This window comes from Arachis ipaensis, chromosome B6 (genome assembly GCF_059453495.1).
Source record: "Arachis ipaensis isolate K30076 ecotype BB chromosome B6, ASM5945349v1, whole genome shotgun sequence".
Classification (NCBI taxonomy): domain Eukaryota; kingdom Viridiplantae; phylum Streptophyta; class Magnoliopsida; order Fabales; family Fabaceae; genus Arachis; species Arachis ipaensis.
The window spans coordinates 58,304,028-58,376,116 of record NC_142441.1 but is presented as its reverse complement, the minus strand read 5'-3'; positions in this window follow the sequence as shown (position 1 = coordinate 58,376,116).

The following is a 72,089-nucleotide window of genomic DNA, read 5'->3' as shown; positions in this document are numbered from 1 at the left end:
CAATTTTTCTTGTTTGATCTTTAGTTTTCTTGTTCTGTGTCTTTTCTTGTTTTTCTTGTGCTTTTTCAAAAACTCAGTTTTCAAAAAATATATATATATATATATATATATATATATATATATATATATATATATATATATTATTTATTAAATACCTTATTAAAACACGTTAAATTTATAGCTCAATTGGCTAGAGCGTTGTGCTTATGTTCTTGGTAATTGGCTATCTTCTTTTTAAAACTTTTTCAAAAATAATTTTTCTTTGAATAAATCTTGTGCCAAACTTTAAGTTTGGTGTTCTCCTGTTAACTTTTCTTTAGTTTTCAAAAATTTTATTTTGGTTTTCTAAAAATTTAAGTTTGGTGTTCTTTCTTCATGTTCTTGTTGTTCTTGTGAGTCTTCAAAATGTTCTTGAGTCTTCCTTGTGTTTTGATCTTAAAATTTTTAAGTTTGGTATTCCTTGGTGTTTTTCCTCCAAATTTCGAAAATAAGGAGCATTAGATCTAAAAATTTTAAGTTTTGTGTCTTTTTATTGTTTTTCTCTTTCCTCATTAAATTCAAAAATATATTTTTCCTTTATTTTAATTGATTTTTCGAATTTTCCTTTTAAAATTCAGATTTTATTTTAAAATTTTTTATTTTATCTTATCTTAGTTTTAAAATTTCAAAATTCAAATCTTTTTCAAAAAAAAATCATATCTTTTTCAAAATCTTATCTTATCTTATTTCAAATTTCAAATTTCAAAATTCAAATTTCAAAACTTTTTAATTTAAATTCCTTATCTTCTCTTACCTAACTTATCTTATCTTTTCTAATATCAAATCTTAAAATCAAATCTTTTTCATATCATTTATTTTATTTTATTTTATTTTATTTTATTTTCTTATAAGTATCTTTAATTTTAAGACATATCTTTTTCAAAACTTCCTAACCAATTTCTCTCTCTTCATTTTTTTTTCAAAAATCCTCACCCACATCTTTCTCAAATCTTTTTAATTAATTAATTTAGTTTTCAATTTTCTTTTATTTATTTTTCTTCAAATTTTTGAAATCATAATGAATTTTTCATTTATTTTATTTTATTTTAATTTCGGTTTTCAAAAAAAATATATTTTATTTGCAATTCACAACATCTCACTTTCTCCATCATGGACCTAAGTGGAAATGAACAGTCTAGAAGGACTTAGGGATCATATACTAATCCCACTACTACTGCATATGGGAGTAGTATCTGTATACCCCCATCAAGGCAGGCAGTTTTGAGCTAAATCCTCAGCTCATTGTCATGGTGCAGCAAAACTGCCAGTATTTCGGTCTTCCACAGGAAGAACCTACTGAGTTTCTGGCACAATTCTTGCAAATTGCTGACACAGTACGTGAGAAGGAGGTAGATCAGGATGTATACAGACTATTACTGTTTCCGTTTGCTGTAAAAGATCAGGCTAAAAGGTGGTTAAATAACCAACCCACAGCAAGCATAAGGACATGAAAACAGTTATCAGACAAATTCCTGAATTAATATTTCCCTCTAAAAAGGATGACACAGCTAAGGCTGGACATCCAAGGCTTTAAACAAGAGGATGACGAATCCCTTTATAATGCCTGGGAGAGGTACAGAGGGATGCTAAGGAAATGCCCCTCTGAAATGTTTTCAGAGTGGGTGCAATTAGACATCTTCTACTATGGGCTTACAGAAGGAGCTCAGATGTCCTTAGACCACTCAGCTGGTGGATCTATACACATGAGGAAAACTATTGAAGAGGCTCAAGAGCTTATTGATATAGTTGCCAGAAACCAGCATCTGTACATAAGTAATGGGTCCTCCATAAAAGAAGAAGCCAAAGCAGTGTCTACTGAACTTGGTCCTCCAGAACAAGTTGCTGAACTCAATTAACAATTGTTCTTTCTAACAAAACAGCTAGCAGAATTCAAGGAGATGCTACAAGACACTAAAAATGCTAATAAAAATATGGAGGCACAATTGAATCATACAAAACAGCAGTTATCAAAGCAGATAACAGAAGAGTACCAGGCAGTTCAATTAAGAAGTGGGAAAACATTAAATACCTTGCTTCAGAGTAGCAGAAAGCCAAGGAAAGAACAACTGACAGAGGATCAGCAAAATATCATCAAAAATCCCTCTGAGGATAGTAAGAGCCCAGAGAGGAATGATTCTGGCGCTCAAACGCCAAAAAAGGATGGAGGGCTGGTGTTAAACGCCCAACCCATGCTCAATTCTGGCGTTCAAACACCAGGAACAGGTAAGGAGTTGGCGTCCAATGCCAATCCAGCTTCCACCCCTGGCATTCAAATACCAGTGAGGGATCAGACACACACAGTGCTGATAACAACCCCTATAAAAAGGCTTATCCAATCACCTCTGCAGGAAATAAACCTGCAGCAACCAAGGTTGAAGAATACAAAGCCAAAATGCCTTATCCTCAAAAACTCCTCCAAGAGGAGCAGGATAGGCAATTTGCTCGCTTTGCAGACTATCTTAGGACTCTTGAAATAAAGATTCCGTTTGCAGAGGCACTTGAGCAAATACCTTCTTATGCCAAGTTCATGAAAGAGATCTTGAGTCATAAGAAGAATTGGAGAGAAACTGAAAGAGTTCTCCTAACTGAAGAATACAGTGCAGTCATTTTGAAAAGCTTTCTAGAAAAGCTTAAAGATCCCGGGAGCTTCATGATACCATGCACATTAGAGGGTAATTGTACCAAGGCAGCTTTATGTGATCTTGGGGCAAGTATCAATCTAATACCTGCATCCACTATCAGAAAGCTTGGTTTAACTGAAGAAGTCAAACCAACCCGGATATGTCTCCAACTTGCTGATGGCTCCATTAAATACCCATCAGGCGTGATTGAAGACATGATTGTCAGGTTTAGGCCATTCGCCTTCCCCACTGACTTTGTAGTGCTGGAAATGGAGGAGCAAAAGAGTGCTACTCTCATTCTAGGAAGACCTTTCCTAGCAACTGGACGAACTCTTATTGATGTCCAAAAGGGGGAAGTAACCCCGAGAGTCAATGAGGATGAGTTTAAGTTGAATGCTGTCAAAGCCATGCAGCATCCAGACACACCAAAAGACTGCATGAAAGTTGATCTTATTGACTCTTTAGTAGAGGAGATCAACATGGCTGCGAGTCTCGAATCAGAGCTGGAAGACATCTTTAAAGATGTTCAGCCTGATCTGGAGGATTCAGAGGAATTGAAAGATCCTCTGGAAATTCCTCAGGAAGAGAAAAAACCTCCTAAACCCGAGCTCACCATCCCTGAAATATGCATTTCTGGGAGAAGGTGACACTTTTCCAGAGATCATAAGCTCTGCTTTGAATTCACAGGAAGAGGAAGCACTACTTCAAGTGCTAACGACACACAAGACAGCTCTTGGGTGGTCTATAAGTGACCTTAAGGGCATAAGCCCAGCTAGATGCATGCACAAGATCCTATTGGAGGATGATGCTAAGCCAGTGGTTCAACCACGGAGGCTGTTAAATCCAGCCATGAAGAAAGTGGTGCAGAAAGAGGTCACCAAGTTACTGGAGGCTGGGATTATTTATCCTATTTCTGATAGCCCCTGGGTGAGCCCTATTCAAGTTGTCCCCAAAAAGGGAGGCATGACAGTAGTTCATAATGAAAAAAATGAACTGGTTCCTACAAGAACAGTTACAGGGTGGCGCATGTGTATTGACTACAGAAGGCTCAATACAGCCACCAGAAAGGATCATTTTCCTTTACCATTCATAGACCAGATGCTAGAGAGACTAGCAGGTCATGATTTTTACTGCTTTTTGGATGGCTATTCAGGTTACAACCAAATTGCAGTAGATCTCCAGGATCAAGAGAAAACTGCATTTACATGTCCATCTGGAGTATTTGCCTACAGAAGGATGCCATTTGGGCTGTGTAATGCACCTGCAACCTTTCAGAGATGCATGTTCTCTATTTTCTCTGATATGGTGGAAAAATTTCTGGAAGTCTTCATGGATGACTTCTCAGTATATGGAGATTCATTCAGCTTCTGTCTTGATCACCTGACACTAGTTCTGAAAAGATGCCAAGAGACTAACCTGGTTTTAAATTGGGAAAAATGTCACTTATGGTGACTGAAGGGATTGTCCTTGGGCATAAAATTTTAAACAAGGGAATAGAGGTGGATCAAGCTAAAGTGGAAGTAATTGAAAACTTACCACCACCTACCAATGTTAAGGCAATCAGAAGTTTTCTAGGGCATGCAGGATTCTATAGGAGGTTTATAAAGGATTTTTCAAAAATCGCAAAACCTCTGAGCAATCTGCTAGCTGCTGACACGCCATTTATGTTTAACACAGAGTGTCTGCAGGCGTTTGAAACCCTGAAAGCTAAGCTGGTCACAGCACCAGTTATTTCTGCACCAGACTGGACATTACCCTTCGAATTAATGTGTGATGCCAGTGACCATGCCATTGGTGCAGTATTAGGGCAGAGGCACGACAAGCTCCTGCATGTCATTTATTATGCTAGCCGTGTTTTAAATGATGCCCAGAAAAATTACACAACCACAGAAAAGGAATTGCTTGCAGTGGTTTATGCCATTGACAAGTTTAGATCATACTTAGTAGGATCAAAAGTGATTGTGTACACTGACTATGCTGCTCTTAAATATCTACTTACAAAGCAGGATTCAAAACCCAGGCTCATAAGATGGGTGTTGCTTCTGCAAGAGTTTGATATAGAAATAAGAGACAGAAAAGGGACAGAAAACCAAGTGGCTGATCATATGTCCCGGTTAGAGCCAGTAGAAGGGGCGTCCTTTCCCTCTATTGAAATCTCTGAAACCTTTTCGGATGAGCATTTGTTTGCCATTTAGGAAACACCATGGTTTGCAGACATTACAAACTATAAAGCTGCAAGATTCATACCCAAGGAGTACAGCAGGCAACAAAAGAAAAAATTAATTACTGATGCAAAGTATTACTTGTTGGATGAACCATATCTCTTTAAGAGATGTGCAGACGGAATAATCCGTAGGTGTGTGCCTAGAGAAGAAGCACAGAAGATCCTATGGCATTGTCATGGATCACAATATGGAGGACATTTCGGAGGTGAGTGAACAGCCACAAAAGTCCTCCAATGTGGCTTCTACTGGCCCACTCTCTATAAAGACTCCCGAGAGTTTGTGCGTAACTGTGACAGCTGCCAGAGAGCTGGTAATCTGCCTCACAGTTACGCCATGCCTCAGCAAGGAATCTTAGAGATTGAGTTGTTTAACGTATGGGGTATTGACTTCATGGGGCCTTTCCCACCATCATACTCAAACACTTATATTCTGGTGGCAGTCGACTATGTATCCAAATGGGTGGAGGCCATTGCCACACCCACTAATGATACTAAAACAGTGCTGAAATTCCTCCAGAAACATATCTTCAGCAGGTTTGGTGTCCCTAGAGCACTAATTAGTGATGGGGGCACTCACTTCTGCAACAAACAGCTTTACTCTGCTATGGTCCGGTATGGAACTAGTCACAAGGTGGCAACTCCGTATCATCCACAGACAAATGGACAAGCTGAAGTCTCTAATAGTGAAATAAAAAGAATCCTGGAACGGACTGTAAGTACCCGTCGAAAGGATTGGGCGAGAAGCTTGGATGATGCTCTGTGGGCTTACAGAACAGCATTCAATACTCCTATAGGGACCTCTCCATACCAGCTTGTGTATGGTAAGGCCTGTCATCTGCCCATGGAACTGGAGCATAAGGCCTACTGGGCAACCAGATTCCTAAACTTTGATGCCAAATTAGCTGGAGAAAAAAGATTGCTTCAGCTGAATGAGCTAGAGGAATTCAGACTCACTACTTTCGAAAATGCCAAGCTTTACAAAGAGAAAGAAAAAAGATAGCATGACAGAAAGCTGTCATCTAGAGTCTTTGAACCAGGACAGAAAGTTCTGTTGTTTAACTCTAGGCTCAGGCTATTCCCCGGGAAACTGAAATCCCGGTGGAGGGGACCATATGTGATTACAAGTGTGTCACCATATGGCTATGTGGAGCTTCAAGACATTGATTCTGATAAGAAGTTCATTGTTAATGGACAAAGAATCAAGCATTATCTTGAAGGCAATATTGAGCAAGAGTGCTCAAGGCTGAGGCTAGATTAAAAGCTCAGCAAGGTCCAGCTAAAGACAATAAAGAAGCACTTGTTGGGAGGAAACCCAATGTTATTTAACCATATCTATTTAGTTTCCATTGCTATTTTATGTTTTCTGTAAGTTAATGATCATGTGAAGTCACAAAAACTACTGAAAAATCAAAAATAGAATGAAAAACAGCATTAAAATCAGCTCACCCTGGAGGAAGAGTTTACTGGCGTTTAAACGCCAGTAAGAAGTAACAAGCTGGTGTTTAACGCCAGAAAAAAGAATCAAGCTGGCATTAAACGCCAGAAACAAGCACCAGACTGGCGTTTAACGCCAGAACAAAGCATGGAATTGGCGTTAAATGCCAGAAACAAGCAGCAAGCTGGCGTTTAACGCCAGACATGCATTCTAAGGGCATTTTGCACGTCTAAATGGAGCAGGGATGCTAAGTTCTTGACCCCTCTGGATCTGTGGACCCCACAAAATTCCCACCTACCTCACCATTCCCTTCTCACACCCACCAATTCACACACCTCCTTCTCCCCCACTTCTCCTTCTACTCCCTTCTATCTTCTTTTGCTCGAGGATGAGCAAACCTTTTAAGTTTAGTGTGAAAAAATGCATTGCTTTTTGTTTTTCAATAACCATTTATGGCACCTAAGGTCGGAGAAACCTCTAAAAAGAGAAAGAGGAAGGCAGTTGCTTCCACCCCCGAGTCATGAGAGATGGAGAGGTTCATCTCAAGGGTCTATAATTCAATGGTAGAGCATTTGACTGCAGGTCAAAGAGCTATGAGGAAGGAGCAACATAGACAAGGAAGAGACATAGAGAAGCTCAAGAGCACCATTGGTTCTTCAAGAAGAGGAAGACGCCACCCTCACTAAGGTGGACCCGTTCCTTAATCTCCTTGTTCTTATTTCTCTGTTTTTTGTTTACTATGCTTTATGTTTATTTATGTTTGGGTCTTATTACATGATCACTAGTATCTAAGTGTCTATGTCTTAAAGATATGAATGTCCTATGAATCCATCACCTTTCTTAAATGAAAAATTTTTTATGAAAAAGAAAAAGAAGTACATGAATTTCAAAATTTAAAATAGTTTAATTATTTTGATGTGGTGACAATACTTTGTGTTTTCTGAATGAATGCTTGAACAGTGCATATGTCTTTTGAATTTGTTGTTTATGAATGTTAAAATTGTTGGCTCTTGAAAGAATGATGAAAAAGGAGAAATGTTATTTGATAATCTGAAAAATCATAAAAATGATTCTTGAAGCAAGAAAAAGTAGTGAAGAACAAAGCTTGCAAAAAAAATGCGAAAAAAAAGAACAAGAAAAAGAAAAAGCAAGCAGAAAAAGCCAAAACTCTTTAAACCAAAAGGCAAGAAAAAAAAGCCAATAGCCCTTAAAACCAAAAGGCAAGGGTAATAAAAAGGATCCAAGGCTTTGAGCATCAGGGGATAGGAGGGCCTAAAGGAATAAAATCCTGGCCTAAGCGGCTAAACCAAGCTGTCCCTAACCATGTGCTTGTGGCGTGAAGGTGTCAAGTGAAAACTTGAGACTGCGCGGTTAAAGTCGAGTTCCAAAGCAAAAACAGAGTGTGCTTAAGAACCCTGGACACCTCTAATTGGGGACTTTAGCAAAGCTTAGTCACAATATGAAAAGCTTCACCCAGTTATGTGTCTGTGGCATATATGTATCCGGTGGTAATACTGGAAAACAGAGTGCTTAGGGCCACGGCCAAGACTCATAACGTAGCTGTGTTCAAGAATCAACATACTGAACTAGGACAATCAATAACACTATCTGAATTCTGAGTTCCTATAGATAGCAATCATTTTGAACTTCAAAGGAAAAAGTGAGATGCCAAAACTTTTTAGAAGCAAAAAGCTAATAGCCCCGCTCATCTAATTAAGATTGATCTTCATAGACGTTTTTGGAATTCATTGTATATTCTCTTCTTTTTATCCTACTTTGTTTTTAGTTGCTTAGGGACAAGCAACAATTTAAGTTTGGTGTTGTGATGAGTGGATAATTTATACGCTTTTTCGCATTATTTTTAGGTAGTTTTTAATATGTTTTAGTCACTTTTTATTATATTTTTATTAGTTTTTAAATAAAATCACATTTCTGGACTTTACTATGTGTTTGTGTATTTTTCTGTGATTTCAGGTAATTTCTGGCTGAAATTGAGGGAGCTGAGCAAAAATCTGATTCAGGATGAAAAAGGACTGCTGATGCTGTTAGATTCTGACCTCCCTGCACTCGGAATGGATTTTTTGGAGCTACAAGATTCCAATTGGCGCGCTCTCAATTGCGTTGGAAATTAGACATCCAGGGCTTTCCATCAATATATAATAGTCCATACTTTGCTCAAGGATAGATGACATAAACTGGCGTTCAACGCCAGTTCCATGTTTCATTCTGGCGTTAAACGCCAGAAACAGGTTACAAGTTGGAGTTAAACGCCAGAAATAGGTTACAAACTGGCGTTTAACTCTAGAAACAACCTAGGCACGTGTAAAGCTCAAGTCTCAGCCCCAGCACACACCAAATGGGCCCCAGAAGTGGATTTCTGCACTATCTATCTTAGTTTACTCATTTTCTGTAAACCTAGGTTACTAGTTTAGTATTTAAACAACTTTTAGAGATTTATTTTGCACCTCATGACATTTTTAGATCTGAACTTTGTACTCTTTAACGGCATGTGTGTCTAAACTCCATTGTTGGGGGTGAGGAGCTCTGCTGTGTCTCGATGAATTAATGCAATTATTTTTGTTTTCTATTCAAACACGCTTGTTTCTATCTAAGATGTTCATTCGCACTTCAATATGATGAATGTGATGATCCATGACACTCATCACCATTCTCAATCTATGAACGCGTGCCTGACAACCACTCCCGTTCTACCTTCGATTGAATGAGTATCTCTTGGATTCCTTAATCAGAATCTTCGTGGTATAAGCTAGAATCCATTGGCAGCATTCTTGAGAATCCGAAAAGTTTAAACCTTGCCTGTGGTATTCTAAGTAGGATTCAGGGATTGAATGACTATGACGAGCTTCAAACTCACAAGGGTTGGGCGTAGTGACAGACGCAAAAGGATCAATGGATCCTATTCCAGCATGAGTGAGAACCGACAGATGAATTTGCCGTGCGGTGACAGCGCTCCTGGACCATTTTCACTGAGAGGACGGATGGTAGCCATTGACAACAGTGATCCACCAACACACAGCTTGCCATAGGAGGAACCTTGCATGCGTGAAGAAGAAGACAGGGGGAAAGTAGAGATTCAGAAGACAAAGCATCTCCAAAACTCCAACATATTCTCCATTACTGCATAACAAGTATTTATTTCATGCTCTTTTATTTTTCGCAATTCAAACTGATAATCATAATTGATATCCTTACTAAGAATTACAAAATAACCATAGATTGCTTCAAGCCAACAATCTCCGTGGGATTCGACCCTTACTCACGTAAGGTATTACTTGGACGACCCAGTGCACTTGCTGGTTAGTGGTACGAGTTGTGAAAAGTGTGATTTACAATTCGTGCACCACAGAGCCATCATCAACAGCAGTAAAGCCCTCAACAAAGCGAGTCAAGAGGATCATCAAGGTTGATGAAAAAGAAAAATCCTTTCCAGCAAAGGACTCTGCACGGTTCACTAACCGCTACTGTGAGCAGATGTTCCCCATCCTGGCTGAGCAAAACTATAACAATGAGTACCTTCTGGTGCACGAAATTGTGATCATCAACAATGGCGCCAAAGATTTGGAGCTCTCAAATGTGAATCACACTTTGTCACAATTCCGCACAACTAACCAGCAAGTGCACTGGGTCGTCCAAGTAATAAACCTTACGTGAGTAAGGGTCGATCCCACGGAGACTGTCGGCTTGAAGCAAGCTATGGTCATCTTGTAAATCTCAGTCAGGCGGATTCAAATGGTTATGGAGGATTGATAATTAAAAGATAAATAAAACATAAAGTAAAGATAGAGATAGAGATACTTATGTAATTCACTGGTAGGAATTTCAGATAAGCGTATGAAGATGCTTTGTTCCTCTTGAACCTCTGCTTTCCTATTGCCTTCTTCCAATCATTCATACTCCTTTCCATGGCAAGCTTTATGTTGGGCATCATCGTTGTCAATGGCTACTTCCCATCCTCTCAGTGAAAATGTTCTACGCACGCTGTCACTGCACGGCTAATCATCTGTCGGTTCTCGATCATGTTGGAATAGGATCCATTGATCCTTTTGCGTCTGTCACACGCCCAACAATCACGAGTTTGAAGCTCGTCACAGTCATCTCTTCCCAGATCCTACTCAGAATACCACAGATAAGGTTTAGACGTTCCGGATCTCAGGAATGGCCGCCAATAATTCTAGCCTATACCACGAAGGTTCCAATCTTAGATTGGAAACCCAAGAGATACACATTCAAGCTTGTTTGCATGTAGAACGGAAGTGGTTGTCAGTCACTTGTTCATAGGTGAGAATGGTGATGAGTGTCTGATAAACCACTATTTTATGGTTTATCTTGTGCTCAATTGAGTAGTTTTTATCTACTCTTTACCCACTTATTCATACTATTTGCATGGTTTTACATTTGCCTTCCTAATTATGTGCTTTGATTGAAAACATGCTTCTTTGATCTTATATTTGCTCATTATTAATCATCTCTTATCACCATTAGATGCCTTGATATGTGTGTTGTTAAGTAATTTCAGAGATTACAGGGCAGGAATGTCTCAGAGGATAAAAAGGAAGCATGCAAAAGTGGAAGGAATACAAGAAGATTGAAGAAACTGCTAGGCTGTCCAACCTGACCTCTTCGCACTGAAACGGCTATAACTTTTTCTACAGAGGTCCAAATGACACGGTTCTAGTTGCGTTGAAAAGCTAACGTCCGGGGCTTCGATTTGATATGTAATATGATATAGTTTCCCTGACGCTAGGCGACGCGACCGCGTGATCCGTGCGGCCACGTCGCAGTGACGGAAATCAGCGTGTTTAAATTCTTCTCCAGCGATTTCTGGGCTGTTTTTGACCCAGTTTGTGGTCCAGAAAATACAGATTAGAGGCTATAAAGTGGGGGAATACATCCATTCATGAGGAGGCTCTCATATTCATAATTTTAGGAGTAAATGTAGTTTTTAGAGAGAGAGGTTCTCTCCTCTCTCTTAGGATTAGGATTTAGGATTTCTCTTAGTTTTAGGAGTGACTCTCAATCCCAGGTTCTTTATTTTTATTTATTTTCTCAATTTAATTTATGAACATCTATGCCAGATTTAATTTCTTTTGTTAATGCAATTCGAGGTATTTTCAGATTTAAGATTGCTTTGCTTATATTGATGCTTTTAATTTAATTTAGATATTTTTCTCCCTTTTGGCTTTGGTCAAGTGATTGGTAGTACTTGAGTTATCAAACTCAGCAAGTGATTGAAATTGGCAGATTTTGCTTTAGCTAGGATTGCTCTAACACTAGTCTCTCCACAGGAGTTGACTAGGACTTGAGAATCAAGCTAATCAGTCCACTTAACATTCCTTTGTTTAATAAAGGCTGACCAAGTGGGATTAAAACCCAATTCTCTTCACACTTGATAAGGATAACTAGGATAGGAATTCCAATTCTTATACCTTGCCAAGAGATTTTATTATTATTATTTTATTTTACTTGTCATATAACATATTCCCTCCTTACTTCCAAAACCCCAATTTACAAACTCATAACCAATAATAAGAACATACCTCCCTGCAATTCCTTGAGAAGACGACCCGAGATTTGAATACTTGGTTATCAATTTCAAAGGGGTTTGTTACTTGTGACAACCAAAACGTTTGTATGAAAGGACTTTTGAAGGTTTAGAAACTATACTTGCAACGAGGATTTATCCGCAAATTTCTAGACCACGCAAAAGTTCTCTCATCAAAATGGTCACCCAAATCAGACCACCAAATACCTTCAACAATTAACCCTCAAGCTCTAGTGCACTTCCTTGTCAACCACAGAATAATCTCTCCATCCTATCACCACCATCTATGGAAGAGCACCCACATCCATCAATCCAAGAGCAAGATGATCCCAATTATGCTATTGATATGGAACAGGAAAGAAGGAATCATCTTCGCAAATCCATACTTCATAAAGAGCTAGAGGAGGCCCTACGGGTAAGGGTAGGAGAGACCCATGAAGATGAAAGAATAGTTGAAAGGAGTTGTCATAGAAAGAAAAACATCGAGGATGAGTACGATTTTATACTTAAACAACTGGACAAAGCAGCAATTATTAAAAAAGAAGAAGTGGTTGCAGACTTAAGAGATGCTGTACCTCCATTGGAAAGTCCAGTCACAGAGCCTCCTTCTACGGTGTTTGATGCTGATGATGAGAAGAGCGTACAACCTCCAAGGCATATCACATTTAAAGACTTGGAAGAGGTTGATCAGGAGATGGAGATTCAAGAAGAAGAAGCACAACCTCCCATGCCCTTGGAAAGCAATGAAGAGAAGATTGAATTGGAAGAAAGCTACCAAGAGGAAGAGGTTAAAATTGAAGAAGCTTGCAAAGAGGTGGTAATTATCAGAGAAGAGTGATGTGTGGAAAACGATCCAACACAAAACTCACCGGCAAGTGTACCGGGTCGCATCAAGTAATAATAACTCACATGAGTGAGGTCGATCCTACAGGGATTGAAGGATTGAGCAATTTTGGTTTAGTGTTGATTTAGTCAAGCGAATCAAGTATTGGTTGAGTTGTTTGTATTTTGCAGAAACTAAATTGCTTGAAATGTAAAGGGAGAAGGGGAAATTGCAGTAAATGAAAGAGCAGAAAAGTAAATGTGCTGAATCTTAAAGAACAAGTAAGGTAAAGTGCAGAAACTTAGATTGCAAGAAATGTAAATAACTGAAGCTTAGAGTGCAAGAGATGTAAATTACTTGAATCATAAAAGGAATTAGGAATAGGGATTGCAGAAATTAAACAAGCAAAAGTAAATTGCATCAAACAGCAAAGCAAAAGATGAATTGAATTGGAATGGATCTCAAACAGAAGAGTAGAGATGCTTTGAAAATTGTAAAGACAGAAAGGCAGTGCTTAATTTGCAGCAAAGTAAAAGAGGTTGGAGATCTCAAGGTGGAAGAGACTAGATAACAAGTCTAGATCTCAAATCCTTCTTTGATCCAACAAGAATAATTGCAAAGGAACTAAAGAAAAGTAAATTGCAGAAAGTGTAGAAGATTAAGCAGTAAAGTAAACAGAAAGTGGAATTCAATTGTGCAGAAAACTAAACAAGAGATCTCAAGGTGAGTTTGAAACAGAAGTTCTTCAATTCTCCACCCAAGATCCAAAGCAAGAAAATAAAAGAGTGCTCAAGCAAGAACCAAGAAGAAGAGAGATCAATTCTCCTTCCAAGTTCTCTGAAATTACAAAACTCCCAGCCAAAAGTTCTCAATTCAAAATAAAAGTCTAAAAGCAAAAATAAAAAGTTCCAAAAGTTCAAAAGTCAAAAGTCAAAAGTTTTTAAAAATCCTAATTACATCAAACTAACCCCTATTTATACACTTTCTATTCTTGGATTTTTGGAATTTGGGTGGGCTTTTGATTTGGTGAAGAAATGAATTGAATTGGATTTTTAATCCAACTTTTAGCCCAAATTGCACCTCCAGGGGAAAGCTCAGTTGGAAAATCCAACTTAGCTTCCAAGTGTGCTGCCCATGTTGTCAAAATTAGTGCGCCCAGCCCTTGGTGGAGTGTGTGACACTAGAGCTCAGTTGGAAAATCCAACTTAGCTCTAAGTGTTGGCCGTGTCTCTTTGTGCGCACAAGGCTTGCTCCTTGGTGCCTTGGTCCGTGTCATGATGCGCAAGAGCCCTCCTTGGTGCGCCAAAATTGTGCTACTTGGTGTCATGACCGTGTCACATTGTGGAGGCTTGGGGGAGAGACAATGCTCAGTTGGAAAAACCAACTGAGCTTCCTTGTGTAGCGCCTTGCTTATGGCCTTCACGTCCCAGGTTCAAATCCTGGTGGAGGAAGTCTTGAAGCTAATTTCCTTGGATGAGTGGGTGCTCCTCCTTATGTTTCAAAGAATTCCCAAGTTCGAAACCTGGCTCAAGCATTTTAGTTCATTTCCTTGCAAGCATGAATGGCACTCCTCCCTTGTGTTTCAAAGAATACCCAAGTTCGAAACTTGGCTCAAGCATTTAAGCTATTTCCTCTTGATTTTCCTTGCAAGCTTGGTGGCACTCCTTCCTTATGTTTCAAAGAGTTCCCAAGTTCAAATCCTGGATGAAGCATTCTAGCTATTTATTCTTGAATTCCCTTGCAAGGAGTAGCGTGTGGTTCCAAGTTCGAATCATGGAGGATGCATTTTGGCTATTTCTTCTTGAATTTCCTTGCAAGGTGAGTTCCTTGCCTCTCCTTGGTCCTTGGTTCGAATCTTGTTGGATTCATCCCTCGGAATTTCTTCTTGAATTAATATGGAGAGGTCCCGATAAAGTTAACTTAGTTAACTTAGCTTTGCACCATTTCCTTGCTTTCTTTAGTGCTCAGTTAACTATTTGAACTTAGTTTTGTAGCTTGCCTTCTCCTTTTATTCCTTGTGAAGCTCAGTTTGTTTTCTCAACTTAGCTTCCCTTTCTTCCATGATGTTGGCCACGTTTTTGCTTCCCTTGGGCATGCTTGTGGCTTCCTTTGGAACGTTTCTTATGCCACGCTTTTCTTCTTTTCTTCTTTCTTCACCTACAAGTAATCAAAACAACCAATCAAAGTATCACTAAATTCACAAGGTTTATAAATCATTAAAATTCAATTAAATTTGGCTTCAACCTCATGATTTAGCATCAAATAATTAGTGGTTGTTTGATTCAAAGAAGTCATGCATTTTCATTCCAAATTTCTTACTTAGAATGCAAGAAAGTGTATAAAACCTAATAAAAACAAAGAAAAAGGCTAGTGAAACTAGGCTAAGATGACTTGTCATCACAACACCAAACTTAAAACTTGCTTGTCCCCAAGCAAGCACTTAAACAAAAGAGAAGATAGAAAGAAGTAGATAAGTATGCATGTCCTTATTAGGCAATTAGTTGAATTTTGTTTATGGGGTTTTATGTAGATCAAAAATAGCTCATTTATTACTTGCTGTCAAAATAACTATGCTTCCTTAAGGGTTCACCAAGGTTGCTGCTATGATTCTTTACCCTTTTGCTTAATCCCCTTGTTAGCTTTTTCTTCTTTCTTTTGCATACAGAGCTTATTACTTATCAAAGGCTTGGTGGCAAATGTTGTAGTGACCTTTGGCTTATTTTCACTCAACATTTATTCACCACAGACACATGGCTCACCTTTTTCCTCCTAGGATCATTGATGCCCAGCATCTCTTTGGATCACTAAATGTTTTGTAGCTAGGTTGCTCTTTATTGTGGACTTTCGGTTGACAATCCCAAATCAATTGATCTAAGTTTCCAAGTTTTAAGATACTCATTAGAACCTACTTGTCCAAGCATATCCTAGTACATAAACACCACAGGCATATGTCCTAGGGTCCAAGCTATTGGTGTCTAGCCTTATTGTTTGTTTCTTTGCCAACTTTTGGCTTTTCTTCTTTCTTTTTCTTTCTGTTTTGGTTTATTTTCAAGGGGCTTTCATTGTTTGAAGGATCATAGCAGCAAACTAGCTTAAGCTTTAAGAAACAAGTTATTCTGCAACATTTATTCTGTGAGCTAATAGTTGAATCAAACACACACCACCACTAACTTCATTCTAACTTTTGCAACATTGAACAATTACTTTTCTAAATCAAACATCTTTCTTTTATTCAAACAGCAAGGGAAACAGAACAAACTTTTCAAGTTAATGAGTGATGACAATTATTATGCAGATGACTTTTAGGCAAAAATTATGCAGATAGCTTTCTTTAGCATGTACTTCCACTTGCAACTCAATGATCATTCTAGCCAAACATAAAGGAATCTCTGAATTAACTCATTACATAACAACAAGAATCAAGTGCAAATACAACCTGTGGGTTGTAGCTTCTCATTCTTCCTTCTGTTTGCTCCTTTTGAGTCATACTGCAAGTATTCTTTAATTTATTGGCTATTTTCCTGCATAATTCTCAAAAGTGGCTTGCTGCTCAAGCCCTTTAAGTATCTGGTTAATCTGCAAGGCTTATTTGTGGGCTTTTGAACTTTACTTTGGTGTGTGAACACCAAACTTAGTTCTTTGCCAATGTTTCTCATACAATAGTTTACTATGTGTGAAATCCTTTTTCCTTGCTAAAGGCAATGAGATTAGAGACTATGAAACAGCAAATAGTTAATTAGTTCATCCAAATATTTGAAGCTAGCATTATGCATAAAGTGAGAATGTATTTTATGATGAGATTTTGGTGGAACACCAAACTTAGAATTCTTCATTCTCCCTTATATTGTTTTAGTGTGCAACACCAAACTTAGCTTCTTGCAGTATAAATAAAGCTAATTAACCTTTTTATTAAATAGCTATGAAAAGAAAACTACCTCAGGTTGGGTTGCCTCCCAACAAGCGCTCTTTTATTGTCATTAGCTTGACATTAAACCCTTCTTTTATGGTGGTTGATGACTGTAGTGCCTCAGCTTGTCCCCTCTGACTGTGAGCTTCTTCTTTGTTCCTTGGTGCTCAATCTCCACATGCTCGAGAGAGAGTATTTGATTAACAGTGTAGTGATCCTCAGTTCCCAACTATTGATAAACTAGTTGCACCTTATCACCTTTGGAGAACCCTTCTGCTGGAATTTTTTTGTTCTTCCAACCCTTTTTGCTTCTGTTCTTGTTTTTCTTCCCTCCTTTTGTTGACCTTTCTTCTTTGACAATAGGTTTCCCTTTGAGATTTCTCTTTTTGGTTGCCACTACTCCAATGTCTTCTTGAACTTCTTCATTATTTTGCACAGTCTCTTTCTCTATTTGACCAGTTGCATCATCTATCTCTTGCTTGGGAGGGCAGTTGTTGTTTGTCTTGTTGATTCCCTCCTTCCACTGCAGATTCTCTTTGTCCGTTTCTATACCATTTTTTTTTCATTACTGCTCTGTGTTTCTGGCAGTACATTCAGAGTGATACTTTCATCATGCATCATGAGGGTTAATTCTCCTTGCTCTATGTCTATGATGGCCCTAGCAGTGGCCAAGAACGGTCTTCCCAGTATAATGGAGTCGCCCTCATCCTGGTTTGAATCTAAGATCACAAAATCTGCAGGAAAGATGAATCTGTCTATCTTGACTAGAAGGTTCTCAATTATACCCCTGGGGCATATCACTGATTTGTCCACCAATTCTAGAGACATCTGTACTGGTTTCACCTCTTTTATGCTTAGCTTTTTCACTAGAAAGGCAAGCATTAGATTGATACTAGCTCCCAAGTCACACATCGCCTTGTTGATGGCCATACTGCCAATGGTGCAGGGTAAAAAGAAACTCCCAGGGTCCTCGAGTTTGGGAGGAAGTCCCTTCTGGATTAGCACTCTGCATTCCTCAGTAAGCAGTACAGTTTCATTAACTTGCCAACTCCTCTTCTTGTTGATAAGTTCCTTCAAGAACTTTGCGTACAGGGGCATTTGTTTCAGTGCTTCAGCTAAGGGAATATTGATCTCCAACTTCTTAAAGATTTCAAGAAATTTTGGGAAGTGTTGGTCTTTAGTCTCCTTGTTGAACCTTTGAGGATATGGCAAGGGTGGAGTGAAGTTCATTCCCTGCCTTTGGTCCTTAGTTTGCTCTTCAATTACTTCCTTTCCCTTTTTTGATTTTTGTGGCTGATCTTCCCTTTCTTTGAGCTCTTCTGAGGTCTGCTTGCTTGCTGTTACATCTTCATCATTGGCCTTCTCTTTTTCAGCTTGTTTCTTGTCACTTTCCTTTGGCTTCTTGGTTGCTTCTTCATTTTTCGCCAGGATTTTTCCACTCCTCAATTGTATTGCGTTGCACTCCTCTTTTAGATTAGGAATGGTGTAACTTGGTAGTGAGCTTGATGACCTTTCAATGTTGATTTTCTTGGAGAGTTGTCCAATTTGCCTTTCCATATTTTTCATGGAGGCTTCTTGGTTCCTCAATGTCATCTCTTGAGTTTTCATCATTTTTTCCATTAGGAGCTCCAGGTTGTTAATCCTTTGAGATTCTTGTGAGATTAGTTGATTGTGGGGTGTTGAGGGTTGAAGGTAAGTGTTTTGATTTGAGGTTTGGTTATTGGATGGGTAATGGTTGGAGTTGGGGTAGTTGTTTTGGGGTTTTCTGTAAGGGTTTTGGTTAGTTTGCTGCTGGTTGTGGTTTTGGTTGTTTCTTGAAGTGTTTTGATTTGAGTTTCTCTGCCATGGTTGTTGATTCTGGTTGTGATTATCTCCCCACCTAAGGTTTGGGTGGTTCTTCCAAGAAGGGTTGTAAGTATCACCATAGACTTCATTTGGACCAGAATTTTGGTTGTGCATGTACTGGACTTGTTCTTGCTGCTGCTCCTCTTAAGTTTCTTCATTTTGCCCCCATGTGGATGATGGTTGGCTTGTGTTGACTGCTACAACTTGAAGGCTATCAATCTTCTTGGCCATTTGCTCAAATTGTTGTTGAATTTACTGCTGCATCATTTTATTTTGAGCTAGGATTGAGTCCACTCCTTCCAACTCCATCACTCCTTTCCTTTATGATGGTTGGCGTTGCCTTTGGTGAGCAAAGAAATATTGGTTGTTGGCCACCATATCAATGAGATTTTGGGCTTCCTCTGTCGTTTTCATTAATTGCAAAGAACCTCCTGCTGAATAATCCAAAGCCTCTTGAGATTTCAGTGTTAAGCCTTCATAGAAATTCTGCAATCTGTCCCACTCACTGAACATTCCTGGTGGACACTTCCTGATTAGAGCTTTGTATTGTTCCTATGCCTCATACAAGGGTTTAGCATCCATTTGTGTGAATGTTTGCACTTCAGTCTTCAATCTAATAACTCTTTGAGGTGGGTAAAACTTGGCAAGGAACTTGGTTACTAGATCATCCCAATTGTTGATGCTGTCTCTTGGGAAGGATTCCAACCATTGAGTGGCTTTGTCTCTGAGAGAAAATGGAAATAGCAGTAGCTTGTAACTGTCAGGGTGCACACCATTGGTTTTGACAGTGTCACAAATCCTCAAGAACGTGGACAAGTGTTGGTTAGGGTCTTCAAGTGGTCCTCCTCCATAAGAACAATTATTTTGAACCAAGGTGATGAGTTGTGGCTTTAGTTCAAAGTTATTTGCATTGACATTTGGGGTGAGAATGCTACTCCCACAATGTCTAGGATCTGCACACGTGTAGGAAGCCAAAACTCTTCTCTGTGGTGGATTGTTGTTATTATTGGCTGCTCCTTCAACTCCATTTGGTGGGTTTGTTAAGTGTTCCTCCATATCTTGGAATTCTTCTTCTGACTCCTCTTCTCCAATAATGTTTTTCCCTCTTTCAGCTCTTCTTAATCTTCTGAGGGTTCTTTCGTCTTGTTCACAAAAAGTGGGTGTAATTCTCCTTGTACCTGACATACAACCAAAGCATAAAAATCACAACACCAGAAAGCAATAACACTTCAATCCATGGCTGAAGTGAAATGTTAATTGGCTTAAGCAAAAATTCAAACAGTTAGTGTGTTAGTCAAAAATTAAAGAAACAGAAAATAAAAAGTGCTTGATCTAGATCTCCACTTCACTTAATCATTGTCAATCTAATCAATCCCCGGCAACGGCGCCAAAAACTTGATATGTGGAAAACAATCCAACACAAAACTCACCGGCAAGTGTACCGGGTCGCATCAAGTAATAATAACTCACATGAGTGAGGTCGATCCCACAGGGATTGAAGGATTGAGCAATTTTAGTTTAGTGTTGATTTAGTCAAGCGAATCAAGTATTAGTTGAGTTGTTTGTATTTCGTAGAAACTAAATTGCTTGAAATGTAAAGGGAGAAGGGGAAATTGCAGTAAATGAAAGAGCAGAAAAGTAAATGTGCTGAATCTTAAAGAACAAGTAAGGTAAAGTGCAGAAACTTAGATTGCAAGAAATGTAAATAACTAAAGCTTAGAGTGCAAGAAATATAAATTGCTTGAATCATAAAAGGAATTGGGAATAGGGATTGCAGAAATTAAACAAGCAAAAGTAAATTGCATCAAACAGCAAAGCAAAAGATGAATTGAATTGGAATGGATCTCAAACAGAAGAGTAGAGATGCTTTGAAAATTGTAAAGACAGAAAGGCAGTGCTTAATTTGCAGCAAAGTAAAAGAGGTTGGAGATCTCAGGGTGGAAGAGACTAGATAACAAGTCTAGATCTCAAATCCTTCCTTAATCCAACAAGAATAATTGCAAAGGAACTAAAGAAAAGTAAATTGCAGAAAGTGTAGAAGATTAAGCAGTAAAGTAAACAGAAAGTGGAATTCAATTGTGCAGAAAACTAAACAAGATATCTCAAGGTGAGTTTGAAACAGAAGTTCTTCAATTCTCCACCCAAGATCCAAAGCAAGAAAATAAAAGAGTGCTCAAGCAAGAACCAAGAAGAAGAGAGATCAATTCTCCTTCCAAGTTCTCTGAAATTACAAAACTCCCAGCCAAAAGTTCTCAATTCAAAATAAAAGTCTAAAAGCAAAAATAAAAAGTTCCAAAAGTTCAAAAGTCAAAAGTCAAAAGTTTTTAAAAATCCTAATTACATCAAACTAACCCCTATTTATACACTTTCTATTCTTGGATTTTTGGAATTTGGGTGGGCTTTTGATTTGGTGAAGAAATGAATTGAATTGGATTTTTAATCCAATTTTTAGCCCAAATTGCACCTCCAGGGGAAAGCTCAGTTGGAAAATCCAACTTAGCTTCCAAGTGTGCTGCCCATGTTGTCAAAATTAGTGCGCCCAGCCCTTGGTGGAGTGTGTGACACTAGAGCTCAGTTGGAAAATCCAACTTAGCTCTAAGTGTTGGCCGTGTCTCCTTGTGCGCACAAGGCTTCCTCCTTGGTGCCTTGGTCCGTGTCATGATGCGCAAGAGCCCTCCTTGGTGCGCCAAAACTGTGCTTCTTGGTGTCATGACCGTGTCACATTGTGGAGGCTTGGGGGAGAGACAATGCTCAGTTAGAAAAACCAACTGAGCTTCCTTGTGTAGTGCCTTGCTTATGGCCTTCACGTCCCAGGTTCGAATCCTGGTGGAGGAAGTCTTGAAGCTAATTTCCTTGGATGAGTGGGTGCTCCTCCTTATGTTTCAAAGAATTCCCAAGTTCGAAACCTGGCTCAAGAATTTTAGTTCATTTCCTTGCAAGCATGAATGGCGCTCCTCCCTTGTGTTTCAAAGAATACCCAAGTTCGAAACTTGGCTCAAGCATTTAAGCTATTTCCTCTTGATTTTCCTTGCAAGCTTGGTGGCACTCCTTCCTTATGTTTCAAGGAGTTCCCAAGTTCAAATCCTGGATGAAGCATTCTAGCTATTTATTCTTGAATTCCCTTGCAAGGAGTAGCGTGTGGTTCCAAGTTCGAATCATGGAGGATGCATTTTGGCTATTTCTTCTTGAATTTCCTTGCAAGGTGAGTTCCTTGCCTCTCCTTGGTCCTTGGTTCGAATCTTGTTGGCTTCATCCCTTGGAATTTCTTCTTGAATTAATATGGAGAGGTCCCGATAAAGTTAACTTAGTTAACTTAGCTTTGCACCATTTCCTTGCTTTCTTTAGTGCTCAGTTAACTATTTGAACTTAGTTTTGTAGCTTGCCTTCTCCTTTTATTCCTTGTGAAGCTCAGTTTGTTTTCTCAACTTAGCTTCCCTTTCTTCCTTGATGTTGGCCACGTTTTTGCTTCCCTTGGGCACGCTTGTGGCTTCCTTTGGAACGTTTCTTATGCCACGCTTTTCTTCTTTTCTTCTTTCTTCACCTACAAGTAATCAAAACAACCAATCAAAGTATCACTAAATTCACAAGATTTATAAATCATTAAAATTCAATTAAATTTGGCTTCAACCTCATGATTTAGCATCAAATAATTAGTGGTTATTTAATTCAAAGAAGTCATGCATTTTCATTCCAAATTTCTTACTTAGAATGTAAGAAAGTGTATAAAACCTAATCAAAACAAAGAAAAAGGCTAGTGAAACTAGGCTAAGATGACTTGTCATCAAAGAGCACAAGGGAGTGGAGCTTCCAATTTCATTAAAAACACCTCCCCCTAAGTTGCCATCATCCTTCACAACATTCAAGTGGGTAAAATTCATATCCCTTAGCTTTCTAATTCCACTTGAATATAGGCTACTGGAGACGGATGGTCAACTTAGAGCTCTTTGTGGCAGTAAGAGTAAGAGGAAGATGGCCAGTGGTAAGAATTGTCCTGCAAGGTTCATCATGGTTGGAAGCTTTAAGTTTAAATGCAAAGGTTGGTGTAAAGCTCAATTGAATGGGTCTAGGAAGTTGTTTGGACGCTTCAGGGAGAATTCTAAAGCTGAACCACCCGGATGGAATCATGATAATCAACTTAAAGACGGGTGCAAAAGCAAGATTTGGGACCCCAGAATTCATCCCGGTAATCAACACTCTTGGGGCCTTGTCACTTGCTTTAACTTACTTGAAGGCTTTCTACGCCTAGTTTGGGACCCCGGAGGTTACTGGAAATACAAACATTGGTGGAGATTCCTGGATGAATACAAGCACAAGCCACCATAACAGGGAGCTCACCAATTGTCCAACTTAAGCACTCTAACTAAAAGTGCTAGGTGGGAGACAACCCACTATGGTATGATCGTTCTTTTTCATTTTTATTTAGTTTTATTTGTTTTCGAGTTTTATTTTATTTTATTATATTAAACCTGGAGTTTTGCATCACATTCATATTAACACCGCATTCTGCATCTTTTCATATTAAAAAAAAAAAAAAGCGAGCACGCGACGCGACCGCATCAGCGACGCGTCCGCGTCGCAAGGAGATGGGAGACAATATTAATATGAATAGAGAGTTTCGCAGGAGCAGAGCTGGAGGTGTGCCAATAACACAAATCACCCCACGCGACCGCGTCGCTGACGTTACCGCGTCATATGTGAGTAATGGTCTCCCACGCGACTGCGTCACCCACTTGGCCGCATGATCTGAAATCGGCGTAAAAAGGGTGTATGGCCGAAAGTTGAGCTGGAATTGGGCTGGACCTGTGCTAGTAGTACAAGCCCTGCCACGCGAATGCGTCACCCACGCGTCCGCGTCATATTGGAAATAAGGCCACCCGCGCGATCGCATCGACCACGCGATCGCGTCACCCTGGATTTTGGCAGTACTGAGTTTTGAACAGAGAGTTGTGCGACCGCGAGGCTGCACTCGCGCCACTAGCACAAATCGAGTCACGCGATCGCGTGCCCCACGCATCCGCGTCACCCAACCTTATCGTGCACCATGCGACCGCATCACCCACGCGACCGCGTCGCCAGTATCGCACAACCTATCCGGATTGGATGGCCACCAGGAAGAGAACCGGAAGACGTTTATATGGGGAGACAGACAAGTCCATCTGCACAATCGTTGGAGAAAAGCATCAGTTGGAGAAGACCCGTCCACCTGCACATCTCAGCATGCACCGAGGACGGTGCAATCTTTAAGTGTGGGGAGGTCGATACCGATCTCCGTGGGTTAGTACCTTCCTATCTCAAACACCAATGTTTTATTTTTTCTTGTTAGTTATTGCATTTGCGTATTTAATTGCATGTTTATTTGATTTTATGCATTTAGTTACTACTTGGTTGAAGTAATATTTTCTTTTTCAAGAAATTTTATAGCATTTCACTAATTTAAAAAAAAATTTATGTTAAAACTTGTTTGAAGTTGTATTTGGAACATGGTTTTTGCGCCAAAGAACACACAACCTGTGAGATTTGAGCTTATTTATATGGTTACATTATTTAACCATAAATATTTTATTCCTGTGTATTTCCTTTTCTATGATTATAATCTATTTTTCTTGTTCCATTCTATATGTCCAATATTTAGTGTATTTACATGCTTGCATATGATTGAGGCCATTGTTTGATTTTAGCTCACTTATCCTAAAATTAGCCTACCTTTTACATCACCCTTGTTAGCCCCCTTGAGCTTTTAAATCTCTTCTATTTTATAACCACATTACTAGCCTTAAGCAGAAAAACAAAATAAGAATCCCAAGTTGAATCCTTGGATAGCTTAAGATAGATATTGTGTAAAATTTAAGTGTGAGAAATTTTATGGGAACATGGGATGATATGAAAAAAGTAGGGAATTAAATTGAATAAGTTATTTGAAAATTTGGGAAGCATACTCATGTGAAATCAAAATAATTAAATTACCATGCGCATTGAAGAAAAATATATTAAGTAATTAAATAAGGGGATACAAATAGAAAAAGAAAAAGAAAAAAATATATATATATATATTACCCCAAATGCAAAATAAAAAGAATCAATGCACATGGGACAAAATTCAAAAATAAGTTTGATACATGAGCATGTAATACAAATGTGCGAAAAATTTGGGTAGTTAGGTAAAGTATTTTAAAATTGTATAAAGTATGTATATGTTAGGTGAGATCTTAGACTAATCAAGGATTCACTTTACTAGCTCACTTAGCCTTATATATATACCCTTACCTTTACCTCAACCCCATTACAACCCTGAAAAGACCTCATGATGTTTGCATTGGTACATTAAATATTTGTTGATTAGATAGATGAAGAACAAGGTTTAGAAAGCATGATTAAGAGAAGAGTAGAGTGATTAACCCTATACACTTGAGAGACTATAGTGATATACACTACCAGTAAGGGTTCAGTGCTTAATTCTATGTTCCCTGCTTTCATGAGCTATCTTCTTACAAGTTTATTTGCTTTTATTGTATGATTTGAATTAGTGAAATCTGGTTTATGTTTGTCTTGAAGAGCTTATTCACTTTTAACCAAGTAGGTAGAAACATTTTGCATGTAGTTGCATTCATATAGATAGGTTGCATTTCATACATTCTACCATTCCTCTTCATCTTTATAGTTTCTCTTGAGCTTAGCATGAGGACATGCTAGTGTTTAAGTGTGGGGAGGTTGATAAACCACTATTTTATGGTTTATCTTGTGCTCAATTGAGTGGTTTTTATCTACTCTTTACCCACTTATTCATACTATTTGCATGGTTTTACATTTGCCTTCCTAATTATGTGCTTTGATTGGAAACATGCTTCTTTGATCTTATATTTGCTCATTATTAATCCTCTCTTATCACCATTAGATGCCTTGATATGTGTGTTAAGTGATTTCAGAGATTACAGGGCAGGAATGGCTCAGAGGATAGAAAGGAAGCATGCAAAAGTGGAAGGAATACAAGAAGATTGGAGAAACTGCTAAGCTATCCAACCTGACCTCTTCGCACTCAAACGGCTATAACTTTAGCTACAGAGGTCCAAATGACGCGGTTTCAGTTGCGTTGGAAAGCTAACATCAGGGGCTTCGATTTGATACATAATATGATACAGTTTCCTTGATGCTAGATAAGGCGATCGTGTGATCCATGCGGCCGCGTCGCAGTGACGGAAATCAGCGTGTTTGAATTCTTCTCCAGCGATTTCTAGGCTGTTTTTGACCCAGTTTGCGGCACAGAAAACACAGATTAGAGGCTATAAAGTGGGAGAATACATCTATTCATGAGGAGGCTCTCATATTCACAATTTTAGGAGTAGATGTAGTTTTTAGAGAGAGAGGTTCTCTCCTCTCTCTTAGGATTAGGATTTAGGATTTCTCTTAGTTTTAGGAGTGACTCTCAATCCTAGGTTCTTTATTTTTATTTATTTTCTCAATTTAATTTATGAACATCTATACCAGATTTAATTTCTTTTGTTAATGCAATTCGAGGTATTTTCAGATTTAAGATTGCTTTGCTTATATTGATGCTTTTAATTTAATTTAGATATTTTTCTCCCTTTTGGCTTTGGTCAAGTGATTGGTAGTACTTGAGTTATCAAACTCAGCAAGTGATTGAAATTGGCAGATTTTGCTTTAGCTAGGATTGCTCTAACACTAGTCTCTCCACAGGAGTTGACTAGGACTTGAGAATCAAGCTAATCAGTCCACTTAACATTCCTTTGTTTAATAAAGGCTAACCAAGTGGGATTAAAAACCAATTCTCTTCACACTTGATAAGGATAACTAGGATAGGAATTCCAATTCTTATACCTTGCCAAGAGATTTTATTATTATTATTTTATTTTACTTGTCATATAACATATTCCCTCCTTACTTCCAAAATCCCAATTTACAAACTCATAACCAATAATAAGAACATACCTCCCTGCAATTCCTTGAGAAGACGACCCGAGGTTTGAATACTCAGTTATCAATTTCAAAGGGGTTTGTTACTTGTGACAACCAAAACGTTTGTATGAAAGGACTTTTGAAGGTTTAGAAACTATACTTGCAACGAGGATTTATCTGTAAATTTCTAGACCACGCAAAAGTTCTCTCATCAGTGTCACATAATCATCACATTCATCATGTTCTTGGGTGCGAATGAATATCTTGGAGAAGAAATAGACTTGAGTTGAATAGAAAAACAATAGTACTTGTATTAATTCATGAAGAATAGCAGAGCTCCACACCTTAATCTATGGTGTGTAGAAACTCCACCGTTGAAAATACAAAAGTGATAATGGTGTAAGCATGGCCGAATGGCCAGCCTCCAAGGTCTAGGGACTAAACGTCCAAAGATGAAAATACAATAGCAAAAGGTCCTATTTATAGAAAACTAGTAGCCTAGGGTTACAGAAATGAGTAATTAATGCATAAATCTTCTTCTGGGCCCACTTGGTGTGTGCTTGGGCTGAGCATTGAAGCTTCCATGTGTAGAGACTTTTCTTGGAGTTAAACGCCAGCTTTTGTGCCAGTTTGGGCGTTTAACTCCAGCTTTTGTGCCAGTTCTGGCGTTAAACGCCAGAATTCTTGAGCTGACATGGAACGCTTACTTGGGCCATCAAATCTCGGGCAAAGAATAGACTATTATATATTGCTGAAAAGCCCAGGATATCTACTTTCCAACGCAATTGAAAGTGCACCAATTGGGCTTCTGTAGCTCCAGAAAATCCACTTCGAGTGCAGGGAGGTCAGAATCCAACAGCATCTGCAATCCTTTTTCAGCCTCTGAATCAGATTTTTGCTCAGGTCCCTCAATTTCAGCCAGAAAATACCTGAAATCACAGAAAAATGCACAAACTCATAGTAAAGTCCAGAAGAGTGATTTTTATTTAAAAACTAATAAAAACATAATAAAAACTAACTAAAATATACTAAAAACATACTAAAAACAATGCCAAAAAGCGTATAAATTATCCGCTCATCACAACACCAAACTTAAATTGTTGCTTGTCCCCAAGCAACTGAAAATCAAATAGGATAAAAAGAAGAGAATATACAATGAATTCCAAAAACATCTATGAAGATCAGTATTAATTAGATGAGCGGGGCTTTTAGCTTTTTGCTTCTGAACAGTTTTGGCATCTCACTTTATCCCTTGAAGTTCAGAATGATTGGCATCTATAGGAACTCAGAATCCAGATAGTGTTATTGATTCTCCTAGTTAAGTATGCTGATTCTTGAACACAGCTACTTTATGAGTCTTGGCCGTGACCCTAAGCATTTTGTTTTCCAGTATTACCACCGGATACATAAATGCCACAGACACATGACTGGGTGAACCTTTTCAGATTGTGACTCAGCTTTGCTAAAGTCCCCAGTGAGAAGTGTCCAGGGCTCTTAAGCACACTCTTTTTGCTTTGGACCACGACTTTAACCGCTCAGTCTCAAGTTTTTACTTGACACCTTCACGCCACAAGCACATGGTTAAGGACAGCTTGGTTTAGCTGCTTAGGCCAGGATTTTATTCCTGTGGGCCCTCCTATCCACTGATGCTCAAAGCCTTGGATCCCCTTTTTTTATTTTACCCTTGCCTTTTGGTTTAAAGGGATATTGGATTTTTCTGCTTGCTTTTTCTTTCTCTTTTTTTTCCTTTTTTTTCTTTTTTTTTCGCATTTTTTTCGCATATATATATATTTTTTCTGCAAGCTTTTCATTGCTTTTTCTTGCTTCAGGAATCAATTTTATGATTTTTTCAGATTATCAAATAATATTTCTCCTTTTCCATCATTCTTTCAAGAGCCAACAATTTTAACATTCATGAATCAACAAATTCAAAAATATGCACTGTTCAAGCATTCATTCAGAAAAACAATAGTATTGCCACCACATCAAAATAACTAAACTATTTTAAAATTTGAAATTCATGCACTTCTTTTTATTTTTCAATTAAAAACATTTTTCATTTAAGAAAGAAGATGGATTCATTTTCATAGCTTCAAGGCATAGACACTAAGACACTAATGATCATGTAATAAAGACACAAACATAGATAAACATAAAGCATAATTTTCGAAAAACAGAGAAATAAAGAACAAGGAAATTAAAGAACGGGTCCACCTTAGTGATGGCGGCTAGTTCTTCCTCTTGAAGATCTTATGGAGTGCTTGATCTCCTCAATGTCTCTTCCTTGCCTTTGTTGCTCCTCTCTCATGGTTCTTTAGTCTTCTCTAATTTCATGGAGTAGGATGGAATGCTCTTGGTACTCCATCCTTAGTTGTCCCATATTGGAACTTAATTCTCCTAGGGAGGTGTTAATTTGCTCCCAATAATTTTGTGGAGGAAAATTCATCCCTTGAGGCATCTCAGGGATTTCATAACGAGGAAATTCCTCATGCTCTTGGTGAGGTTCTCTTATTTGCTCCATCCTATTCTTAGTGATGGGCTTGTCCTTATCAATGAGAATGTCTCCCTCTATGTCAATTCCAACCGAATTGCAAAGGTGACAAATGGGATGAGGAAAGGCTAACCTTGCCAAAGTAGAGGACTTGTCTGCCACCTTGTAGAGTTCTTGGGATATAACTTCATGAACTTTTACTTCCTCCCTAATCATGATGCTATGGATCATGATAGCCCGGTCTATAGTAACTTCAGACCGGTTGCTAGTGGGAATGATTGAGCGTTGGATGAACTCCAACCATCCCCTAGCCACGGGCTTGAGGTCATGCCTTCTTAGTTGAACCGGCTTCCCTCTTAAATCTCTCTTCCATTGGGTGCCCTCTTCACATATGTCCATGAGGACTTGGTCCAACCTTTGATCAAAGTTGACCCTTCTAGTGTATGGGTATGCATCTCCTTGCATCATGGGTAATTTGAATGCCAACCTTACATTTTCCGGACTAAAATCTAAGTATTTCCCCCGAACCATTGTAAGCCAATTCTTAGGGTCTGGGTTCACACTTTGATCATGGTTCTTGGTGATCCATGCATTGGCATAGAACTCTTGAACCATTAAGATTCCGACTTGTTGAATGGGGTTGGTGAGAATTTTCCAACCTCTTCTTCGAATCTCATGTCGGATCTCTGGATATTCACCCTTTTTGAGCTTGAAAGGGACCTCGGGGATCACCTTCTTCTTGGCCACAACTTCATAGAAGTGGTCTTGATGCACCCTTGAGAGGAATCTCTCCATCTCCCATGACTCAGAGGTGGAAGCTTTTGCCTTCCCTTTCCTATTTCTACAGGTTTCTCTGGCCTTTGGTGCCATAAATGGTTATGAAAAAACAAAAAGCTTTAGCTTTTACCACACCAAACTTAGAAGGTTTGCTCGTCCTCGAGCAAAAGAAGAAAGAAGAGAGTAGAAGAAGAAGAAATAGAGGAGATGGAGGGGGCTTTGTGTTTCGGCCAAGGGGAAGAAGTAGTGTTTAGGTTGTGTGAAAATGAAGGAGTGAAGATGGGTTTATATAGGAGTGGAGAGGGGGGTATGGTTCGACCATTATGGGTGGGTTTGGGAGGGAAAGTGGTTTGAATTTGAATGGTGAGGTAGGTGGGGTTTTATGATGGATGGATGTGGATTGGTGAAGAGATTATGGAGAAGAGGGTAGGATTTGATAGTGAGGGGTTTTTGGGGAAGAGGTATTGAGGTGATTGGTGAATGGATGAAGAAGAGAGAGAGAGATGAGGTAGGTGGGGATCCTGTGGGGTCCACAGATCCTGAGGTGTCAAGGATATCTCATCTCTGCACCAAGTGGCGTGCAAAAACGCCCCTTTCTGCCAATCCTGGCGTTAAACGCTAGGCTGCTACCCATTTCTGGCGTTTAATGCCAGCTTCTTGCCCTTTTCTGGCGTTAAACGCCAGTCTGGTGCCCATTTCTGGCGTTAAACCCCCAGAATGGTGCCAGACTGGGCGTTTAACGCCCATTCTAAATGCCAGTAAGTTTCTCCTCCAGGGTGTTCTATTTTTAATACTGTTTTTCCTTCTGTTTTTGCTTTTTCAATTGTTTTTGTTACTTCACATGATCATCAACCTACAGAAAACATAAAATAACAAAAGAAAATAGAAATTTAACATAGATAACTAAAGATTGGGTTGCCTCCCAACAAGCGCTTCTTTAATGTCAATAGCTTGACAGTGGGCTCTCATGGAGCCTCACAGATGTTCAGAGCAATGTTGGAACCTCCCAACACCAAACTTAGAGTTTGAATATGGGGGTTCAACACCAAACTTAAAGTTTGGTTGTGGCCTCCCAACACCAAACTTAGAGTTTGACTGTAGGGGCTCTGTTTGTCTCTGTATTGAGAGAAGCTCTTCATGCTTCCTCTCCATGGTTACAGAGGGATATCCTTGAGCTTTAAACACAAGGGAGTCTTTATTCACTTGAATAATCAATTCTCCTCTGTCAACATCAATCACAGCTTTTGCTGTGGCTAGGAAGGGTCTGCCAAGGATGATGGATTCATCCATACACTTCCCAGTCTCTAGGATTATGAAGTCAGCAGGGATGTAGTGGCCTTCAACCTTTACCAAGACATCCTCTACAAGTCCATAAGCCTGTTTCTTTGAATTGTCTGCCATCTCCACTGAGATTCTTGCAGCTTGTACCTCAATGATCTCTACCTTCTCCATTACAGACAGAGGTATAAGGTTTATACTTGATCCTAGGTCACACAGAGCCTTCTCAAAGGTCATGGTGCCTATGGTACAAGGGATTGAGAATTTTCCAGGGTCATGTCTCTTCAGAGGTAATTTCTACCTAGTCAAGTCATCCAGTTCTTTGATGAGCAATGGAGGTTCATCCTCCCAAGTCTCATTACCAAATAACCTGGCATTTAGCTTCATGATTGCTCCAAGGTACTTAGCAACTTGCTCTTTAGTAACATCTTCATCCTCTTCAGAGGAAGAATACTCATCAGAGCTCATGAATGGCAGAAGTAAATTCAATGGAATCTCTATGGTCTCTGTGTGAGCCTCAGATTCCCATGGTTCCTCATCAGGGAACTCCATGGAGGCCGGTGGACGTCCATTGAGGTCTTCCTCAGTGGAGATCACTGCCTCTTCCTCTTCTCTAGGTTCGGCCGTGTGGGTTGTGGTTATGGCCTTGCACTCTCTTTTTGGATTCTCTTCTGTATTGCTTGGGAGAGTACTAGGAGGGAGTTCAGTAATTTTCTTACTCAGCTGACCCACTTGTGCCTCCAAATTTCTAATGGAGGACCTTGTTTCAATCATGAAACTTTGAGTGGTTTTGATTAGATCAGAGACAATGGTTGCTAAGTCAGAGTGGCTCTGCTTAGAATTCTCTGTCTGTTGATGAGAAGATGATGGAAAAGGCTTGCTGTTGCTAAACCTGTTTCTTCCACCATTATTGTTGTTGAAACCTTGTTGAGGTCTTTGTTGATCCTTCCATGAGAAATTTGGATGACTTCTCCATGAAGGATTATAGGTGTTTCTATAGGGTTCTCCCATATAATTCACCTCTTCCATTGCTGGGTTCTCAGGATCATAAGCTTCTTCTTCAGAGGAAGCTTCCTTAGTACTGCCTGTTGCTGCTTGCATTCCAGACAGACTCTGAGAAATCATATTGACTTGTTGAGTTAATATCTTATGCTAAGCCAATATGGCATTTAGAGTATCAATCTCAAGAACTCCTTTCTTCTGAGTTGTCTCATTATTCACAGGATTCCTTTCAGAAGTGTACATGAATTGGTTATTTGCAACCATTTCAATGAGTTCCTGAGCTTTTGCAGGTGTCTTCTTCAGATGAAAAGATCCTCCAGCAGAGCTATCCAATGACATCTTGGATAGTTCAGACAGACCATCATAGAATATACCTAAGATGCTCCATTTTGAAATCATGTCAGAAGGACACCTTCTGATCAATTGCTTGTATCTTTCTGAAGCTTCATAGAGGGATTCACGTTCCTTCTATCTGAAGGTTTGGACTTCCACTCTAAGCTTGCTCATCTTTTAAGGTGGAAAGAATTTGGCCAACAAAGCATTGACCAACTTTTCCCAAGAGTTCAGGCTTTCTCTAGGTTGTGAGTCCAACTATGTCCTAGCTCTGTCTCTTACAGCAAAAGGGAAGAGCATAAGTTTGTAGACCTCAGGATCAACCCCATTGGTCTTGACAATGTCACAGATTTGCAAGAATTCAGCTAAGAACTGATGAGGATCTTCCAATGGAAGTCCATGAAACTTGCAATACTATTGCATTAGAGAAACTAATTAAGGCTTAAGCTCAAAGTTGTTTGCTCCAATGGCAGGGATTGATGTGTTTCTCTCATAGAAGTCGGGAGTAGGTACAGTAAAGTCACCAAGCACCTTCCTTGCATTGTTGGCATTGTTGTTTTCGGTTGCCATGGCTTCTTCCTCCTTGAAGAGCTCTGTTAGGCCCTCTAGAGAGAGTTGTGCTTTAGCTTCTCTTAGCTTTCTCTTCAAGGTCCTTTCAGGTTCAGAATCAGCTTTAACAAGGATGCCTTTGTCTTTGCTCTTGCTCATATGAAAGAGAAGAGAACAAGAAAGTATGGAATCCTCTATGTTACAGTATAGAGATTCTATGAGGTGTCAGAGGAAAAGAAGAATCGAAGGAGAAGGTAGATAGAAGAGAATTCAAACTTATCAAGAAGGATAGAGTTCGAATTGCACCTTGAAGAAGAGTGTTAGTCCCTTAAATAGAAGAATGTGAGAAGAGGGGAAGAATTTTTGAAATTAAAGTAAAAGATTTTTAAATAATTAAAAGAAATTTTGAAAATTTGATTGATGATTTTCGAAAACAAAAATTGGGAAAGAAATTAAGTGATTCTGAAAAAGATTTTGAAATTAGAAATTAAAAAGATATGATTGAAAATTAATTTTGAAAAAGATGTGGTTGAAAAGATATGATTGAGAAGATATGATTGAAAATCAATTTAGAAAAAGAAAGTTTTTAAAATTAAAGTTGATTACTTGACTAACAAGAAATTAAAAGATATGATTCTAAAATTTAAAATTTGATCCTTTCTTAATAGGCAAGTAACAACTTGAAAATTTTGAAGTAAATCATTAATTATAGCATGGATTTTCAAAAATAATAATAAAAAAAAATGGAAAGAAATTGATTTTGAAGAGATATGATTGAAAAGATATGATTTGAAAAAGATTTAATTTTAAAAAATTATGAAAATTTGAAAAAGATTTGAATTAAAAACAAAATCTTCCCTCTAGTGTCCTCCTGGCGTTAAACGCCCAGAATGGCATCCATTCTGTCATTTAACGCCCAAAATCCTACCTTTTTGGGCATTTAACGCCCAGCCAGGGTACCTTGGCTGGTGTTTAAACGCCAGTTTTCCTTCTTCACTGAGCGTTTTGAACGCCCAGCTTTTTCTGTTTGATTCCTCTACTGAATGTTCTGAATCTTCAATTCTCTATATTATTGACTTGAAAAGACATAGTTTTGAAAATTTTTTTGAATTTTTCAATGATGAGAAACAATCAAAATACAACTAATCTTAGGAAACTCAAATCAAACAAACAATGCATGCAGGATACCAAACCTAAAAATTTTCATATAAGAGACACTAAGGTAGCGTTTGTTTTGAGGTACTGGGACAGAGACTGGGAGACTGAGACACAGTATTATGTTTGTTGGCTCAGAGACTGGTACTAAAATTTCTGTCTCTGTCCCTAAATTTTCAGTATTTCAGTACCTCTAAAAAGTAGAGACACAGGGGACTGAAATTTTTAGAGACAGAGACTAAAATTTTAATAACATTTTATACCTAAAATACCCTCATTTCAATTAATTAATTCCAATTTTATCCTTTGTGCAAATTAAATTAGAGTTTTATTCTTGTTTCAATTTCTGTCTCTTACTTTGCACCAAACAGAATACTGAAATTTATTTCGGTCTCTGTCTCTTAGTCTCTGTCTCTCAGTCTCAGTCTTTCAGTCTCTGTCTCTCTACCAAACGCTACCTAAAAAATTGAGAATGCATATGAGAAACAACAAAACACACAAAATAAGAGAATTTAAAGATCAGAGCAATGAAATCATCAAGAACAACTTGAAGATTAATGAAGAACATAATGCATGTAATTTTCGAAAATTAGAGGCAGGCAATTGACACCAAACTTAAAATTAGACACTAGACTCAAATAAGAAACATAAAATATTTTTTATTTTTATGATTTTATAAATTTTTTTGTGTTTTTTCAAAAATTCAGTGGAAAAGAAAATAAAGGGATTCAAAATTTTTAATAAGAATTCCGGGAATCATTGCAATGTTAGTCTAAGACTCCGGTCCAGGAATTAGACATGGCCTACTAGCCAGCCAAGCTTTCAGTGAAAGCTCCGGTCCAAAACACTAGACATGGCCAATGGCCAGCCAAGCTTTAGAAGATCATTGCTAACAGCAAAATTTATAGAAATCAACAAGTTCTTGTGATGATAAGTTGAAACCTCGGTCCAATAAGATTAGACATGGCTTCACAGCCAGCCAGACTTCAACAGATCATCATGAAACTCTAGAATTCATTCTTAAAAACTCTGAAGAACAAAATAGAAAAAAAAAATTTCTTTTTTTTATATAAAAAAAATTTTGAAAATAAAAAGTAAAATTCCCTCATCTAAGCAACAAGATGAACCGTCAGTTGTCCAAACTCAAACAATCCCCGGCAACGGCGCTAAAAACTTGGTGCACGAAATTGTGATCATCAACAATGGCGCCAAAGACTTGGAGCTCTCAAACGTGAATCACACTTTGTCACAATTTCGCACAACTAATCAGCAAGTGCACTGGGTCGTCCAAGTAATAATACTTAAGTGAGTAAGGGTCGATCCCACGGAGACTGTCGGCTTGAAGCAAGCTATGGTCATCTTGTAAATCTCAGTCAGGCGGATTCAAATGGTTATGGAGGATTGATAATTAAAAGATAAATAAAACATAAAGTAAAGATAGAGATAGAGATACTTATGTAATTCATTGGTAGGAATTTCAGATAAGCGTATGAAGATGCTTTGTTCCTCTTGAACCTCTGCTTCCCTATTGCCTTCTTCAATCATTCATACTCCTTTCCATGGCAAGCTTTATGTTGGGCATCACCGTTGTCAATGGCTACTTCCCGTCCTCTCAGTGAAAATGTTCTACGCATGTTGTCACCGCATGGCTAATCATCTGTCGGTTCTCGATCATGTTGGAATAGGATCCATTGATCCTTTTGCGTCTGTCACACGCCCAACAATCACGAGTTTGAAGCTCGTCATACTCATCCCTTCCCAGATCCTACTCAGAATACCACAGACAAGGTTTAGACATTCCTGATCTCAAGAATGGCCGCCAATAGTTCTAGCCTATACCAAGAAGGTTCCAATCTTAGATTAGAAACCCAAGAGATACACATTCAAGCTTGTTTGCATGTAGAACGGAAGTGGTTGTCAGTCACTTGTTCATAGGTGAGAATGGTGATGAGTGTCACATAATCATCACATTCATCATGTTCTTGGGTGCGAATGAATATCTTGGAGAAGAAATAGACTTGAGTTGAATAGAAAAACAATAGTACTTGTATTTATTCATGAAGAACAGCAGAGCTCCACACCTTAATCTATGGTGTGTAGAAACTCCACCGTTGAAAATACAAAAGTGATAATGGTGTAAGCATGGCCGAATGCCCAGCCTCCAAGGTCTAGGGACTATACGTCCAAAGATGAAAATACAATAGCAAAAGGTCCTATTTATAGAAAACTAATAGCCTAGGGTTACAGAAATGAGTAATTAATGCATAAATCTTCTTCCGGGCCCACTTGGTGTGTGCTTGGGATGAGCATTGAATCTTCCATGTGTAGAGACTTTTCTTGGAATTAAACGCCAGCTTTTGTGCCAGTTTGGGCGTTTAACTCCAGCTTTTGTGCCAGTTCTGGCGTTAAACGCCAGAATTCTTGAGCTGACTTTGAACGTCTGTTTGGGCCATCAAATCTCGAGTAAAGTATGAACTATTATATATTGCTAGAAATCCCAGGATGTCTACTTTCCAACGCAATTGAGAGCGCGCCAATTCGGCTTCTGTAGCTCCTGAAAATTCACTTTGAGTGCAGGGAGGTCAGAATCCAACAGCATCTGCAGTCCTTTTTCAGCCTCTGAATCAGATTTTTGCTCATGTCCCTCAATTTCAGCCAGAAAATACCTGAAATCACAGAAAAATGCACAAACTCATAGTAAAGTCCAGAAGAGTGATTTTTATTTAAAAACTAATAAAAACATAATAAAAACTAACTAAAATATACTAAAAACATACTAAAACAATGCCAAAAAGCGTATAAATTATCCACTCATCACCTTCTCATCCTTCCAACCCACATCATTGAATTTGTTGAGCCCCGCATTGAGCGAAGACAATGGGGATTCCTACGGATACAGCCACGGCAGGTTACCCTTTCATGGGTAGTTAAATTCTACTCCAATTTTCACATGCCAACCATGCAGTCTATCTATGTTCGTCAGAAGCAAGTCCCCATAACTGAAGAGGCCATTCAATGAGCTTTAGATCTTCCCCCTGCTCCAGAAGGATTAGACGCATTCCAAGAAGCCTCATTCGAATGCCAGACATACCAATTTGACTGGGGCACCGTTCTCAAAGTTATAGCACAACCTGGCAGCAGATGGATCTATGGATACCATCGATCTCGACCTAAGAGCATATTGGCTTCAGCACTCACCTTAGAGGCTCGAGTATGGGCACAGATTATGTCTCATTACGTCTTTCCAAGCACTCACGAGTCCTCCTTCACTGCAGACATGGCTGTTCTACTCTGGTGTATCCTTACAAACCAGCATCTCAATTTACCAAGACACATTCGGCATGCTATGGGACACGTACAGATTGCGGACAACCTACCTTTTCCCGCTTTGATTTCAGATCTAGCCTTAGCAACTGGAGTCTCCTATAGAGCTGGGGACACCAAGGCCATGATTCTACGGGATGATCAGATCATCCCTAACGGGAAATATATCAGACCTCCAGTAGCCACTACTAGCCGACTGCAGAATCGGCTGAAGATATTCCTTCTCCTTCCATGGCACAAACACCTTCAATAAACCAACTGCTCCAGCAGATACTTGAGAGATTGGACCGGCTTGACCGACAAGGAAAGTGAAGAGAGTGCTGTAATAAGCACCGATTTACATACCTCAAGGAGCTGCTTGTTGGTAACCACCCACCTGAAGAAAACTCAGACACCCCGGACTCCACTTCATTTACCAGCACAGGGAGCCATGACGGCCCCGATTGTGGAGTTGCTGCTACCAGCCCCCCTTTGTTCCTGACTGATGGCACCGAGGATGGTGCCAAGCTTTAAGTGTGGGGAGGTCGGTCAGTACCTGACTTCTGGAGGTAATTTCTCTTTCTTAGCACCAATAAATTATTTATTTTTCTTTTGTTTAGGATAGGATAGATTGCATAGTAATAGGTATTTGCATGCATGTTCTATTTGGTTGAAAAATAATAAGTTTCTTTTTAAGACCTGTTCCGAGGGTTACCTGAATTTGTAGGTCGATCTCGGTCGAGATCTTATGTGCTAGTCGGAACCTGAGGTGTCCGGTTCGTGAATGGTGACCGGAGCCAGTGCGTCCGACTTGTTGGACTGGTTGTGCTGCTGATCCTTTATCACCGAAGGGTGGGGGGTACCTGCAAGAGACTCCGATGCTTAAGTTAGCATGGGTATTAAACAGGTTTTATGTAGAATCAGAGTATGAGTTATACCTGGGTGCTCTAGTGTATTTATAGTAGTTGTAGAGTGACCTTTCTAGATAAGATAAGTTAGTTATCTTATCTTATCTTTATCTTTGAGTTGAGGTCAGTTTATCTTCAAGGGAACCGCCCTTATCTCTGATAGGCTTGGACGGCCTTTGGACTTGGGTCGTGTTCCTCTACTTGGGCCCTTTTATGGGCTTTCCTGTTAACTTGGCCGAGTTCTTTAAGAAGAAGTCGATTCGCTTGACCTGAAGAGGTCGGTCGCTTTGTCGTCGATCATCCCAGGTCGGATAGCTCGACCCTGGGTATGAACAGTGCCCCTGCTTGAGCTCGGTCTTCTGCTTTGAAGTCGAGTTTCTTGACTTCGAACTTCTTTACAGCGAAGCCGAACTCGAGCACTTTTGTCGATTCCTTTCTACGTAGAGCTTTTGAATGTAGAACGTTTTCCTCTAAAAACGCGCGCTTTTATACCAGCGCTTTGTTCTTGGGAACGTGAGAGGGTTTAATGCCTTCATTAATTGGTTATTAATTGCCCTCGTTCTCTCTTTTTATTCTGAAATTCTTAATCAAAAATGGTTTCTCTTCTTCGCTCCTCTTCGTAACTTCTCCCTTTACTATCTCATTTTCTGTTTCTTTCGCAATTTCTCCTGCAACGCCTGTTCTGTTACTGCTTTCTGTGGGAAAGGGGCAATTTCCAGATTTCTCCTTCTATCTTCGTAATTTCTGCTTCGAGGGGGTGGTTTTGCTTCTACTCTTCGGCTTTCTTTTACAGTCTTTCTTCTATTTCTCCAGGTTCAATTTTTCTTTCTATCTTTCTCTATGCCATTTTTTGTGTCTATTTTGATAAAGTTTGGGTTTTTCTGTCTTTTTTGCTGATCATTGTGTGTCTTGTAGTTTCTCCCTCTGTTTCTTGATACTTTAAGAACTTTGCATGTTTTGTGAATTCTTTGTATTTGAAGCTTTGGAATGATGCCTCTGTTTGACTCTGAAAAAGGTTGCTCCTTTGACGATTTTGGGAGTGTTTGATGTTGGTGCTTGTTCTCTGCTGGTGATTTTTTGCTTGATTTCGAAAAAGTTCGTGTCTTTGCTGTTTCTCTGCTTTTGATGGTTTTTTGTTTGGTATTGCTGACATTAACAGTGCTTTCGCTGGTAGACTGTAGAAAGATAGTTGCTTTGATGACTTTGCGTTTCTTAACTTTGATGGACGAAATGCTTGCTGCTTTAGGTCTTCTTTCCTTGTTTTGAGAGATACTGGGGTGTAGGTTTTTCCTAGAAATCTTGCTTTGTTATTGCCTCCAAAGGATGCCCCAGGACTTTTTGGCTTTAGTCTTGGGGTTTTCCTTTTGTTTATCCGCCCATCGAGATGTTTTGACCTGTGCCCGAGATGTTTTTTGAGTAATCTGCTCTTCTTTTCTTTTGTAGGATCTTAGTTGACCTCATGTCTTCCCGAAATAACGTCGTAGCGACGCCTTCTCAGGTCCCTGCGGGTATGGCCGATTGGGTGGATTCCATGATCCTCCTGTGTGTCTCGCTGGTTGATTCTGAGTTTTGTTCTCAGCTTAGGCAGTTTCATAGCGTCTGTAGTAACTCTGGTGATGAGAAGAATTATGAGCTTGTTCCTCCTTCCTCTGACGAGAGAGTCTGTTTCTCGACTCGAGTTGTTGACGATCGCCCTTTCTTTTATGATTACAATTTTTTCTTTGGTCAACTCGGAGTTACTCTTCCCTTTACTCCATTTGAAATTGACCTGTTATGGTCTTGTAATGTTGCCCCTTCTCAACTTCACCCCAACTCCTGGGGTTTTATTAAAATCTTCCAATTGTTGTGTAACAGTTTTGGTATTCCTGCTTCCCAATCTCTCTTTTTCTATTTGTTTGTCTTGACTAAGCCTGGTGTGGTGAAAAAGAAGTCAGCTTGGGTATCCTTCCGTTCTACCCAAGGAAAGAAAGTTTTTTCCATGTTTGACGAATCATTTCGGGATTTTAAAAACTATTTCTTCAAGGTCCGAGCTGTTGAAGGATCTCGGCCCTTTTTCTTGGATGAAAATGATGAGCCCGCCTTTCCCCTAGAGTGGCAGAAGGATGTTAGGGTCTCTAGGTACTCTTGGGACATGTTGGATGAGGCTGAGTGAGCCTTTGTGACTGTTTTAGAGGAGCGTTGTGGTCAGCCTCCCCATCTTAACACAAAGAAATTTCTAACGAACCCTTCTCTTCTTCAATCTGAACTGGGTATCTTGTATTTCCTTTGCTGTTTGTCTTATGATGCTTGTAGCTGTATTTTTCGACTTGTTTGATTTGTAACTTGACTTCTATTTTATTTGCAAAGGCAATGAAGAACAATGAGTCTATGAAAGCTTTTAAAAGGGCACAAAAGGCGACTGCTGCCAGGAATGTTGCGGCCAGGGCTGCTGGGGAGGGGTCTTCTCAGCCTCGTGAGATGCCGGCAGTGCCGAGCTCTCCCGGGGTGAAGTAGACGATCCCGATACCTCGGGTCCGTTTGGTGGATCCCCCTTCTTCTTCTGCTGTTCCACCCATTGTTCCTCCAAGTAAAAAGCAAAAGACTTCCGAGCCCTTTGATCTCAATGCTCCTAACTTCAACGCTATTGAATTTATAGATCAACAGATTGGGCCATATGGTACCATTCCCATGGATGATGTGTCCACTCTTCATCATTTGGAGTTTATGGCTCAGAATCATGTGAGGATGGCCTATATGGCGGCTGCAATTCATCGAACTGCCCAGAACCTTCCTCTTCATGCTACTAAGGCATTTATGGAGGAGGCAAAACGAGAGTTCGACCGGATGAAGGGGTTGAAGGAGGAGCTCGAGGTGAAGGTGGCCAAATTGGAGAAGGACCTCGAGAATGAGAAGGCAAGCTCTGAGTCGCTGGCTGCTTTCTTGAGGTTGGCTGAGGATGCAGCCATGATGCACAAGGAAAGCTATGTGACATCCTATAGGGAGGGGAGGCGCTTGAGGGAAGAGCTGGACAACGCCCGGGAGGATTAAGCCGACATCCAGGGTCATCTTGTTGGTAGCGTAACTGCTGCTTACGAGAACTTGAAAGAACAAGTCCGGATCATTGCTCCTGAGGCCGATCTCACCCTTTTTAGTTTGGATAATGTTGTCCGAGATGGCAAAATTGTCCCTGATGATGAAGTTGTTCCTCCCCTCGTGTCTTCCACCAAGGCGCCGACTTCTTCCGCTCCTCCTGCTATGCCTGACTTGGATTGCCAGATCCTGAATCAGGAGGATGGGACTGTTGATGCGGTGCCGATTCAAGCTCGCCCTCCTTCCCCTGGTCTTGATGCCGCGAAGAAAGCTTCTGATGGTGCCGAGAAAACTTCTGATGCCTGTTGATTTGTAGTTGGCCCGGCTTGTGGGCTTTTTGTGGGAACTTTTTATAACTTTTGTGTAGATGGCCAGATTTTTTGGCCTTTTGATCTCTTTATTTAGATGTTTGACTCTTCTTAGTTACTTTCCTAGCAACTTTTATTACTTTTAGAAACAGACAAGTAGCTTGCTATCCTTTGGGTAGTAAGTGTTGGTGATCCTTCGAGGCCTTTATAATTTTATATAAAACCTGCTGATGTTGAACTCTCCCAATTTGAACTTCTTGAGTTTTTGACTCTTTGTAGTCGTAGGGGTCCAATTTGGTTTTCTTGCTTTGCGTGTGTTTTTTAGTGCTTTGTGACCGACTTCTTTGCATTGGTCCCCTGATAGACTCCTTTTTGTAATCCTCTTTCTTGGACCTTCGTGAGGTCTCTTTCAGGGATTGCTGGATTTTTGTAGTGGATCGACTTCGTTGGGTCGATTTCTTCTAAGTTATTTCATAATCCTCTTTCTTGGACCTTTGTTAGGTCCCTTTCAGGGATTACTTTTATAACTTGTCTTTGTAGGAGGTCGACTTCGTTAGGTCGATCTCTTCTAAGTTATTTCGTAATCCTCTTTCTTGGACCCTTGTTAGGTCTCTTTCAGGGATTACTTTTATAACTTGTTTTTGTAGGAGGTCGACTTCGTTAGGTCGATCTCTTCTAAGTTATTTCGTAATTCTCTTTCTTGGACCCTTGTTAGGTCTCTTTCAGGGATTACTTTTATAACTTGTTTTTGTAGGAAACCGACTTCGTTAGGTCGATCTCTTCTAAGTTATTTCGTAATCCTCTTTCTTGGACCCTTGTTAGGTCTCTTTCAGGGATTACTTTTATAACTTGTTTTTGTAGGAAACCGACTTCGTTAGGTCGATCTCTTCTAAGTTATAGCAATTCCTCTTTAATAGGGTTGATCAGACCTCTTTCCAGGGATTCGCTGATAACTTGGGTTGACTTGGTCCGACTTTTTGATGTCGGCCAGTCACTTAAAGTTATTTATATTAGCTATCTGTAAGACCTCGTCAGGTTTTTTTTAGATTGCTTTCGATAACTTCTTACATTATTCTGTGTTCATTTTTGCCGATTTGTAGAAAGTGGTTGGCATATCGAGCTCGTCCTTTGGGTGAATCGCGTTTTCACCTTTATTGGACGATTTGTCTTTATCGTGGTCGTGCAGTGAAATTGTTTTTCACTTTTTGCCGACCTGTAGCTTTATAATCGGACGATGAATGCTTCAGAATAATGCGTCTTGAAATCTTTGTAGAATACCTAGGTAATATTTTATTCAAAGAAAAATGCAAATATATACATGTGGGATTTTTCTCATCCTCTTAAGTTGGGTCTGGGTCTCGACCTGGTGCCTCATTAAAAAACCTTTTCAGGAAAAAGAGCGCATCCACGGGTGAGATCCTTTACCCTTTCTAACTGTAGTACCTTCTTAGGTTGCAGGCGTGCCATGATCTGGGAAGCTCCCGTCCATCGAGTTCGGATATTCTGTAGTAGCCCTTCCCAAGTACTTCTGTGACCCGGTATGGTCCTTTCCAATTGGCTGCCAGTTTTCCTTCTCCGGGTCAAGTTGTTCCTATGTCGTTTCGGATTAAGATGAGATCGTTCTCAGCGAAACTCCTTGGTACTACCCTTTGGTTATATCTGGATGCCATTCGACGTTTTAGCGCTTCTTCCCTGATCCGAGCTCTTTCTTGGATCTCAGGTAGTAGGTCGAGTTCTTCCCTCTGATGTTGGGGGTTTGCTCCCTCATTATAATGGACTGCCCTGTGCGATCATTCCTTAATTTCTACTGGAATCATTGCCTCCGTTCCGTATGTTAACCGAAATGGGGATTCCTTTGTGGTAGAATGTGGCGTCGTTCGATAGGCCCATAGGACTTGTGGAAGCTCCTCTGCCCAAGCTCCCTTTGCATCTTGTAGTCGTCGTTTTAACCCTGCTAATATGACTTTATTGGCGGCTTCGGCCTGTCCGTTGGCTTGAGGGTGTTCGACAGAGGTAAACTGGTGTTTTATATTCAAGTATGATACTAGTTTCCTGAAGCTGGTATCTGTGAATTGGGTGCCATTGTCTGTGGTTATTGAATATGGGACCCCAAATCTTGTGACAATGTTTCTGTATAAAAACTTCCGGCTTCTTTGGGCAGTGGCGTTGGCTAAGGGTTCTGCCTCGATCCACTTTGTGAAGTAATCTACCCCTACTATGAGGAATTTAACTTGCCCCGATCCCTGGGGAAAGGGGCCGAGAAGGTTGAGTCCCCACTTCGCAAAAGGCCAAGGTGCGGTTACACTGATGAGTTCTTCTGGTGGGGCAATGTGGAAGTTGGCATGCTTCTGACATGGTGGACATGTCTTTACGAACTCTGTAGATTCTTTCTGTAGAGTTGGCCAGTAAAATCCTGCCCGGAGTATTTTTTTGGCAAGAGCCCTCGCTCCGAGATGACTACCGCAGATGTCACTGTGTACCTTTTCTAGCACTTCCCTGGTGTGGGAGGTTGGCACGCACTTTAGTAATGGCACCGATATCCCTCTTTTGTACAAGGTGTTATTTATAATAGTGTAGTATTGTGCTTCCCTTTTTAGCTTCTTTGCTTCCTTTTCTTCTGCGGGGAGCGTTCCTGACTTGAGGTAGTTGATTATGGGGATCATCCAGTCTTGGTCCTGGCCTGTTATGTTTAGGACTTTTTCTGTTTCCGTGATTGATGGGTTCTGTAGCATTTCTTGGATGAGGCTTTTATTATTGCCTCCTGGTTTGGTGCTAGCCAGCTTTGAGAGTGCGTCAGCTCGAGCATTTTTCTCGCGGGGTATGTGGCAGATCTTGTATTCCCCGAATTGTTCGAGCTGTTGCTTGGTTTTATCCAGGTATCTTTTCATGATGGGATCTTTGGCTTGGTAGCTCCCTGCTATCTGTGATGTGACTACTTGCGAATCACTATAGATGTTGAGTTTTCGCGCTCCCACTTCTTCAGCCAGTTTCAAGCCAGCTAGCAACGCTTCGTATTCCGCCTGGTTATTTGAAGCCGGGAATCCGAACCTGAGGGAAAGCTCAACTTGGGCTCCCTGGTTGCTTTCTATTATCACTCCTGCGCCACTTCCTGTTTTGTTTGAAGATCCATCCACATACAAATTCCACTCTATGGGGGCCTCTAGGGCATCTGTGAACTCGGCGATAAAATTGGCTAGGTATTGTGATTTGATGGCGGTCCGAGCTTCATATTGGAGGTCGAATTCTGACAGCTCGACTTTCCATTGTAGAATTCTACCGGCTAAATCCATTTTCTGTAGTATTCCTTTTAAGGGCTGATTAGTTTGAACTTTGATGGTGTGGGCCTGGAAGTAGGGGCGGAGTCGCCGAGATGTTAAGACGAGAGTGTAGGCAAATTTTTCTATTTTCTGATAGTTCAGCTCGGATCCCTGTAGTGCTTTGCTAATGAAGTAGATGGGTTGTTGCCCGTTTTCGCTTTCTCGGATCAATGCTGATGCTACTGCCTTTTCTCCTACTGCAAGATATAGTATGAGTGGTTCTCCCTCTTGAGGTCGGGATAGGATAGGTGGCTGTCCTAAGAACTTCTTAAAGTCTTGGAACGCTTGTTCGCATTCTGTCATCCATTCGAACTGTTTTCCTTTTCTTAAAGTTGCATAGAAGGGGAGAGATCTTATTGCAACTCTTGGTAAGAATCGGGATAGGGCGGCCAGCCTCCCGTTGAGTTGCTGTACTTCTTTCATGCAGGTTGGGCTCTTCATGTTCAATATGGCCTGACATTTATCTGGGTTTGCTTCAATTCCCCGTTGTGTGAGCATGAAGCCTAAGAATTTTCCTGCTTCTACCGCGAAGGTGTATTTAGCTGGATTGAGTCACATACCATGTTTCCTGATGATGTCGAACACTTGGGCTAGGTCGGTCAACAGTGTCTGTTCGCTTTTCGTTTTAATTAGCATGTCGTCCACATAAACTTCCATGATTTTCCCGATGTGCTCCGAGAAGACTTTATTCATCAATCTTTGATAAGTGGCTCCTGCGTTCTTAAGGCCGAAAGGCATTACAATGTAGCAGTAGTTTGCCTTTGGCGTTAAGAACGAAGTCTTTTCCTGGTCCGGTGGGTACATGGGGATTTGGTTGTATCCCGAATACGCATCCATAAACGAGAGATATTTATACCCAGAGGAAGTGTCTACCAGGGCGTCGATACTCGGGAGTGGGTATGGATCTTTTGGGCAAGCTTTGTTGAGATCTGTATAATCGGTGCACATTTGCCACTTCCCGTTTGATTTCTTCACCAAGACAACGTTGGCTAGCCAAAGTGGGTATTTGACTTCTCTTATAAATCTAGCTTCCAATAGTGCCTGCACTTGCTCTTCCATAGCCTGGGATCGCTCTAGCCCGAGCTTTCTTCGTCTCTGTTGTACTGGTCGAGATCCTGGATAGACTGCCAACTTGTGACACATTAGCTTAGGGTCTATACCTGGTATGTCTACGGCTTTCCATGCAAACAGGTCGGCATTATCTTGCAAAAATTGTATTAGCAGTTCTTTTAGATCTCTTTTGAGGATTGTGCCGATATTAGTTATTTTTTTTGAGGTGTCTCCGATCTGAATTTTTTCTATCTCGCCCTCTGGTTGGGGACGGAACTCCTTTCGTCGTTGAACTCTGCCTAGTTCAATTGTGTGGAACTCTTCTCCTTTGCCTCTGAGGTTGAGGCTCTCGTTGTAACAGCGACGCGCTATCCTCTGGTCTGCTTTTATTGTAGCTATTCCTTTTGGAGTTGGGAATTTCATGCACAGGTGTGGGGTCGAGACTATTGCGCCGAGTTGGTTGAGCGTGGTCTGACCTATGAGAGCGTTGTAGGCTGAGCTTACGTTGACTATGATGTAGTCTATTTTGAGGGTTCTTGATTGGTCTCCTTTTCCAAAGGTTGTATGCAGTGATATGTATCCTAGTGGTCGAACCAGAGTGTCTCCTAACCCGAACAAACTGTTTGGATATGCTTTAAGTTCTTTTTCTTCTAAGCCGAGCTTATCGAAGGCTGTTTTGAATAAGATGTCGGCAGAACTCCCTTGGTCTATTAATGTCCGGTGTAGGTTGGCGTTTGCCAAGATGACGGTGATAACCATGGGATCGTCATGTCCGGTAATGATACCGGTTGCATCCTCTTTAGTAAATGTTATTGCTGGGAAGCTGAGTGCTTCTTCCTCTCCTTCGACATGGTATATCTCTTTGAGGTATCTCTTACGAGAGGATTTGGAGATTCCTCCTACTGCAAAACCGCCATGTATCATATGGACGTGTCTTTCTGGTGTCCGAGGTGATCGTTCTGTTCGTTCGGTATCATCATCCCTTCGTCTCTTTCTTTGCTCGTCATCTCGGGTGGTCAGGAATCGATCTAGTTTTCCTTCCCTTACCAATTTTTCTATTATGTTTTTTAAATCGAAGCATTCATTAGTGGAGTGTCCCCGGACCAGATGATATTCGCAATACTCTTTTCGGTTTCCTCCTCCCTTTTTGCCTTTAAGTGGCCGAGCTGGGGGGATTTTTTCCGTGTGGCAGACTTCTTTATATATTTCGACCAGTGATGCCCTAAGAGGAGTGTAGTTATGGTACTTCTTAATTTTCTCTCCTTGTCTGTCGTCTTTTCTTTTGGATTCTTTGTCTCTGTCACGGTAGGAAGCTCCTGATTTTGAGGACTCTCCTAGACGAGCGTTTTCTTCCATATTGATATATTTTTCTGCTCTCTCCTGAACTTCATCGAGCGTAGTCGGGTACTTTTTTGATATAGATTGGCTGAACGGTCCCTCTCGTAGGCCGTTGATGAGTCCCATGATTGCGGCTTCCGTGGGTAAACTTTGTATGTCCATGCATGTTTTGTTGAATCTTTCCATGTAGTTGCGAAGGCTCTCCCGATCTCCTTGTTTGATTCCTAATAAACTAGGGGCGTGCTTAGCTTTATCCTTTTGAATGGAAAATCTGGCTAAGAATTTCTTAGCTAAGTCGTCGAAACTTGAGATGGATTTTGGGGGTAAGTTGTCGAACCACTGCATAGCTGTCTTTGTCAGAGTTGTTGGGAAGGCTTTATAGCGAATGGCGTCCGGGGCATTAGTAAGATACATTCTGCTTCTGAAGTTACTGAGATTGTGGTTAGGATCCGTGGTGCCGTCATATAGAGCCATATCCGGGAGTTTGAAGTCTTTTGGAATTTTGGTTTTCATGATTTCCCTAGTGAAGGGGTATTGTTCTTTGTGTGAATTCTCTTTGAGATTAGCGCGAGGGGCTTTTGATTTGGGATCGGCTTTCAATTGCTGCAGTTTTTCCTCCAACTCCCGACGTCGCCGCATCTCTTTTCGTAGATCTCTTCCGATTTCCCTTTGTTGGTGGGTTTCTTTTTCCAGTTGTTTTAGGCGATCTAGGAGTGCTTCTATGGCCCCTGAATTTGGCGAGTTTTTGTCTTGGTTGGTCTCCGGAGCGTCCTGTAGCGTGACGTTCGCGTTTTTGTGTGGTGTTCGATCCTCCAGACCTGAATCGTGATCGTTGTCATGGTTGTCCGCCATGGTGATGGGATGACTTTCAGGTTCCCCAGCAACGGCGCCAATGTTCCGAGGGTTACCTGAATTTGTAGGTCGATCTCGGTCGAGATCTTATGTGCTAGTCGGAACCTGAGGTGTCCGGTTCGTGAATGGTGACCGGAGCCGGTGCGTCCGACTTGTTGGACTGGTTATGCTATTGATCCTTTATCACCGATGGGTGGGGGATACCTGCAAGAGACTCCGATGCTTAAGTTAGCATGGGTATTAAACAGGTTTTATGTAGAATCAGAGTATGAGTTATACTTGGGTGCTCCAGTGTATTTATAGTAGTTGTAGAGTGACCTTTCTAGATAAGATAAGTTAGTTATCTTATCTTATCTTTATCTTTGAGTTGAGGTCAGCTTATCTTCAAGGGAACCGCCCTTATCTCTGATAGGCTTGGACGGCCTTTGGACTTGGGTCGTGTTCCTCTACTTGGGCCCTTTTATGGGCTCTCCTGTTAACTTGGCCGAGTTCTTTAAGAAGAATTCAATTCGCTTGACCTGAAGAGGTTGGTCGCTTTGTCGTCGATCATCCCAGGTCGGATAGCTCGACCCTGGGTATGAACAAGACCCTATTTTTGAAAAATTTCACTAATTTAAATCAAAACTTTTTGTGTTAAACTTGTTTGAAGACTGTATTTGGAACATAGTTTAAAGCTAAGAACACACAACCTGTGAGATTTGAGCTTAATTACATGGTTACATTATTTAACCATAAAAATTTTTATTCTTGTGTGTTTGCTTCTCTATGATTGTAATCTATATTTTGTTCTATCCTATATGTCCAATGTTTAATGTGTTATATGCATGCATATGATTGAGGCCATTATTTGATTATTAAATCACTTATCCCAAATAGCCTAGTCTTCCAATTACCTTTGTTAGCCACTTTGAGCCTTTTAAATCCCATTTGTTCTATATTTTACCACATCACTAGCCTTAAGTGGAAAAACAAGTAATATCCCAAATTGAATCTTTGGTTAGCTTAAGATAGAGATTGTGTGTCAATCAAGTGTGGGAAAACTGTGGGAACATAGGTTAATAAGGGAATATGTTATGTTTTTACTTTGATAAAATATTAGAAATTTGGGTACCTACTCATGTGAGAGCAGAAAAATCATAAATCCATGTGCATTGATAATTCTATGTTTACTTTTGTTCTATTATAAAAAAATAAAAATAAATAAAAATAAAAAAATAAAAAAATAAAAATCCAAAAATATTCAATAAATAAGTAAATAAATAAGGGGACAAAATTACCCCAATGCAATGTTAAGTTAATGAAAAGATCAATGCATATGTGATACAAATTAAAAGAAGAGTTGATGCATGAGTATGTGATTCAAAAGTGGGAAAATTTTGGGTAGCTAGGCATAATTTTGAATGTATATAGAGTATGTATAGGTAAGAGCTTAGGTTTATCAAGGATTCAATTTATAGCTCACTTAGCCATATATATATATACCCTCACCTTTACCTTAGCCCCATTACAACCTTGAAAAGATCTCATGATATTTGCATTGGTACATTAAATACTGTTGATTGGTTAGGTGAAGAACAAGGTTTAGAAAGCATGACTAGAGAAGAGTAGAGTGATTACCCTATACACTTGAGTGATTAAAGTGCACATATACTATCAGTATGGGTTCAATGCTTGATTCTATGTTCCCTGCTTTCATGAGCTGTCTTCTTACAAGTTTACCTATTTTTACTGTATGAATTTTAATTAGTGATATTTGATTTATATTTGTCTTGAAGAACTTATTTACTTTTAACCAAGTAGGAAAAAAAATCATTCTAGCATATAGTTGCATTCACATATATAGGTTGCATTGCATTGCATGAGTCTTACTTTTCCCTACTCATTTATTTTACCTCCTTAAGCTTAGCATGAGGACATGCTAATGTTTAAGTGTGGGGAGTTTGATAAACCACTATTTTATGGTTTATCTTGTGCTAATTTGAGTGGTTTTTATCAACTCTTCACCCACTTATTCCTCTGATTTTCATGATTTTACAATCCCTTCCTAATTTTGTTCTATAATTGAAAATTTGCTTCCCAAGCCTTTAAATTACCAAAAAATTAATTCTCCTTTATACCATTCGATGCCGTGATCCATGTGTTAAGTGTTAAAGGCTTTATAGGGCAAGAATGGCTTAGAGAATGGAGAGGAAGCTTGCAAAAATGGAAGGAACACAAGAAACCAAGGAGATAATCAGCGAGCATCGACGCACACGCATGGAATGGAGTTTACACAACGACGCGAGCACATGCCTGACGCGCACGCGTGGCAAGGAAAATCATCAAGCGACGCACACGCGTGACTGACGCGTACGCGTGACAAGCGCTATCTGCAGAAATAACAGAAAATGCTGGGGGTGATTTTGGGCCGAGTTTTGACCCAGTTTTTAGCCCAAAAACACAGAATAGAGCCAGGGAACATGCAGAGACTCAAAGGACACGTTCACACACTCTCATTACACATAGTTTTAGTTTAGTTTTCGAATCCTAGAGAGAATTCTACTCCTTCCACATTCATAGTTTTAGAGTTTCATGCTTTTGCTTTTGGATACTGAGAAGGATCATTACCTCTGTGGAAGTTTCATTATTCTAGTTTATTTTCTTAATTCCTTTACTTTTTACTGCCCATTGACCCTGTTTGGATAAGTATGTTGTATTTTGGGATTTATTAATACAAGAACCTTTTTACTTTTAATTGATTTTTAATTATTGTTTATCATGTTTTCCTTTTATCCCCCTTTTAATTCTGTGAAGTTTATATTCATGATAATGGAGTAGTTTCCTAACTTGATTGGGAATTGATTGAAAGGAGAACCTTGAGTTGGGATACTCAAGTGTTAATTCTAATGGGTAGTTGATGACTGACAACTCTAGTCTCTTACTCTAATCCCTTCTTAGGAAAGGATTAGGACCTGTGACATAGTTGGTTAGTTAGTTACTGAACTTTTCCTTATTAATTAAGGGATGACCAAGTAGAGCAACAACCTTTTATTATTAAACTTGGAAAATTCCAACAAGGATAGAAATTTCAATTAATCTTCTCCCGATCAAGTTTTTTAATTTAATTATATAAATTCTCTCATTAATTCCCGTTGTCAAATTTTATAATTACTTATTTTCCTGTTTCTCAAACTCAAAATTTCTGGGAAAACCTCTAACAATAAGCTACACTCTTTTGTCAACTCGTTGGGAGACGACCTGGGATTGATACTCCCAGTAATCTTATTCTTAAATCTGTGATTACTTTTCTAAATTGACAAGTAGATTTTTGCTGGTTAAGAACTGTACTTGCAATGCATTTTTATTATTAATTTCTTAATCGGCCAATTTTCGCCATGTCAGTAAGCCATTCCAGCTGAGAAGGAATGATCTCAAGCCAGTTGTTAGATGACGGCTAGAATTCATTCAATGCTCCATCCTCCCACTAGCAACCACTCTGAGGTCACTCTGAGGCGAACTGTGATGATCCACTGTATTATGCTTGGCAATGAAGTGGACGTTCATCAGGTGATCCTTTTGGAGATATACAATATCACATCAAAGACCTCAACCCTCTCTAGGATGGCTTTCCCTCATCTTATCTCTCACTTATGTGAGGCGACCAAAGTCCAGATTGACAGAGATATATTTATTTCAGTGGACAACTGATGCGTGAGCATCTTTCCTATCTTTTCCTAGTGAATTTGCATTCAATGTTGAGTTTAATCAAGAATTAATTATCTTTTAGCCACTATGGATGCTACTTTAAATTTTTGCAATTCTATTTATTTTAGGTAGCATTTGGCTGGATTTGATGGAGTTTCCGCAGAAAAAGAGAAGAAGGCGAATGATGTTGTCAATCCTGACCTCTCTGCACTCAAACCTGAATAACTCGAGCTACAGAGGTCCAATGGATATGATTTCAGTGGCGTTGGAAAGCTAACTTAAAGATCTTTCAAACGATATATAATATTTTGTACTTCTCTTCCATCAGTTCTACCAAGGCTGTGCCTAATTTGAGATATCTCAAGTTAGGCGCAAGACATTAACAACAACACGCAACAATTGCCTAAACTCCAAGTTAGGTGTAATGTCCTTTCCTAACCATTCAAGTAAGGCACAACAATGGGAGCATGAATTCAAGTTAGGCATAGCAATTGCTTGAGTTAGGCGCAGCACTTCACGCATCATTCCAAGTAAAGCACAACTCACTCTCAAGTTAGGCGTAGGTCATTAAGAATTCAAGTGGTCCCCGCCTCTCCCACAAGCTGCGCGAAATCTTCTATTTATTCTGATTAAGCTTTAATTTTATTTTAAAAATAGGAAAAGATATTATTTAGTTTAAGAAATTATAATTTACATTAATTAGGATTAGATATAAAAGGAAAAAGAATCAATCCTTCGGGGGTTCTCTCCTTTCAGACCTCATTCTGTTAAGGTTAGGAGCTCTATCTATTGTATAGATTGATACTATTATTTTTCTATTTTAATTCATGTACTGATTTATATTTCAAGAATTGTTTTCGTTCTTTATCTTATGAATTTGGGTGGAACGGAAGTATGACCCTTGTTCTAATTGAGTTCTTGTATAACTTGGAAAAGCTCTTTACTTGAACAATAGCCTGAAAATAATTTCTCCTAAATTTCAAATTATCTGGACTTAACGGGATATGTGACATATAATCCTCTTATATTTGGGTAATTAAGGTTTTTGTGGCATATAAACTAGAATTGAAATTCACCCTCTAATTGGAATTAAGTGACCAAGGAATTACCGGTTGATGAATTTTAGAGGAGACTAAAAAGGTCTAAGGAATTAGGGTTTAGTCACTTATAGTTTGCCATGAATTAAATCTTGCATGATTAAAATAGTTAGTAAGAAAAGCCAATCCGGAAAATAGATAACTCTGAAGCCTTAACTGTTTTCTCCATATATATTTCACAACTTGTTTACTGCTTGCTTCCTAATATTCTAAATTTACTGTTAATGCTTTTGAACACTCAAACACTCTTTTCTGTTTGTCTAACTAAGTAAATCACTTAACCGTTGTTGCTTAATCCATCAATCCTCATGGGATCGACCCTCACTCACCTGAGGTATTACTTGGTACGACCTGGTGCACTTGCCGGTTAGTTTATGGTTGTAAATTCCGCACTAAATTTTTGGCGCCATTGCCGGGGATTGACTGTGATTGACAACTACTGGTTGTTTGATTTCTTAGATTAGTCATTTTTGCTTTAATTTCATTTAACTTATTTCTCTAAAAAAATAATTATTTTGATTTATTTTATTTAAATTTTTTTCTCTTAATTTCTTAAATTAAGTTTGGTGTCCCCTTAGTTGTTTTATTCTTTCTAGTTATTTTACTTATTGAGTTTGAATTTTATACTCCTTTTTGCTTATTAGTTGTTTTATTTTCTTAATTATTCAGTTTATTTTCTTTATTTTATTTTTCTTTTATTTTTGTTTTCTTTTATATTTTATTTTATTTGTATTTTTTTATTTTTATTTTTCTTTATGTTCTTTCTTCTTTGCTTGCCTGTTCACCACATGGTGCGTTTAATTTTGTTTGGTGCTTTGTGCTAAGGAAAAATAATGGAGAAAGATCACATGGGTTACTACTCACACCGAAGTAATGATTTTTATTATTGTGGATGGAGGAACTACCCAAATTTCGGTTGGCAAAGTCAAAACCAAAGAAACTTCCGTGCTCCATGTTCTAACTATCAAGAACCACCATCTCCATATTCATACCAAGAACCACCACCTCTCTATCCATATCAAGAACCATCATCCTTCTACCCATATCAAGAGCCACCATCTCTCTATTGATGACAAGTCATCTTAGGCTAGTTTCACAAGCCTCTCTCATTAGTTTTTACTTGGTTTTCATGCATTTTTAGGCAATAAGTAAGTGTTTGAGTGATTATTTCATGCTTGTCTTGATTCAATCAAACATTGGTAATTTTATGCATTTTCATTGGATTTCTTGCAAGATTTAGTTGATAATATGAATGATGCAAGATTTGATGATTATGCCAAGGCTTTAATGTATTTGTTTGATTAATGGCAGGTAAAAAGATAATAAAGAGAAAAAGCAAAGAAGCAGGGTGCAGGTGAACGCTACGTTCATTTCATGAACGCCACGTTCACCCGTGACGCGCACGCGCACTAAGTGCTTAAGCATGGGATAACATGTTGGAGATCCATGCGTATGCACGCATTGCGTGCACGCGCGGATTGAGGATCAGCGTTCACCAATGATGAGCGGATAATTTATACCCTTTTTAGCATTATTTTTACATAGTTTTCAGTATGTTTTTATTACTTTTTATTATATTTTTATTAATTTTTATTCAAAAATCATATTTCTGGACTTTACTATGAGTTTGTGTGTTTTTCTGTGATTTCAGGTATTTTCTGGCTGAAATTGAGGGACCTGAGCAAAAATCTGATCCAAAGGCTGAAAAAGGACTGCAGATGCTGTTGGATTCTGACCTCCCTACACTCGAAGTAGATTTTCTCGAGCTACAGAGACCTAATTGGCCGGGTCTCTACTGCGTTGGAAAGTAGACATTCTGGACTTTCCAGCAATGTATAATAGTCTATACTTTGCCCGAGATTTGATGGCCCAAACTGGCGTTCAAAATCAGCCTAAAACATCTTGGTGTAAAACGCCCAAACTGGCACCAAAGCTGGCCTTTAACTCTAGGAATAGCCTAAGCACGAAAAAGCTTCAATGCTCAGCCCAAGCACACACCAAGTGCGCCCCAGAAGTGGATTTCTGCACTATCTGCACTTAGTTACTCATTTTCTCTAACCCTAGGCTACTAGTTTAGTATAAAAACTAGTTTTAGAGATTTATTTTATGTATTTAATATATCTTTTGTTAAGCTTATGCTATTGTACATGTTTGGAGGCTGGCCTCATGGCCATGCCTAGACTTTTCACCTATGTATTTTCAACGGTGGAGTTTCTACACCCATAGAATAAGGTGTGGAGCTCTGCTGTTCTTCACGAATTAATACAAGTACTATTGTTTTTCTATTCAATTCACGCCTACTTCTTCTCTAAGATTTTCACTCGCACTTCAACCTGATGAATGTGATGACCCGTGACACTCATCATCATTCTCACTTATGAATGCGTGGCTGACAACCACTTCCGTTCTATCTGCAATAGCTTGAGTGTATATTTCTTGCCCTCCTGGTTCACGATGCATGGTTGCCTCTCCTAACAACAGAGCATTCCATTCCGTGAGATCAGAGTCTTTGTGGTATAGGCTAGAACCATTGGCAGCATTCCTGAGATCCGAAAATTCTAAACTTTGTATGTGGTATTACGAGTAGGATCTGGAAAGGGATGACTGTGACGAGCTTCAAACCTGCGAATGTGAAGCACAAGTGACAGTGTGCAGAAGGACAATGGCCCTATTCTGATGCTAGCGAGAACTGACAGATGATTAGCCGTGCAGTGACAACGCATATGGATTTGTTTTCATCCGAGTGGATCATACAGCTTGCCATGGAAGGAGGTAACGCATGGTTGGAAGAAGACAATAGGAAAGCAGAGGTTTAGAAGCAACAAAGCATCTCCAGACGCTTATCTAAAATTCCCACCAATGAATTACATAAGTAACTTTATCTTATTTTATATTTTATTTATATTTTAATTATCAAAACCTCATAACCATTTGAATTTGCCTGACTGAGATTTACAAGGATGACCATAGCTTGCTTCAAGCCAACAATCTCCGTGGGATCGACCCTTACTCACGTAAGGTATTACTTGGATGACCCAGTGCACTTTCTGGTTAGTTGTGCGGAGTTGTGAAAAAGAGTTTAGATTATGATCGTGCGTACCAAGTTTTTGGCGCCGTTTTCAGAGATCACAATTTCGTGCACCAAGTTTTTGGCGCCGTTTCCGGGGATTGTTTGAGTTTGGACAACTGATGGTTCATCTTGTTGCTCAGATTAGGTAATTTTATTTTAATTTTAAGCTTTTTCAAAAAAAAATTATATAGTTTTCAAAAAAATTCAAAAAAAAATTTATATTCTTCAGAATTTTTAAGAATGAATTCTAGAGTTTCATGAGATATGTTGAATCCTGGCTGGCTGTTAAGCCATGTCCAATCTTTTGGACCGAGGTTTCCACTTATCTTTAGAAGAGCTTCTTTGGATTTCTCATCAATTAAGCTGTTGTATGTAATGCTCTGCTAAAGCTTGGCTGGCCATTTGGCCATGTCTAATCTTTTGGACCGAAGCTTTCACATAAAGCTTGGCTGGCTATTTAGCCATGTCTAAATTTTTGGACCGAAGTTTTAGACTAACATTGCATGATTCCTGGAATTCCTATTAAAAATTTTGAATTTATTTATTTTCTTTTTCCAAATTAATTTTTGAAAAATTACAAAAAAAATTAATAAAACTGATGCGGGGAAAACTTGTCTCTCAACAAATCTCCCTTCGGCAAGTGTACCAAATTTGTCGTCAAGTAAAAACTCACAATAGAGTGAGGTCGAATCCCACAGGGATTGATTGATCAAGTAACTTTAATTCGAAGAATGTTCTAGTTGAGCGAATCCAGAATTTGGGTTGAGAGTTGCAGAAAATAAAATGGCAGGAATGTAAATAACAGAAAAGTAAATGCTAGAATTAAAGGACTGGAAGTAAATGACTGAAAATAAATTGCAGAATTGTAAATGGGAATGGGAGATTTTCTCATAAAAGTAAATGGTAGAAATTAAAGAGAATGGGTAAGATCAGAGATGGGGAGTTCATTGGGCTTAGGAGATGTTGCAATTCTCCGGATCAAGTTCATTTTCATCTCTTCCTCAATCAATGCACTCATTGATATCCTTGGCAATCTTAAGTGATTGAATTACAATTTCTTGCAATTCAATCTCTCAAATCTTGATCAATAGCCAATTCCTTGGTCAATTGCTCATGAGAAGAGATGAAGTATGGTCACTGATTATACCACATGCATTTTCCAAATCAAGTATTGAGAGGGTTATAGTCACATACCCATCCAAACCCAATTTGGTCCAGCATGAGAAAGCATTTCTAGCTTGATCTCTTCATTCCTCTTTCAAGGTTCAAAAGAGATCCAAGTTTGAATAGCTTCTCTTCCAAGATAACTACTCAATGGGATGAAGATCGAAAGCTTTCAAGTAAAATCAAGAGAAAAGATAGAAGAAGAATAATAAAAATTAGTATTGATCCATCAAATTACAACAGAGCTCCCTAACCCAATGAAAGGGGTTTAGTTGTTCATAGCTCTTGAAAATGAAAACAAAGATGGAGAATACATCATAAAACTAGAAAATGCAGAGAAGATAAAATACAGAGAGTAGTTCTCTTTTTCCAGCCTCCAGTCCTCATTGACAATTCAAAGCTACTCCTATATATACTACTCTTCTCAGCTTCTAGTTTGCTCTTCAAGTCTTGGGCCTTTGGATCTTGAGTTTGAAGCAGTTCTTTTCTTCATTTGGGCTTGGCTTTACTTGCAGAGAGAAAGTGCTAAGTGGGTAGAGACTTTAGCTCAGGGCGTTAGGGGTGTTAACATTTAGTGAAAGTATAAGTTCGAGAACGTTAGTGACACTTAACATTTTCACTAACGTTCCAATGTACCCCCTTGCCTCACGTTAGAGCCCACGTTAACTAGGTTAACGTGGCTTCTAACGTGGCTTTGCCAACCTTCGAGAACGTTAGTGACACTTAACATTTTCACTAACGTTCCAATGTGCCCCTTTTTGCTTCACATTAAAGCCCACGTTAACTAGGTTAACGTGGCTTCTAACGTGGCTTTGCCAAACTTCGAGAACGTTAGTGACACTCAACATCGTCACTAACGTTCTAATGTGCCCCTAGATCTTACGTTAGAGTCCACGTTAACTAGGTTAACGTGGCTTCTAACGTGGTCATTCTTAGCCATCCTATCGTTAGTGACAATGTTGAGTGTCACTAACGTTAGCTCATCATTCATTCCTCATCGTTAGCTTCCATGTTAACTAAGTTAACGTGGAAGTTAATGTGGCTCCTTGGGGGTTGTATGGTTGCTTCCAACGTTAGTGACAATGTTGAGTGTCACTAACGTTGTCGACAACTCTCACTTCTTACGTTAGCTCCCACGTTAACCAAGTTAACGTGGGAGTTAACGTGGTGTATTGCATCCTTAGGCCAACGTTAGTGACAATGTTGAATGTCACTACCGTTGGCTTCTCTTCCCCCTTTAACGTTAGGGGCCACGTTAACTAGGTTAACGTGGGCTCTAATGTGGCCACTCATGAGTGTTTGCCAACGTTAGTGACAATGTTAAGTGTCACTAACGTTGGCTCAACTTCCCTTCTCCACGTTAGAGTGCACGTTAACTTAGTTAACGTGACTCTTAACGTGGGCAATGATGGCTTTGAGAGTGTTATTGGCAATCACTTTTCTCATTAACCTTGCAAGTTACCTCCTTTTCCTTGCTTCCTTTGGTCCTGAAATCAAGCAACAGAGTGCATCAAAGTTCTAGTCCAAGTCATGGGTAATGCAGCATACAATTTGTCACTAAATTCATGCAAAATCCTCATGAAATAATGTAAAATGCACAATGTATGCTTGAATCAAGGTGTAGGTGAATATCTACCCAAAACTAGCTTATTTCCTAAAGAAATGTATGAAACTACCCTAAAAACAGTAAAGAAAAGGTCAGTGAAACTGGTCAAGATGCCCTGGCATCAAAAACCATAAAAACCAAAAATTTTTTTATGTTTCTTGTTTGAGTCTTGTGTCAAATTTTATGTTTGGTGTCAACTGCATCTTTTTAATCTTTCTTCAAAAGTTTTTGAAAATCCATGCATTGAGTTTTGTTCTTCATTGATCTTCAAGTTGTTCTTGATGATTGTCTTTGTTTTATCTTTACATTTTCTTGTTTTGTGTCTTTTCTTGTTTTTCATATGCATTCTTGAATTATTAGTGTATAAAGTTTAAAAATTTTTAAGTTTGGTGTCTTGCATGTGTTTCTTTTCTTAAAAAGTTTTCAAAAATAAGTTCTTGGTGTTCATCTTGACATTCAAAGTGTTCTTGGTGTTCATTTTGACATTCAAAGTGTTCTTGCATGCATTTTTGTTTTGATCTTAAATTTTTATGTTTTGTTTCATTTTTGTGTTTTTTCTCTCATCATTAAAATTTCAAAAATCAAAAAAATATATTTCCCTTATTTTGCTCATAAATTTCGAAATTTTGAATTGATTTAGTCAAAAGTTTTAAAATTTGGTTGTTTCTTGTTAGTCAAGTCAAAATTTCAAATTAAAAAAAATTCTATCTTTTTCAAATCTTTTTCAAAAACCAAATCTATTTCATTTTTTATTATTTTCGAAAATTTTCAAAATTGATTTTTAAAATCTTTTTCTTATTTTTATTTCATATTTTCGAAATTAATACTAACATTTAATGTTTAGATTCAAAAATTTTCAAGTTGTTACTTGCCTATTAAGAAGGGTTCAATCTTTAAATTCTAGAATCATATCTCTTAGTTTCTTATGAGTCAAGTAATCAACTTTAATTTCAAAAATCAAATCTTTTTAATTTCCTTTTCAAATCTTTTTCAAAATAAATTTCAATCATATCTTTTTCAGAATCAATTTCAAAATATTTTCTAACTTCTTATCTTTTCAAAATTGATTTTCAAATCTTTTTCAATTAACCACTTAACTTTTTGTTTGATTTTAAAAGTTTACTATTTCAATCATATCTTTTTCAAAACTACCTAACTACTTTTCTCTCTCCAATTTTCGAAAATCACTAACCACTTTTTCAAAAGTCTTTTTAATTATTAATTTATTTAGTTTTCAAGTTTTATTTTATTTCTTCCCTTAATTTTCAAGTTTTAATTATTAAATATTTTCCTTTTATTTTAATTTAAAATTCGAATTCTCTCTCTCTCATCTCTTTCTATGTATTTATTTATCTACTAACACTTCCCTTCTTCTTATAATTAGAACCCTCTCCTCCTCTCCGTGTTCGAATTCCTCATCTTCTCTCTTCTTCATTCTACTCTTTTATTCTTCTACTCACATAAATGAATCTCTATACTGTGACATAGAGGATTCCTATTCTTTTCTGTTCTCTTCTTTTTCATATGAGTAGGAGCAAGGATAAGAACATTCTTGTTGAAGCTGATCCGAAACCTGAAAGGACTCTAAAGAGGAAGCTAAGAGAAGCTAAAGTACAACACTCTGGAGAGGACCTGACAGAATTTCTCGAAAAAGAAGAAGAGATGGCCGAACCCAACAACGATGGTGGAGATGCAAGGAGGATACTTGGTGACTTTATTGCACCCTCTTCTGACTTCTGTGGAAGGAGCATCTCGATTCCTACAATTAGAGCAAACAACTTTGAGCTTAAGCCTCAATTAGTTTCTTTGATGCAGCAGAATTGCAAGTTTCATGGACTTCTATTGGAAGATCTTCATTAGTTTTTAGTTGAATTCTTGCAAATCTGTGGCACTGTTAAGACCAATGGGGTTAATCCTAAGGTCTACAGACTTATGCTTTTCCCCTTTGCTGTAAGAGACAGAGCTAGGACACAGTTGGACTTACAACCTAAAGATAGCCTGAACTATTGGGAAAAGTTGGTCAATGCTTTCTTGGCCAAATTTTTTCCACCTCAAAAGTTGAGTAAGCTTAGAGTGGAAGTCCAAACCTTCAGACAGAAGGAAGGTGAATCCCTCTATGAAGCTTGGGAAAGATACAAGCAATTGATCAGAAGGTGTCTTTCTGACATGTTTTCAGAATGGAGCATCATATGTATATTCTATGATGGTTTGTCTGAATTGTCCAAGATGTCATTGGATCACTCTGCTGGAGGATCTCTTCATCTGAAGAAGACACCTGCAGAAGCCCAGGAACTCATTGAAATGGTTGCAAAAAATAGTTTATGTACACTTCTGAAAAGAATACTGTAAATAATGGGACAACTCGGAAGAAAGGAGTTTTTGAGATTGATACTCTGAATGCCATATTGGCTCAGAACAAAATATTGACTCAGCAAGTCAATATGATTTCTCAGAGTCTATCTGAAATGTAAGCTGCATCAGACAGTACTAAAGAAGCCTCCCCTAAAGGAGAAGCTTATGATCCTGAGAATCCTGGAATGGAAGAGGTGAATTACATGGGAGAACCCTACGGAAACACCTATAATCTTTCATGGAGGAATCATCCAAATTTTTCATGGAAGGATCAACAGAAGCCTAATCAAGGTTTCAGTAACAATAATGGTGGGAGAAATAGGTTTGGCAATAGCAAACCTTTTCCATCATCTTCTCAGCAACAGACAGAGAATTCTAAGCAGAGCCACTCTGACTTAGCAACTATAATCTCTGATCTATCTAAGACCACTCTCAGTTGCATGACTGAAGTAAGGTCCTCCATTAGAAATTTGGAGGCACAAGAAAGTCAGCTGAGTAAAAGAGTTACTGAACTCCCTCCTAGTACTCTCCCAAGTAATACAGAAGAGAATCCAAAAAGAGAGTGCAAGGCCATAAATATAACCAACATGGCCGAACCTAGTGAGGAAGAAAAGGAAGTGATTTCCAGTGAGGAAGACCTCAATGGACATCCACTGGCCTCCAAGGAGTTCCCCAATGAAGAACCCAAGGAATCTGAGGCTCATATAGAGACCATAGAGATTCTACTAAACTTAATGTTGCCATTCACGAGCTCTGATGAGTATTCTTCCTCTAAAGAGGATGAAGATATTGCTGAAGAGCAAGTTGCTCAATATCTGGGAGCAATCATGAAGCTGAATGCCAAGTTATTTGGTAATGAGACTTGGGAGGATGAACCCCCATTGCTCATCAATGAACTAAATGATCTGGTTCAACTGAAATTACCTCAGAAGAAATAGGATCCTGGAAAGTTCTTAATACCTTGTACCATAGGCACCATGACCTTTAAGAAGGCTCTGTGTGACCTTGGGTCAAGTATAAACCTCATGCCCCTCTCTGTAATGGAGAAACTAGGGATCTTTGAGGTGCAAGCTGCAAGAATCTCACTAGAGATGGCAGACAATTCAAGGAAACAAGCTTATGGACTTGTAGATGATGTCTTAGTGAAGGTTGAAGGCTATTACATCCCTGCTGACTTCATAATCCTAGAGACTGGGAAGGATGAAGATGAATCCATCATCCTTGGAAAACCCTTCCTAGCCACAGCAAGAGATGTGATTGATGTGGACAGAGGAGAGTTAGTCCTTCAAGTAAATGAGGACTACCTTGTGTTTAAGGATCAAGGATCTTCTTCTGTAACCATGGAGAGGAAGCATGAAAAGCTTCTCGCAATACAGAGTCAAATAGAGACCCCACACTCAACTTCTAAGTTTGGTGTTGGGAGGCCAACATTAAGCTCTGAGTCTTTGTGAAGCTCTCTAAGAGCTTCACTGTCAAGCTACTGATATTAAAGAAGCGCTTATTGGGAGGCAACCCAATGTTATTTAATTATATTTATTTATTTTCCATTGTTATTTTATGTTTTCTTTAGGTTGATGATTGATGCGCATAAACTAGTTATGCTACGATTTAGGAAATTGCACGATCGGCAAAATTCCTTCCGGCAAGTGCACCGGTTATCGTCAAGTAAAAACTCACAATAGAGTGAGGTCGAATCCCACAAGGATTGGTTGAGTGAGCAATTCGGATTAGAAGTATGTTCTAGTTGAGCGGAATCAAGATTTAGATGAGAATTGCGGAATGTAAAATTGCATGAATTAAAGAGCAGAAGCTAAATTGCTGAAATTAAAAGGGAATGGGGGTGATTGCATGAATTGAGTTGCAGAATGTAAAGAGAAAGTGGAAATCAGAAATGGGGAATTCATTGGGTTATAGGAGATATTGAGATCTCCGAATCTAAACATGTTTATCTCTTCCTCAACCAATGCGTTCATTGAATTTTGCTTGGCAATCTTATATGATTGGATCCCAATCCCTTGGCTCACCAATTCTTTCTAAAAACAAACAAATTCCCAATCCCTTGGTTTAAATGTTCATAAGAAGAGATGATGCTCGATCACTGATTATACCACACAGTTTCATGAACCACAATTTGGTAGGATTACATGTCACAATATCCATCCAAACCCCAATCCAATTCACTGTGAGAAAGCTTCTCTAGCATGAATCCTCCATTCCTTTCCCAAGGTTCCGAAGGATTCCAATTATGGGTAGTTTCTTTCCCAAGACAACTACCCAATGGAATTAGATCGAGAAGCTTTCTAACAAAATTCAAGAGAAAAGATTGAAGAAGAAGATAAACTATTATTGATTCATTGAATTACAATAGAGCTCCCTAACCCAATGAAAGGGGTTTAGTGAGTCATAGCTCTGAATTCAATTACAAAAACTAGCAAAAATGAAAAGAAAAGTTCCCCAGTCTAAAAAGTCCCCCTCAGGGGCTGGATTCCCCTTCAATCCCCCCCCAGTCCCATGCAGAAACTAAGGCCTTTAAATAGGCTCCCTAAATTACAAAATGAAAATGAAATTCAAAGCAAATTACAATCAAATGAAAATAAACTATTCTAGATGATTCTTGTGGCCTTGATTTGGTGTTGTTGATGGGCCTTGCTTGCTTGAAGGGTAGAGTGACATAATTGATCCAAAAAGGATAATGATCCATTAAACTACACTCAAACGTTGCACCCCCCTTTCTTGAGTCGTCACTTTGTTCTCTTGTCAACCTTGCCAATTTGATTCCAAATATAGACTATTATACCTCGTTGGAAAGCTATGGATGTCAGCTTTCTAACGCAACTGGAAGCACCTCAATTGGATCTCTACAACTCGAGTTATACTCCATGGAAGGTGAAGAGGTCAGCTGGCCTGATTGCATGTTGGTACTATGCTCTTCTATGCACATTACAGGGCTGTTTTCTCCCTCAATTTTTAGTATCCACCATGCATGCCATATATGCTTGGAAAGCTCTAGATGTCTTCTTTCCAATGCATTTTGAATCACCTCATTTGGAGTTTTGTAGCTCAAGTTATTTATGTTTGAAGAAGGCATGGTCAAGCTGTTCCATATAACACGTTTAAGCTCCAGTTTAAGCTTAAACTGGAGCTTAAACGCTGGCACTCCCTGGAGGCACAAGCTCGAGCACGTTTAAGCTTCAGTTTAAGGTTAAACTGAAGCTTAAACGTGGAAATGAGAAAGCAACCCTGGAGGAGAAAAATAGTCGAACACGTTTAAGCTCCAGTTTAAGGTTAAACTGGAGCTTAAACGTGGAATGCTCCTGGTGCCTTTCTTACTTCTGGCGTTTAACCTCCAGTTTAAGGTTAAACTGGAGGTTAAACGTGGAAATGCTCCCCTGGTGAGATTCTCACTTCTGGCGTTTAACCTCCAGTTTAAGGTTAAACTGGAGGTTAAACTTCAATTCCAGCATTATATGGCTTGGTAGTTTAAGTTCCAGTTTAAGCTTAAACTGGAACTTAAACTCCACATGTGATATTCAAGCTTCCTTTATTGATTTTGTTGCTTCCTTGCCTAGCCTCTTCTTCCCTGAAATCATCCAAACAATTGCATCAAAGTCTTGCAAAATTTCATGAGAAATCTTCCATTCATAGCATTCAAGTAATATAACTAAAAACTCATGAAATTTGCATCAAAATCTTCATGTTGAATGATTTAAGACAAGCATGACTATTTGGCCCAAATGATTACTTAAGGCTCAAGAAAATGCATAAAACAACTAAAAATAAAAGAAAAAGGCTAGTGAAACTAGCCTAAGATGCCTTGGCATCAATGATCATGTGAAGTCACAAAAACAACTGAAAAATAAAAAACATAATGAAAAATATCATTAAAAACAACACACCCTGAAGGACAGAATTGGCATAGAATGGGCGTTTGAATGCCATATTGGTGCAGGGACTCAAATTCCTTGACACCTCAGGATCTGTGGACCCCACAGGATCTCCACCTACCCCACTTCTTCTTCTCTCTTCTTAACACCTTTCCATAACACTCTTCCCCATACACCCTTGACTAATCTCCTCAATACCTTTTCCCCAAACACCATTCACCTATCAAATCTTATCCTCTTCTCCATACTCTCTTCACCACTCACATCCATCCATCATAAAATCCCACCTACATCACCATTCAAATTCAAACCATTTTCCTCCCAAACCCTCTCCTTCATGACCGAAACCCCCCACTCTTACCCTATAAATACCCCTCCTCACTACCTTCAATTTCACACAACATACACACTACAAACCACCTTGGCCGAACCTACACCAACCCTCCATCTCCTCCATTTCTTCTTCTTCTACTCTTTTCTTTCTTCTTTTGCTCGAGGACAAGTGATGAGCGGATAATTTATATGCTTCTTGGCATTGTTTTTAGATAGTTTTCAGTATGATTTAGTTAGTTTTTAATATATTTTTATTAGTTTTTAAATGAAAATCACATTTCTAGACTTTACTATGAGTTTGTGTGTTTCTCTGTGATTTCAGGTAATTTCTGACTGAAATTGAGGGACTTGAGCAAAAATCAGATTCAGAGGCTAAAGAAGGACTACAGATGCTGTTGGATTCTGACCTCCCTGCACTCAAAGTGGATTTTCTGGAGCTACCGGAGTCCAAATGGCGCGATCTCAATTGCGTTGGAAAGTAGACATCCAGGGTGAGTACGAAGTGGAAGAAAAGGAGGGAAGAGCTTCCAGTGAAGGGGCTGGGATCTTGTGGAGCTATTCCGAGAGAGAGAGAGATTGAAAGGGGATGCCCTTTTCTATGCATAGATCGATGATCTATCTCTCATTTCTGGCTGGGTCGGTGTATTCGCTGCCCTTTCTAGCGCTTTAAGGCCCAACCTCCGTTAATTTCGTTTTTTTATTATTTTTATTTTCTTCCCTTAACATAAAATAATTCACTTTATATTTTCATTATATAATAAATCAAATTAAATAATAACTAATTTAATAATTTTTTCCAGTCATGCTACATAAACGTATGATTCTACATAGCAAGATAAAATAACGATAATATTACAATATATATATCATTTTCTTAAAAAGAATGAAGTTTATGTTTGTAGTAGTCCAGAATTGAGATTCCCTATGGTAATTTGGAGAAATACAAAACATAAAAGATGATGAAAATGGAAGCTGTAGGAATATCCTCCTATTCATTGAATGTATTGGAGCATCAACAACAAACATTAGAGGCCCCTTAAACAATACATATATTCCCTTCCCCACCCTCCAACTCTCGTGTTTGCCCGAGTTTAAACGATGCAAACTGGCGTTCAACGCCAGCCTTCTGCCCTATTCTGCAGTTAAACACCAGAAACAGGTTGTAAAGCAGAGTTAAACGCCAGAAACAGGTTACGAACTGGCGTTTAACTCCAAGGAAGACCTCTACACATGAAAGCTTCAATGCTCAGCCCAAGCACACACCAAGTGGGCCCGGAAGTGGATTTCTGCATTATTTACTCATTTCTGTAAACCCTAGTTACTAGTTTAGTATAAAAAATACTTTTAGTGATTTATTTCACATCTCTGGAACACATTATGTAACTTTTACGTTCTGAGACCTCCATGGGAGGCTGGCCACTCGGCCATGTCTACCCTATTTTCACTTATGTATTTTCAACGGTAGAGTTTCTACACACCATAGATTAAGTTGTGGAGCTCTACTGTTCGTCATGAATCAATGCAAAGTACTATTGTTTTCCTATTCAATTCAAGCCTATTTCTTCACTAAGATATTCATTCGCACACAAGAACATGATGAATGTGATGATTATGTGACGCTCATCATCATTCTCACTTATGAACATGTGCCTGACAAACACTTCCGTTCTACATGCAAACAAGCTTGAATGTGTATCTCTTAGCCTCCTGATCGTGAGATCAGAGTCTTCGTGGTATAGGCTAGAATTATTGGTGGCCATTCTTGAGATTCGGAAAGTCTAAACCTTGTCTGTGGTATTCCGAGTAGGATCTGGGAAGGGATGGCTGTGATGAGCTTCAAACTCGTGAGTGTTGGGCGTAGTGACAGACGCAAACGGATTACTGAATCCTATTCCAGTATGATCAAGAACCGACAGATGATTAGCCGTGCGATGATAGCGCATTTTGGACCATTTTCACTGAGAGGACGGAATGTAGCCATTGACAACGGTGACGCCCTACATAAAGCTTGCCATAGAAAGGAGTATGAAGGATTGGATGAAAGCAGTAGGAAAGCAGAGATTCAGAAGGAACTAAGCATCTCCATACGCTTATTTGAAATTTTCACCAATGAATTACATAAGTATCTCTATCCTATTTATATTTTAATTATCAAATCTCCATAACCATTTGAATCTGCCTGACTGGGATTTATTTAATTATATTTTAATTATATTTTAGTTGTGCGAGATTGTGAAGAAGAACTAAGACTAAGAACGTGCGTATTAAGTTTTTAGCGCCGTTACCAAGGAATGAACGATCACGATTTTGCATACCAAGTTTTTGGCGCCGTTGCCGGGGATTGTTCGAGTTTGGATAACTAACGGTTCATCTTGTTGCTCAGATTAGGTAATTTTATTTTTAGGCTTTTTACTTTTATTTATTTTTGAAAAAAAATTTAAAAAAAATAAATAAATATTTTCGAAAAATTTTTAAAAAAATAAATTATTCTATGGCTTCAGAATTTTTAAGAATGAATTCTAGAGTTTCATGATGATCTGTTGAAATCTGGCTGGCTGTGAAGCCATGTCTAATTCTTTTGGACCGAGGTTTCAACTTATCATCACAAAGAGTCCTTGGACTCCCATCGTATCAGCTGTTGTATGCCTGATTTGTATGCTAAAGCTTGGCTGGCAATTGGCCATGTCTAGTGTTTTGGACCGGAGCTTTCAATGAAAGCTTGGCTGGCTAGTAAGCCATGTCTAATTCCTAGACCGAAGCTTTAGACTAACATTGCATGATTCCTGGAATTCTCCTTAAAAATTTTGAAATCCTTATTTTTCTTCTTCCAATTAATTTTCAAAAAATACAAAAAAATTTAATAAAATCATAAAACCAAAAATAATTTTGTGTTTCTTGTTTGAGTCTATTGTCAATTTATAATTTTGGTGTCAATTTCATGTTTATCTCTTTCTTGCATTTTTCGAAAATTCATGCATTGCATTCTTCATGATCTTTAAGTTGTTCTTGATGAATCCTCTTGTTTGATCTTTAAATTTTTCTTGTTTGGTGTCTTTTCTTGTTTTTCATGTGCATTTTCAAATTGTTAGTGTCTCAACATTAAAAATTTCTAAGTTTGGTGTCTTGCATATTTTTTTTCCTAAAAATTTTCAAAGATAAGTTCTTGGTGTTCATCTTGACATTCAAAGTATTCTTGATGTTCATCTTGACATTCAAAGTGTTCTTGCATGCATTATGTGTTTTGATTCATAATTTTCATGTTTTGAGTCTTTTTGATGTTTTTCTCTTTCTTCATTAAAAATTCAAAAATAAAAAAAATATCTTTCCCTTTTCTTCTTCTCATAAAATTCGAAAATTTGAGTTGACTTTTTCAAAGAAATTTAAAATCTAGTTGTATCTTATGAGTCAAATCAAATTTTCAATTTAAAAATTCTATCTTTTTCAAATCATTTTCATTTTTTTTCTTTCATAATTTCGAAATTTTCAAAATTTATTTTCAAAATCTTTTTCTTATTTCTATTTCATATTTTCAAAATTAATGCTAACAATTAATGTGATTGATTCAAAAATTTTAAGTTTGTTACTTGCCTAGTAAGAAAGGTTCAATCTTTAAATTTTAAAATCATATCTTTTTGTTTCTTGTTAGTCAAGTAATCAACTTTAATTTTCAAAATCAAATCTTTTTAAATTTCTTTTTTTTAACTTTTTCAAAATAAATGTCAATCACATCTTTTTCAAAATTAATTTCAAAATCTTTTCTAACTTCCTATCCTTTCAAAATTGATTTTCAAATCTTTTTCAACTAACTAATTGACTTCTTGTTTGTTTTAAAATTCTTATCTTTTTCAAAACTACCTAACTAATTTCCTCTCTTCAATTTTCAAAAACTACTAACCCCTTTTTCAAAATTCTTTTTAATTAACTAATTGTTTTAAATTTTGATTTTAATTTTTTCTTCTCTTAATTTTCGAATTCTAACCAAAATTCAAAATAAAAACAAAAATATTTTTCTTTTCTTTTCAATTATTCTCGAGAATTCTTCCCTCTTTCATCTCCTTCTAATTATTTATTTATTTACTAACACTTCTCTTCATCTAAAAATTCGGACCCTCTCTTCCTCTTGGTGTTCGAATTTCTCTTCTTCTATTCTTCTCTTCTTACACTCATATAAGGAATCTCTATACTGTGACATAGAGGATTTCATATTTTCTTTTCTGTTCTCTTCTTTTTCATATGAGCAGGAACAAGGATAAGAACATTCTTGTTGAAGCCGATCTTGAACCTGAAAGGACTCTGAAAAGGAAGCTAAGGGAAGCTAAAGCACAACTCTCTGGAGAAAATCTGACAGAAATTTTCAAAAAAGAAGGAGACATGGCCGAAAATAATAACAATGCAAGGAAGATGCTTGGTGACTTTACTGCACCAAATTCCAATTTACATGGAAGAAGCATCTCAATCCATGCCATTAGAGCAAACAATTTTGAGCTAAAGCCTCAATTAGTTTCTCTGATGCAACAGAACTGCAAGTTTCATGGACTTCCATCAAAAGATCCTTTTCAGTTCTTAACTGAATTCTTGCAGATCTGTGATACTGTTAAGACCAATGGGGTTGATCCCGAGGTCTACAAGCTTATGCTTTTCCTGTTTGCTGTAAGAGACAGAGCTAGAATATGGTTGGACTCTCAACCTAAAGATAGCCTGAACTCTTGGGATAAGCTGGTCACAGCTTTCTTAGCCAAGTTCTTTCCTCCTCAAAAGCTTAGCACGCTTAGAGTGGATGTTCAAACCTTCAAACAGAAAGAAGGTGAATCCCTCTATGAAGCTTGGGAGAGAGATAAGTAACTGACCAAAAAGTGTCCTTCTGACATGCTTTCAGAATGGACCATCCTGGATATATTATATGATGGTCTGTCTGAATTATCAAAGATGTCATTGGACCATTCTGCAGGTGGATCCATTCACCTAAAGAAAACGCCTACAGAAGCTCAGGAACTCATTGACATGGTTGCAAATAACCAGTTCATGTACACTTCTGAAAGGAATCCTGTGAGTAATGGGATGCCTTAGAGGAAGGGAGTTCTTGAAATTGATGCTCTGAATGCCATATTGGCTCAGAACAAAATATTGACTCAGCAAGTCAATATGATTTCTCAGAGTCTGAATGGATTGCAAGCTGCATCCAACAGTACTAAAGAGGCATCTTCTGAAGAAGAAGCTTATGATCCTGAGAACCCTGCAATAGCGGAGGTGAATTACATGGGTGAACCCTATGGAAACACCTATAATCCGTCATGGAAAAATCATCCAAATTTCTCATGGAAGGATCAACAAAAGCCTCAACAAGGCTTTAATAATGGTAGAAGAAATAGGTTTAGCAATAGCAAGCCTTTCCCATCATCCACTCAGCAACAGAGAGAGAATTCTGAGCAGAATCCATCTAGCTTAGCAAATATAGTCTCTGATCTATCTAAGGCCACTCTAAGTTTCATGAATGAAACAAGGTCCTCCATTAGAAATTTCGAGGCACAAGTAGGCCAGCTGAGTAAAAGAGTCACTGAGCCTCCTCCTAGTACTCTCCCATGCAATACAGAAGAGAATCCAAAAAGAGAGTGTAAGGCCATAACCTTACTTGGTGTGGCCGAACCCAAAGAGGAGGAGGAGGACATGAATCCTAGTGAGGAAGACCTCCTAGGACGTTCAGTGACCAATAAGGAGTTTCCCTTTGAGGAACCAAAGGAATCTGAGGCTCATCTAGAGACCATAGAGATTCCATTGAACCTCCTTTTACCATTCATGAGCTTTTATGACTATTCATCTTCTAATGACTATTCATGAAGAAATGAAGGAACCGTAAAGCTGTCAAGCCTGACCTCTTCGCATTCAATTGATCATAACTTGAGCTAAAGAGGTCCATATGAGGCGTTTCCAATTGCGTTGGAAAGCTAACATCTGAGGCTTCAAAATGATATAAAATTTGCCATATTTTCTTTGTGTTTAGGGGTGCGCATGCGCACTGTATGCGTGCTCACCGATGCTGCACATGGCCCACTAAAGATGAAATCGCTGGGGGTAATTTTTGAAGCACTTTGGGCCCAATCCAACTCATTTCTGATGCTATTTCATGCAGAATTCAAGCTTGGGCAAGGGGGGAGCAATTGTTTTTGAGTTTTGGCATCATGTAGTTTAGTTTCTAGAGAGAGAAGCTCCCTCTTCTCTCTAGAATTAGGTTAGGTTAATCTCTCCTAGATCTAGGTTCAATCTCATCTTTCCATCTTGTTTCCTTTATGATTTCTTGTTTCTACTAATCTATTCTTTTTAGTTCTCTTGTCAATTCTCCTTTTAGGCTCTCTTTTATGTTCATGGATGCTCATGTTGGATTTAGATCTCTTTTAATGCAATTTGATGTTGATGTTTCTTTTATTGATGATTTGAGTTGTTGATTTGCTTTTCTTGCAATTGGTAGTTGGTAGATTTATTATTCTTGCACATTTACTATGCTTTCTTTTTATGCCTTCCAAGTATTTGACAAAATGCTTGGTTGGGCTTTAGAGTAGATTTTGAGCATTCTTGGCGTGGGAAGAGTAATTGGGCAATCTTGAGTCATTAATACCTAATTTAGATTGGTGATCTAGAGTTATTAGTTAATATCATTTTCAATAACTCTAATCTCTTGCTAATTCAATTAGTGAGTTGATTAGGATTTTTGATTTGAGATTAACTAGTCTTGTTTGACTTTCTCTAATGGAAGATAACTTACACCTTCTTCCAACATTGGGGATGACGAAATAAGATAAATTCTTG